This window comes from Silene latifolia, chromosome X (assembly GCF_048544455.1).
Source record: "Silene latifolia isolate original U9 population chromosome X, ASM4854445v1, whole genome shotgun sequence".
Classification (NCBI taxonomy): domain Eukaryota; kingdom Viridiplantae; phylum Streptophyta; class Magnoliopsida; order Caryophyllales; family Caryophyllaceae; genus Silene; species Silene latifolia.
The window spans coordinates 17,292,837-17,364,925 of NC_133537.1; the positions used below are offsets into that span (position 1 = coordinate 17,292,837).

General features: G+C 37.5%; 4 protein-coding genes across 12 annotated transcripts in view; 2 read left to right on the plus strand and 2 right to left on the minus strand.

Annotated features, from left to right (window-relative positions):
• The first annotated feature begins 19,893 nt into the window (after nucleotides 1-19,893).
• On the plus strand, nucleotides 19,894-24,850 carry LOC141623042 (pentatricopeptide repeat-containing protein At5g44230-like). 9 transcript variants are annotated; one of them, XM_074439077.1, is made up of 4 exons: nucleotides 19,901-22,006; nucleotides 22,150-22,185; nucleotides 23,020-23,109; nucleotides 24,383-24,850. In XM_074439077.1, exon 1 carries the CDS (start codon nucleotides 19,990-19,992, stop codon nucleotides 21,934-21,936), a length of 1,947 nt encoding a protein of 648 aa, XP_074295178.1. In that variant the 5' UTR covers nucleotides 19,901-19,989; the 3' UTR covers nucleotides 21,937-22,006; nucleotides 22,150-22,185; nucleotides 23,020-23,109; nucleotides 24,383-24,850. The 9 variants fall into 9 exon arrangements, with proteins under 9 accessions (XP_074295182.1, XP_074295178.1, XP_074295179.1 ...); XM_074439078.1 differs by having other exon boundaries at nucleotides 24,391-24,850; XM_074439079.1 differs by having other exon boundaries at nucleotides 24,394-24,493.
• A 1,800-nt stretch (nucleotides 24,851-26,650) lies between these two features.
• Nucleotides 26,651-31,588, plus strand: LOC141623045 (bifunctional nuclease 2-like). Its single transcript, XM_074439087.1, has 9 exons — nucleotides 26,651-27,135; nucleotides 27,604-27,774; nucleotides 27,861-27,910; nucleotides 28,067-28,123; nucleotides 28,241-28,306; nucleotides 28,395-28,469; nucleotides 28,764-28,882; nucleotides 30,251-30,342; nucleotides 31,128-31,588. The coding sequence occupies exons 1-9, from the start codon at nucleotides 26,832-26,834 to the stop codon at nucleotides 31,181-31,183; spliced, it is 990 nt and encodes a 329-aa protein (XP_074295188.1). The 5' UTR covers nucleotides 26,651-26,831; the 3' UTR covers nucleotides 31,184-31,588.
• Nucleotides 31,589-32,672: 1,084 nt separating this feature from the next.
• LOC141623044 (AAA-ATPase At3g50940-like) lies at nucleotides 32,673-39,148 on the minus strand. Its single transcript, XM_074439086.1, has 3 exons — nucleotides 39,050-39,148; nucleotides 34,411-35,537; nucleotides 32,673-33,298 (listed from the first exon to the last, which is right to left on the minus strand). The coding sequence occupies exons 2-3, from the start codon at nucleotides 35,461-35,463 to the stop codon at nucleotides 32,837-32,839; spliced, it is 1,515 nt and encodes a 504-aa protein (XP_074295187.1). The 5' UTR covers nucleotides 35,464-35,537; nucleotides 39,050-39,148; the 3' UTR covers nucleotides 32,673-32,836.
• Nucleotides 39,149-64,196: 25,048 nt separating this feature from the next.
• LOC141621256 (AAA-ATPase At3g50940-like) overlaps nucleotides 64,197-72,089 on the minus strand; it is a 14,655-nt gene continuing 6,762 nt past the window's right edge. Inside the window, exon 2 of the mRNA XM_074437897.1 lies at nucleotides 64,197-64,746. Coding sequence (XP_074293998.1) covers nucleotides 64,291-64,746 — 456 coding nt within the window. The 3' untranslated portion in view covers nucleotides 64,197-64,290. The remainder of the gene's footprint in view (nucleotides 64,747-72,089) is intronic.

A 72,089-nucleotide genomic window follows, 5' to 3' on the forward strand; every position in this document is an offset into this window, starting at 1 on the left:
TTAGAGGAATGACTTGGTTTATGGATTGGTTTCGGGTAGTGTCGACTTGTGACCCTTGTCCACCAACGAGAGTTGGTTAGGTTGTATTTTGGATACCCGAAAGATGGTCTTATCGCTAACCTCGGTTGAGACCGAAAGGGAGAACCGGGGTAGGGTACCTCTAAGTTAGCGTTTGAAATCGGCCTCCGAGAAGAGGAGTGGGATGACCCGGAATACGATGAGTACTTAATGACCTTGACCAAGTTCTTGACCTCCTTGGAAATATGCATGTTTTTGGGGTTGTTGGGTGTTGAGTTAAGGATTCCGACCTTCGAACCCGAGAGGGGGGTTGGATAGTAGTGCTAGTGTCCTACTTCGAACCCGAGAGGGGGGTCTTAGGCGAATTAGAGCCATCTCCTCCTCACCTTTCTAGCCTTATGATTAGCCTAGGGAATTAATTGTATGAAGTTACGTATTGTCATGGGAGAACCGAGTTCTAGGCCTTTTTAATCATTTGAATTACACCTTAGTCTTATCTTGCTCATTTTCACCTCTCTGGTTAAATTGCATTTTATTTTGTTTAGATTAGTTGTTAGAATATTACCCTCACCTTTTTATTATCGACTTAGCTAAGCTTAAGGATTAGAACGACTAATACTCTTCCTAGCTCCTCGTGGGATCGACCCTCAATAGTGTACAACGACAATCGTGCACTTGCGAGGTATTATTTGATAACCATCATGTATGAAAGGGAGTTTGGGCATGATGTCATGAGGTGGAGGGTGCTTGTGAGTCTTACATGGTTTTTTTTTATGTGGGTAGTTGTATGTGGGTTGAGTCGGGTTTTAAAGTGAGTCTGACTCGGGTATTAATAAGTAATCGGGTTTTGACTTTAATAAACGGGTTTTACGTAATAATAATTTGAACGGGAAATAATTAATATAATTCAAATATAATTGAGTAATTAAAATAATAAATTATGATAATAAATAAATAATTGAATTATAATATTTTGTTAGGTGACGATTTGTGAAGAATTGTTAATCGGGTTCGTGTGCTTTAATTATTTGGAGCGCTTTGAGCTGCTTAATTGGATTTGCTTGCCAGGTAGGAAACTACTCAATCTTGTCTTATTTCTGTTATTGCTAAAGATGGATTAAATGTATGAGGCGGTGGATAGGTGAAGGTTGTGTTTAACTGTTTACAGCGATCTTTTATTATCTTTCTGGATTTTCTGCCTTATGTCATTATTATTGATTGTTGTTAGAGTTGGGAGATGAGTTTTGTGTGTATCCGATTTGTGTGTCCGAGGCGGGATTTGTGTATCCAGTATATCCAGATCGTGTGTCCGAGGCGGGATTGTGTGTCCATTGGATCGTGTGTCTGGAGTATGACCGTGTGTCTAGAAGTGGGTGTGTCTTAGTGGTGGGAAGTGGACAAAATGTGATTGTGGAATCTATTTGCAGGTTGTTGTATCTTTATTCAATGTTTAGTTTCCTACTCAACCTCGTGGTTGACAGTGTATTCATGAACAGCTGCGGTGAACCGTTTTATGGGGAGCAGATTTGACAGGTACTAAAGATTAGCTGACTCGGGAGCATTGGGATGAGAGCTCGACTTGGACCGTAGTTGAAGTCTAGATCACATAGAATAATTATATCACTTTATTTATTTCCGTTGCGAGTTGTAATTATTTTATATTAAATTTTAGTTAGTTAAATTGTAATGAACATGTAATCACTAAAGTTTTAATTTAAAGCACTTTGGTTTGTTGTACTCTGTTATTCACTACCTCGGGAAACCGAGATGGTAACAGCCCTATTTATCTAGGAATGTCTAGCTAAAGGCTCTTAGATAAATGGGGGTGTTACAAAGTGGTATCAGAGCAAAACGATCCTCAGGCCTAACAAATGAACAATAAATGAATATAGGTTGTGTCTAATAAAATAAACCCCGGGTAGGAACTGTTAAGAACCCCTCTTAGTACGGTTAGGAAAGCGCGCCTAATTCGCACCATGGCCCTCTCAGTTTTGAACCGGTTTACCTTGAGCGATAATGATGAGTGGGGAAATAGTTTATTGTTTTCCTAATGTTTAGTGCTAATAATGTTGTGACGGTTATGAGGTCATAACTTTGTTTCAAAGGATGATAGAATGTGAATTGTGTTGCAAGAGTGGGTAATTGTGACCCAAGATGGGAATGTTTATGAGGAATGTGATGAAATGAATGAATTGATTTCATAAAAATGGGCAGTCATGAGAATAGCTTGTTATTGTTAAGTATTGATGCATGTATATGTAGATATTGCATGAAAATTATGAAATACATGAGTTATATATGACCTGTTATTCAATAAATATGAGAAAGTTGCATATTTTGGTGTATTAGTTGACCAAATGTAAAAGTTGAATGAAATTGTAGCATCATGTCTAGTGATAAGCGGTTGTATGATCCCTAAGCCATGTAAATCAATATGTGATGCAATAAGAATAGGTGGAGTATGAATTTGAGTTATGTTAGTTATGGTGGACAATTGGAGTAGTCGGAGGTATACTAGTGCTGTAAGTAAGAAATCTCATAAATTTAGCCTTGATTGTTTTAGTTGCCATTAGTTGCCTGTAATTTATTCGGAGACGAAAGTTTTAGGAGTGATAGCCTTCTAAGTTAGCTTTCATATGACACTAGTCTCATGTTCAAATAATATATGGTTTAGGAGAAATAAATATTTTAGTGCACAGTGGTCAGAATATTCCTGTACAGTGATGTTTTCGCGTCATGTTTTTGTAAAATTTGTCATTTAAAAACTACCTATCTATTTAGTATAATTCCAACTCCATTGTTTAAAAAATTCGTATATGTTTCTAAATTGATAAGCCATGTTGAAAGGTAAATTTTTAACAATTAATAGTGATTTTTGTAAGATGACCCAAGTTTCTGACAATCTGCTTTTAAATTTCTGTTTGGACCAACTAGGTTGTAAAATTCTTTATAAATCGACCTTATGAGCTTTGCACTTGATTGTTTTTTTTAAGATTGTTAACTCTATATATTTTCTAAAAAGTATAACAACTCAAGTAATAGTTAAGCGGTTAATTATGGGTAAAATTTTGAAATTACAGCCTGATTTTGGTTTCTGAAAGAAATGCAAGTTTTTCAACAAGTTTTAATACAATTGTTTTATCATTTCCTGAGCCTGTAATATGATCTCCTAGCATTCTTATATGATGATAGTCGCATGTTCATTTGATATGTGTCTTGACAAGTGGTAGAATGAAATTTTTTGTTGATAACATAAGTAAAGAGGGAATAGTTATGTCAATGGTTGGTTATAGTTGCTTGTGGTAGTAAGTTTTGTTCATTTTAGTTGGTTACGGGGACGTAACTTTTTTTTTTAGGGGATAGAATGTGACACTCTGTATTTGATGATTTTAATTATGTTTTAATTGATTTTATTTGCATTTAGCTGAAATATTGTTGAGTGGTTGAGAAGTTGAGTTGAGCATGGTTTATTGAGTTGATTAATTGTTGTTGAGTTGAGTTGTGATAGGATGTTGAGTTGATAGGATGTTGAGTTGATCAGTTGTCGAGTTGAGTTTATAATTGTTGAGTTGATTAATTGAGAACTCGAGTTGAGTTGTCTATGGATGAACTGACTGTGGTGATTTCGGTTGTTGGTGTTTCGCTAAACTTCGGGACGAAGTTTCTTTTAAGGGAGGTAGAATGTAATACCCGCTATCTTTTGCTGCATTTCGTTGGGAGAAAGACTTTGTTTTGACATTTGTGTTGAGTGGTGTGGTGAACTTCGGGGACGAAGTTCTTTTTCAAGGAGGGAAGACTGTAATATCCCGTATTTTGATAATAATTTATGAGAATAATTTATGTAAATTAATAATTGATAAGTATTTATAAGAATAATTTATGTAATTTAAAATTTAATTAATGGCATTTCTAATAAATAATTGTAAATAAGACATTAATTAAATAATAAAGTAAGTAAACAAGTCGGGAATTGGGCTTAGCTAGTAATAAGGCCTTGGGCCGTGTGCTATAATTATGTGGACAGATTTTATTAGGCCTAGTATGAGTATTGGTCGGGGTTTAAAGCGGAATTTAAGAGTAATAATAATAATAATAATAATTGTAATCGTATTTCATAATAATAATAGTAATAAGGTAATTATATAGTTTCCTAATTGCTCTCTTATAGATCTAAAACTATCTTATAAATAGAGATAAATACCTTGACCTAGCTTATAGTATATGCAAACTGAAATTTTGAGAGAAGAGGAGGAGACGTAGAAGGAATTAAGACGGAATCTGCATAGCTAATTAACTCGAGGTAAGACCGTCTCATGTATACTCTTTGTTATGCTATAACTTGTAAACTAGACCACATAGGACAAGCCGTGACCATTGTTGTGATCGTGGACCACCAGAGACTTTATTTGACCCCCGTGGACTGCCGTTGACCGACAGGGAAGGGGTGTTTGACTAACGTTTGGTGGTGGTGTTTGTTAGTGATGTGACCATTATTTGAGCATATTTAGTCCCCGAATTAGCCTCGTTCCTTTGCTTTTTAGTGCATATTTGGGTCATTTACTATCTTTTGTCCTCTATTTTGCATATTCTTTGAGGATTTGTTTACTTGGTAGGAGAGGAGTGCAAACCTTGCATTTTCATGGCAAAATAGAGCTAAATTGATCGAATCTAATGACCAAGCATCAAAGAGAAGACATGACTAGAAGGCCTTTGTACATATTATAGTAGATGGGCAATGATGAACAAGATCCTTGCATCTCCGACAAGATTCCGGAGGATTGTTGGGAGAAGAGAAGAAGAAAAGAAGAAAAGGAAAGCTGGGACAAGATCCGCTCGTCCAACCAGGCAGGACGCCCGTCCAAGACTGGAAGAATCCGAGCGTCTTTACCATAGGGACGCCCGTCCAACCACCGCCAGAATCCGAGCGTCCAAGCCAGCAATCCGCTCGTCCAACCACCTAAGAATCCGCTCTTCCCGACCCTTGGACGCTCGGATTGTGTTACAGACCCACACGTCCTCTTCTTGCTCCATGAAAGATGCGCATATTTTTGAAAGACCGGCTAAAAGGAGACCCGCATCTTTTCTGAGAGGAGCGATTCCTCAAGGACTTAATCGTCATTTAAGCCCTTAGTAAACCCTAATTTATGTACCTAATCCCCACTATAAATACCCCATTAGTCTAATTAGATTAAGCATGTTCTTCTTATCAATCTTTAGTGTAGTTTATATCATTCTAATCTCTCTTTAATCTTGTAATCAACTTCTAATCAAGTCTTAATACAAATCTCATTTCCTTAATTTCTCTTTTATTCATCTTTTATTTTGGGTAATTGAAGATTATTTGGGTTATTATTGGGAGATTGACAACCTTCCAATCATTCATCAAGTACTTCTATTATTCTTCGCTTTATTTTGGAATCATTATTAGGTATAATTCTCTTAATCCCTTTTTAATTATTGTTAATCATCTTCATTTATTCATCATGTTTTGCTTTGTTAATATGATTGACAACCTTGTTAGCATGTTAAACTTGATAATGAGTGAGTAGTTTCCTTAACTAGGGTTAATGGGTAATTAAGGGGAACCAACATGGGGGATGATTCATGCTTAATTTAATATGTTTTCATAATTTATTTGCCTGCTTGTTGTGATCTCAACTTATGCACATGTTATGTTTGATGAAATGCGAGCCTATGAATCCTTGCATTTTTTACCCATCACTTACCTTTTCAATGAGACTTGTAAGACATAAACCAACTCGAGTCTCATTAGACCATGCATATAGTTGAGTAGGGAGGACTAAGTCGACTTGTAGGTGTTGTACAATCTAATCGATTCGGCTCTGGGACCCAAACCTTCCTAGGATTGTAAGATATAAACCAACTCGATCCTATCACAACAATAATTGCTTGCTTATAATTTGAGAATATGTTTGTATGATCAATTCCCATGCATCCCCTATGAACCCATGACACCCTAGTGCTTTTAAATCAATTGTCTACATCTCATTTTAATCATCTTGCTTGTTTACTTTTATTGCTATTTAGTTTAGTGATCTTCTTATCTCAACCCAAATCGTGACACCTCTAGACACCGCTACTTGCAATCGAAAATCCTACATCAATACCCGTCCCTTGGGATCCGACCTTTACTTGCCTCTTTACTAATAGTAGAGTTGTTTGCGGAGATATAAATATTGTTTTGGTCTAGGTGCTCCTAACGACAAGTAACCGAAAATTAAGCTCCAAGTGAGTCCGACTAGTTAGAGTAAATTATACGTAGGAATCAGTTTTAACCCTTGTTTCATGTGACCCAGACCTGGGCGGGGATTGGGTTGAGATCAGGGGTGAGGTTCGACCATGGGGGAGCTGTCTTGGGTGGTTGTTGCGGGTGTTTTCGGTGGTGCTTGCCGGAAAATTCGAGTAGGGCATAATTACGGTTTAAACACGTTTATACTTGTTGCCTTGACCTGGGTATGGTGGGGATGGAACCGGATGGTTGGGTCGACCATAGTGGGGGTGTTTTGGCGGCTGAAGGTGGTGGTTGGTGTTGGTGGTAGCCGGAAAACGCGAAACAGGAGAATGTTTGGTTATTGTTGTGCTGTCGGTGATGGGTGGTGGTTGTGGTGTTACAGATGGGCCGAGAGGAGGTGGGACCACCCCTGGAGCCACTTTTGGTCAGGGGTGATGGCGGTGGTGGCCAGAGGTGGAGTGATATTGGGTCGAGTTTTATGTCGGGTTTTCTGTATTTGGTGTTCGTGGTTGTGGCTGCTAGGGCGTGAGCTTGTGGTGGTTGGAGTCGGTTGTAGCTGGTGTTTAGGGCGTGGTTTGGTGGTTGGGAGTGGAGGCACCTGGTGGGTAAGGGTGGCAGGCATGGTGGTCGTGGTTTGGCGTGTTTACATGGGTGTTTGGGGGAGGTGTATGAAGGAGAGTTTGGGCATGGTGTCGTGAGGTGGAGGGTGCTTGTGAGTCTTACACGGTTTTTTTTATGTGGGTAGTTGTATGTGGGTTGAGTTGGGTTTTTAAGTGAGTCTGACTCGGGTATTAATAAGTAATCGGGTTTTGACCGGGTTTTACGTAATAATAATTTGAACGGGAAATAGTTAATATAATTAAAATATAATTGAATAATTAAAATAATAAATTATAATAATAAATAAATAATTGAATTATAATATTTTGTTAGGTGACGATTTGTGAAGAATTTTTAATCGGGTTCGTGTGCTTTAATTATTTGGAGCGCTTTGAGCTGCTTAATTGGATTTGCTTGCCAGGTAGGAAACTACTCAATCTTGTCTTATTTCTGTTATTGCTAAAGATGGATTAAATGTATGAGGCGGTGGATAGGTGAAGGTTGTGTTTAACTGTTTACAGCGATCTTTTATTATCTTTCTGGATTTTATGTCTTATGTCATTATTATTGATTGTTGTTGGAGTTGGGAGATGAGTTTTGTGTGTATCCAGACTTTGTGTCTGAGGCGGGACTGTGTGTCCATTGGACTGTGTGTCCTGGAGTATGACTGTGTGTCTAGAAGTGGAGTATGACTGTGTGTCTAGAAGTGGGTGTGTGCCGTGGTGGGAAGTGGACAAAATGTGATTGTGGAATCTATTTGCAGGTTGTTGTATCTTTATTCAATGTTTAGTTTCCTACTCAACCTCGTGGTTGACAGTGTATTCATGAACAGCTGCGGTGAACCGTTTTATGGGGAGCAGATTTGACAGGTACTAAAGATTAGCTGACTCGGGAGCATTGGGATGAGAGCTCGACTTGGACCGTAGTTGAAGTCTAGATCACATAGAATAATTATATCACTTTATTTATTTCCGCTGCGAGTTGTAATTATTTTATATTAAATTTTAGTTAGTTAAATTGTAATGAACATGTAATCACTAAAGTTTTAATTTAAAGCACTTTGGTTTGTTGTACTCTGTTATTCACTACCTCGGGAAACCGATATGGTAACAGCCCTATTTATCTAGGAATGTCTAGTTAAAGGCTCTTAGATAAATGGGGGTGTTACATGATAAGTTTGCTTATCTTTGTGTACATATTTTAAGTCATTTTCGTACTGCTGGCTTTTTACAATACCTGCTGTCTTTGGGGTTTTATGAGAATTAAGATGCAAGGTGGATGTCTACATTGTGTATGAATTAGCTTCTTAACTGTAATTTGCAAAGTAATGTCTTACTACATTGTTATACTCATCTAATCACCTGAACATTAGGGGGGATTTTGTCTCATCTTTCAATGGAAAAGCGGAAGATGGCTTAAATGAAACTTTGACAAAAGAATATGTACATATATTTTTAATTTTGTCCTTATTAAAGTTAGTCGTATATCATAGTTTTAAAGTTTTCATAAACAAAGAGGAATTGATCACATCGATTGAATTTTCGTTTTCTGAAGTTTTTAGGCATTACAGTTTGTTACCTCTTAAAATTAGTTTCTGTTTTGTAGGAACTTGCTGATAAGAGTCTTGACCATTCCAAACCTAAACCGTGCATTAAAATTGAGTATTGAATCCTATTTGAAGAATTTGAGAATTTCAAAATGTTTTTTCTGTAATAGAAGTGTAGAACGGAAGTATAAGGAGTATATGGTCTACTATGCCATTCTTATTAAGGTAATTATCTCACTCCCTTATTCATATTCTTGGTGAATTATACCATTCTGCAAAGTGAAAGAAATTATGAACACTGTTAAATGTGCAATAGTGCCTTTTGCTGCTAATTATGAATGATACAGGTCGTTTGTTGTGTCACTGTGTTGATTTTGGCATATAATTGAGTTTTTTAGACAAATGTCTGGTGGTTTAACTTGCATCAATAGAATGACAATATAGATGGGTTGCTAGATGGGTTAAACTTGAGCAATTTAGATGGGTTGTTCGATTTTTAAGGTTCGTTGCTTTTATGAAATTAATTGATTATAATTTTGTTAATGATTAGTTGTTGTCAATAATATCTTTACTGAGATCGTGGCCGCAGCCAGATTCATTCGATATATAAAATGTGGGTTCAAGGCTAAATATTTGTTTGGAGAGTTTTCATAACTGCAAAGTCAGACATTAGAGGTAACACCCCATTTCCTCTATATTTCTTTACGTCATTATTTTGTACATTTGATTTTACATTTAATCATTTGTTTGATTTCGTGTGACATTCGTACAACTTTCGTATGAAAACAAGAATACAAAACAGTTGTTCTTTTTCGCTTATAAACTATGTTTTGAGGTATTCATCTAATTTTTTCCCTTCTTAGACTTGATATCTCTGGGAAATTGACAAGTATTAGATTAGTATTGCATAATCATTTGTTTAAATTGGGTTTTGAATGTCTTACGGAGACCAGTAAATCACTAATATGCATTGGTGGACATTTAAGACAATCACCAATTAAGGCCTTTAGACATCCAACACTAACTGCTACAGAGAACAACCGTCTAGAGTGTTAACAATATTCGGGTCGACGGAAATGCAGCTTCCATTTCATACTATCATACCCCAACTCCATCCAATACGCCAGAGCCGTGACCCTCACAACTCTGCATTGCCATAATACTCCCAATTTGCCAACCACCACTACATCGCTGACTATATAAGCTTGACCGAGTTTTCCATTTTCATTTCAGTAGTTGTTTGCTATCCTGATGTTTTTCCTTTTTCACAAATCCTTCCCAAAAAATTCCGAATTAAGATTACTTAAATGTTTTCGGAGTCTGTCTCATGGGAAACAAGATTGGGGTACATTGTAGAATGTAAATCCCTGAATATAGGGTTGAAGGGGGTAATTGGACATCCCTTGAATATAGGGTTGCTAAAACATTCAGATTGGTCTTTGTATATGAGTTGTTCACTGAGGAATTGAAGCACTGTCTTATGTCGATATGTGCTTGATTTCTAAATTTAAATGCTCAAAGCAATGAACTAACGGTTAGCTATAACTATCTAAGGACTTTGTTGTGCTTGATTTCAGGCTTAAAGGCTGTGATTTTGAGGTGAATAAGCAGTTACATATCTACCAGTCTTCAAAAAATTTAGCGGGAAGATGACTTTACAAGAGGTAGTGTTTGAGACCTACCTTTTCTTTATAAATGTCAAACGTGGTTGAAAGATTGTTGGTAAGTAATGAAATTTGTTCCATCCAACTTAACCAAAGAACATAACTCTTGTAATTGGTTTAGATTTATTGTTTTGTACATGAGCTTGTAAATGTCATACTCCGTACCATAATGCTCCTTATTTATGCAATTTTGGGTGTAATCATTTTTTTGTTTTGTTAATAACCAATAGAGTGAAATTAAAGTAGTAGTTGTGTTTTACATCCGCTCCTTTTTGTATGTTTCAACTTTCATATGAATTAAGAGTACTTTTATTTGAAACATTTCATGGATTCCCTTCCATTACCAAACTACTTTATACTAGGAGTTCATTTATTTATGTGGTTTCTGCCGTGCCGGATGTTTTATATCATTAATTATAACAACCCTTTTGTTCATGTTATACCGCAAGAGTGCGGATGTTACACCATCAAGAGTGCAGATGTTACAGCTTCAGAGTTCAAACTCTCATACATGAAGAACCTAAGGGATTGTTTCTTACTCAGACTCTCTCATACATGAAGAACTTAAAGGGATTGTTTCTTACACGCATACCACTTAATAACTTAATAATGTTTAATCGCTTTAGTTTGTTATTGCACAATAAATTTGCTATTTAAAATATGCTTTTATTTTGTTTTAGTTGAAACATCCATTTGATCTATAAACATGGAAACACGTGTCAAATCAACAAAAAATAGACTCTAGGCAACATGATTAGTTTTTTTTTTTTTGACAGGGGAGGAAAACCCACAACTATCTAGCATTTTTAGCTATGTTGTGAGCAATCCTATTCAAAGATCTAGGACGAAAGCTTATAGTGAAACAATGGCAATCTAAGAATAAGCTAGAAATAGAGCACAAAATAGTCTTGATCTCTTCATGCAAATCATAAATCCCAGCAACTTGATAAACAAGATTCAAGCAATCATCTGTTGCATCAATATGCCTGAAATCCCATTTCAATCCATCCGAAATGGCATTAAAAAGAGCTAAAGCTTCAGTTTGAAACTAACATAAAATCACACATTCATACGCATTAATCATATGAATAAAATGAAACATTTAATACGCCAAAAAGAGCCAACCTTTGGAATTGAACTTCCCACTTGAAAAAAAATGCTCATAATTACAATTATAAACGTTATCCAAAAGAAATTTGCGAAACAAAGTCACGAAGTATGGGAATAAATGGCATTCGAGAAACATTCTAATCATCGTACCAAAAAAAAAAACATTTTAATCAATCCGTTAATGCCTTCATATCCTATTAAATTCGAAAGACAATAATTTGAAGTGAATTTGTGACCGTATCTTTAACAATCCTTATTTCATAATTAGTCCATATTCCACCATCACATGTTTTCAATTATGGCCAATTTTATGTGGCTATTTCTTGGGTCAATAGAAGGATATGTTTGAAAATTATAATTTAGAACAACGAAACGGGTAAGATGTAATATTATTACAATGCAAATTTTCAATATTTATATTAAATCATTATAATGATTAATGACGTAGGTTACTTTTCAAGCACCTTTGTATTAACTATACTAACTAAGACCGGTTTGCATGAACTGCGCTCCAAAAAATTTCTCTAACACTGCTAAATGTTATCATGAATCACAAAATTGGATTGAAGATAGGTGTTTGAGACTTTTTAGTAATAGTTTTAAGGATATTGATTAGTCAGACGGGTTGTATATTGTCACAATGCCAGTATAACAAACCTAGGTTATTGCACTGTTAAGTCTACTATTTTAGCACTGGGGCATGCCATATTATATTCTTTTCGGGTGAAAAGAGCTGATTCATTACTTAATGGAGCTGAACGGAACTAAACTGAAATGAAATGAATAGATCCAAACTGAACTAAATGGGCTCAAATTAAGTCTTTTAGATACTCTCTTTGCCCCATTGTTTGTCCCCAATTATTTGTTTGTTTTTCTAAATTTTTTTTAAGAATAAGTTGAGGAAAGCCAAACAAATGACTGGAATGGGGAAAGTAATTTATATGGCTCGAATCACACTCTCCCCTTTCTATTTAAGAAACTTTATAGTTAGGTTTGAGCGGAGATGTTTTCAGTGACAACATGTTTACGATGAAAACCCACAATAGTTATACATCTAATTATTTGAAGATTGATATAACTACCTGTTTGTATAAAATAGTGCTCATACATCTAATTTATTGAATAGTCATATAGCTACCTATTTGTATAAAATAACACCTATACAATTTCTATTATTTTGCTAAATATAAATATAATGTTATACATAAAATATTATACCCGTGCATTTTTGCACGGGTTACACACTAGTTAACATTAGCTAATCACTAAATCACAAGTAAATAACACGAAAATGGTTTTTAAAATACGAAAATATAAGAAGCCTAACCCCCACAAGTCACCAACTCATCACCAGTTCACCACCACCACTACCATCAAAGACCCTCAAAAGTCAAATCCCAAACTGCCACCTTTTACTCCCAACGGACAACAAGCTAAGCCCACCACCCTACAAACTTAGACAAATAATTTATCCTACTCCAAAACTGTAGGTACATGCCCTTAACCACGACCACAAATTTTTCTCTCTCTCTGAGACCACCATGGCACCATCTCCGCCCGTTTTGCCATTTCAAGATTTGCAAAATGAGGATCCGACAATTATTAAGTTTAATATCAATCCAAATAATAGTGATTTTACCATTTTAGTGTATAGGTTGATAAACTGACTTTAATAACAAAGTACCTAAGCTAAATAATGACCGAAATTTAAACTTATTAGTTAAAGGTTAAAGTAATACGATAAAGTAAATTAATCCAAAAAGAAGCCGATCCGACACGACACCTCATGCCCGAAATGACCGACCTGATAATGACTCAACCCGAAAGGGTAGCTCACTTGGTAAAACTCGCTCCCTTATATGACTCTATTCAGCTTGATCTAATTCAAACCCCAACCCGACTGGTCCGATTACTACCTCTACGTAGACCTTGCAAAATTGACCTAACCTGAATAACCCGACCCCTCACCCGAACTCAAGACCCAAACCCGTATTGCCTCAACCTAATATAACCAGACCTACATGTTTATTGTTGCACATCCCCTATATAATAAAAGATTAACACATTTTAAAAAATCCCGCTTAAAATTCCCGCCCATGTATGTTAAAGAGTACTGAAAAATTGCGCTCAATGTTATATTTTGACTAATTCTTATTTTCTAAATATATTCTACCCAAATCTTTTCTAAGTATACCCACCATTAATTAGCGCCACTAACTAGCTACACTAATTGGCAAATATATACCGTAAATACATATATACTGAAATTATTTACATAATATTCATCGATCTTTACTTAGATTATCTTGCAAATTCCTTACCTTCTGAATAATATAGTAATTCCAAACTTCTTACCTTCTCAATCTTTACCATAAATACATATATACGAATATTATTTTTACCGGTTTTCTTTACAAGGGTAATACGTGTTTTAGTTATATTTTACATCTAACTTAAATGTATTATTAATGCCATAAATTATTCTTAATAGTAGAGTATAATAATGTAAGGGACCTGCTTTTTCACATACAGATTTACTCTTTCACATACACCTTTTACAATTATACCCTTGCCTTTTTTTTCCTTTCTCATTCAATTGAAATCTATCTTCTCTCTATATATACTTTATACAATTATACTAGTTTAAAACCCGTGCAAAGTTGCACGGGTATATAAATAGACACTGCACAATTTTAGTTATAGAGCACTATGTATTTTAAATGTATAGCTAAAATTTTGATTATCTAAGAAGTAATCTACTAAAAAATCAATTTAAAACACACCGTACGCTCTATTCGCACCCTCTTCCTGTACATTTGTAACTCAATATCGTACGGAGCATTTGTCTTGCAAAGCACAACTTACCACTCTCACGAGTCACGCTGCATAGATTTAACACGAAGCACGTACTTGGAGAGTTAAGGGACAATATTTGTTAAAAAAAATCACTCGATCTCAAGTATGCTAAAATAGAGAATCATTCGAAACTCTATTATAAATTTATCAATTCAACTATTACATGGAATCCATATTAGGAATACAATTTAAAGAGTAATTTAGTATCCTTCAAATTCTTCATCCTTTAAATGTCTTGCTTTCTACTACCCGAAACCTAAAAAAGAAAAGAAACAAAACTCTTTAGTAATCCACAAAGGTAAAAATCAACCTTCAACACCACCACCACGCCCGCAAGGGTGGAGTCTGGTGGTTAAAATTTGGGTGAAATTCCCAGGAAATCCAGGTTCAAGCCTCCCAAAGAGCAAAATCTTGTAAAGCATTCTTGGCCTGATTCCATGGCTAATAGATTTCGAGCCCGTCATCCTCGGATGGCTTACCTGTTATACCTGGTTTACAGGTTATCACCACGTACAATCGAGGGTTTACCCAGTGCGTACCAAAGATAGCGGCTGCGGGTTCCCTCGCTTAAATCCGCAATATTAAGTAAAAAGTTTAAATTAAGAGTAATATGATACTTGGTATGAAGTGCTCCAATAGAGAACGTAGCTAATTCAGCTTAATAAGGTGAGCTAAATAAATTACTCGTACGTACTAAGCTCCACAACTATTTATAGTGGCCTAAATCAACTGAGCAAGTAATCTATCTTATTTTGTATCCCATTTTCTATTTAGTCTATCCGTGTTCCCAAAACACTCGTATTGTCATATAGATACAAACAGCTTGAGAGTTGTTTTCTCTTTGATTAAAAAAGCGCAAGAGTCGATTAGGCAATAGTATAAGTTAATATTTCTCGTTAGTAGAAATAGATAAGGAGAAATACCAATTTGAAGTCAACAATTAGGATCCTGTCAATCAATAAAATGGTTCATCCTCATCAATTATACAGTTGATACAAAAATGAAAACAATTGTGGAACCTAAGTCCCTAGCAAATAGAAAATCAGCAAAAGCAACAATAAATTAACTATGAACAAATTGATACGGAGTAATAGACATCTCTTAAAGCTTTATAAACATGTAAAACCTTTGTAGATCTCGTATTTTATATACGAACCTCGTCAAAAATACTACTCCGTACTACATAGTAAGTTTAACGATACTTTCGAAATATGCTTGACGTTCATCAGATCATATAAAAAAGCGATCAATATAGGGCAAGGTCCATACACTATTGAATAAAATAACAAACCATCTACTCCATTAATTGGTTATTTGATCCACTGCTATCAAGTTTATCTCAAAGTTATAAATTCTCTAATCTGCACTTTGATAATTCCAATTGGTATTCCAATAACGCGACGGGCAAGACATTATATAACCCATTAATTTTAGACCATTATTATCATAGAGCGTAACCCAACTTGATTTCAAGCCACTTAAATTAAACTAGTTTTAAACCCGTGCAAAATTGCACGGCTTGTTATTTAGAACATTATTGATTTGAATTATAAATTACATTCGCAATCAAGATATTGTATATATTGGTGATAATAAAATGTGATGACTTAACAAAATATTTCGCATTTAGAAACATATCCTAAGAAAAAAAAAGTAGCAAATATAAATACGAAAAAAAATTGTACTCCGTATTATGTAAAAAATAATGTGCAATTTGTGGATAATTTATTCGTGAATTATAATAATGTGCAATTTGTGGATAACAAAATGTATTATGGCTTAACAAAACATGTGTATTATTTTCCAATAAAGCTGACACACTAATTTACTATTAGATCATCCTTCAATAAAAGGTGAGTATTTTTAGTTATAGGAGTATTTGATTTTCTTACTAATTTGCGTAAAAATGAGGAAAAAAAATATAAGAAGCCAGATTTTAATGTATACTTGGTACAAATTCAATAAATCCTAAAAAAAAGTGTATGCTAAAATTTTCATATAAATTATTTGTAAAATTGAAAAAAAAAATTAATTCATAAAGCATTTTATTAATATTACTCATATTTTAAAAGGGGTAATTTAATTAAATAAGGTTAGAAAGTTAGTGGGCCCTTATGTACTTGTTGATGTGGCTTCACCAAAATGCTCGAAATGATCTTGCTTTAATAAAATAAAGATAGGTTATTGGGGTTCATATTGTAAGACGTCAATCATAACCCGACCCATCAATTTAACTCGTGTGGTGTTCGTATTCGTGTTAGCCAATTACTTAAATGGGTCAATATGTCTCAACCCAGACCCGTTAACTAGGGTCGGGTCACTATTTTCAGCTCTACCTAATCCAAAGGGGTAATGACATATACCAGGAAAAAAGGAAAAGAAATTGAACATAAATATATAAAGCTACCTATAGAAAAAACACAACAATCCCACTACAAAATTTAAAGGGACTCACCTCCCTCGTGCCTTTATGTGATGCATCAATCTGGTGAAGAAGAAAAGATGATGGAGAAAATCTGTAGTAAGCATAGAAACTTGATGCTAATAATCCTCATTTTTTTATTCTATAAAAGAGAATAAATCTTATAAGCATAAATTAATTGGCAAGACATTTTAAAAACGTATTTTTACCACGCGTTCAATTAAAAAGCATTGATAACTCTTGCATGCATTAAAACAGTCGTTGTAATGATAAGTCACTAATAAACAATTAGAAATGAAATTATATGTTGAACGAATTTATTAGAGTTCATCAATCAGTGCATTGTAAATTGTAGATCATACGTATCATCTGGAAGGCAGAATCATGGAATGCAATTAGATTAGTTGATTATTCAAATTGAACCAATTTATAAAACATTTGAAAGATTGTTCAAAAAAGTGGAGAACTCAAAAACAAAACCAAGGTCAAATAATCAAAATTTCAAATTACAGGAGAATTAAAACTACACCATCACAAAATACCTATAACAGCCAAACACGCGGTACCTAGGAAGGTAACAAATACGGCCGAAATACTGTATAATCAAACTTTAAATATGCCAAAAGTATTAAAAAGATTAATTGAATACAATTAAATTCACAACAAAACATACCTCTAATAATCTTTATAAAAATGGTAAACCTCTTATTAATTTGCTTCGTCGACAATTAAATTAAGGCGGGTTGGAGGATAAGGAAGGCGTCGTATGAAGAGCGAAGGAACTATGTGAGAAAGGATAGGAAACATCGTTTTATTTTAATTGAGTAGGGTTTAAGCGAAGTGCTTGGTGGTGGGAATTTTTTGACTGAGAAGCTGACAAATCCAATGTATAGTGGTTTCTCTATTACACTTTTATATAGATTTTATATAGATAGATAGTAAGAGAATAAAAACTATGAAAAATTTTACCTCCAAAGTGCATTTACTTAAATAAGAAAATAAATAATTTTTTCTTTCGTTAAACCATTATCCTTACATTAAATTATAATCTTTTCATTAAACTATAAAATATAATCTTTTTAATTGAAATAAAATATGGTTTGAGAATTAGAAAATAAAATCATTGAAATACACATTTCATGACATTACCCAATTATTTCGATTTGTTTTGGCGATTTTTTTTTTCTCAAATCAAAATGCAATGAGGTGAAATGAAATTAATGAGATGTCAATTTATTTTGAATAAAAACTCAATTAACGGCTATTATGATTATATCCACTTATCTTATCTGATTTTAGTAATAACGTTATCAGTTAATGTCGATGTTTTACGTGGATGTAGTAATAAAATATTATTTTTAAAATAAAATATTTTGAGTAAACATAATCTTATTTGGGTTAAAACTACGGAAATTTTCCATGGTACCCTCGAACTTTGGCAGATTACACATGGTACCCCTCATTTTATGTTTTTACATATGGTACCCCTGTATTTACCTTTTTCTTTCCCAAAATACCCTTAACTAACTTACCGTCATAACACCGTTAGTTTACATCTAAACACTTCGCCTCTTTTGCTTTTACCCAAAACACATCTTTTAACCCCCTAATCTTCATCTTCTTCCTTGACATTTTCAAGCTTAATCTCACTCATCCCCTCTTCAAGTCAATTGTTCCTTTCAAAAAATAGTCCCTCTTATCCAAACAAAAGGTAAATAAGCACGAGATTTCTCAATCCGTGCATTAATAGCCAAAGACACAATCGTTCTCATTGGACCTTCCTGCTAACAAAAGCCTGGATTTGGCATCTATGTAGTGGTGGGACCAAAAGGGGTCATTGATGGCTTATAGCTACACCTTTCCTTAATAAGAAAATGAAATATTCGACCCCAATCCTAGGAATCTAGAGTTCCTGGGTTTCGTGAAACCTGTGGACAACGGACAGCGATTTCAGCAAATAGAAAGCTTCTTCATCCGAACAAAAGCCTGGATTTGACAGTTCGTAAGTTTTTGAATGCTAGTGTCGGATTTGGTGGGTATTGCTTCCAAAAGACCGGTTTTTGTGGGTTGTTTGCCTCTGTGTTCAACACCGTTTCTAACAAGAAGATTGCAACCCTCAGGTTAATTGATTTGAGTGGAGATTAAATTAGTGAAATGTTGATAATTGAAATTGGGATTTAAGTGGAGAATAAATTGGTGAAATGGGTTTGATTGTTTCACAATTATGAGGAAAACCCAGAATTATAAGGAAACATTGATGGTGGTAGTATGGTACTGGACCGGGTGACGTGCGGGTCCCGCTGATGGTGGCGGTGGCGGTGACGGGTCCTGCTGATGGTGATTGCTTGATTGGATATTGCCGGTAATGGTGGTGGTGTAGTGTGGTAGTAGTGGTGGTGGTAGAAGGGATGAGTTAATTTAAGCTTGAAGATGTAAAGGAAGAAGATGAAGATTAGGGGTTAAGAGATGTTTTGGGTAAAACCAAAAGAGGTGAAGTGTTTAGAAGATGTAAACTAACGGTGTTATGACGGAAATTTAGTTAAGGGTATTTTGGGAAAGAAAAAGGTAAATATAGGGGTACCATACGTAGAAACTTAAAATGAGGGGTACTATGTATAATCTGTCAAAGTTCAAGAGTACCATGTGAAAAAACTGTTAAAACTATTGAAGTTTATCTTTTCCAATTCCTAATAGAGTATTAAATATTAGCAATAGTTATTTTATTATTAAATTTCTAATATAGTTAAATAAATAATAATTTAATTATTATAATCTCTAATACTCTCATTTAAAAAACCGTACATTTGTATGAGAACTACACTAGTTAGTTATTTAGTTACTAGTGTAGATCCCGCGCAAATGCGCGGTAAATATAGACCTTTTAATTTTTAGTGTATTTGTTATAGATTTTAGATTATATCTCGCGAATTTTTATAAAAAAACAACTAATATTAAAATTAATTAAAAGAATTGAATAATTCCATAAATTGTGTTTTTTATGAAAATATTTTTACATCAATTTTTTTTAAAAAAAATCTTTTTTTGAAAAATCAGTGGGTCCAACATATGATCGTATAATTAGAAAAGTCAAAGATTGCAAGAAGTATAACAGTAGAATATTTGCAAAATCAATTAGTTTAAGTAGTGGGCCCAACTTAGAACGTTTTTTTTTGGTACATTGGCCCAACTTAGAACGTGATATGTGGTTTTTTCAGTCCAGAAGGCAGGCCCAATCATAGTAGAAAGCACTTGAGCGGGAAACTACTAAGAGAATTTTATTCTCTTAGTAGTAGGGGGGATTATTGCTGAAAAAAATGGTAATAGTTGATCCGAATTCGAATGTCCCACGCCGCCCGAAATTTTGCCAACCCGAAATTGACTTGACCAAACTCAAATCCGACCAGGTTTCTAGTGAGAAAAAACAATACACGACGGAGTGTGTCAATTTTAAGAGCTACAACAACAGCCAGGGAACGTATATCGGCGCTAAGCCGCTAACTTCGACGACATGTAATCGGCGATGCGACCAACAAGGGTGGCATTGGCGGTGGTACCACCCCATCTATTCCGCAAACTCACCTCCCAAACTCCAACCTACGACCAACAACAACACCGCATAATCACTCTACTCACCCAATGCACCAACATCACCAACATCAAACAAATCCATGCTCACATTTACATCCATGGCTTCCACCAAAATTCCTACATTCTCACCAAACTCATCCGCACTCTCACCCGTCTCAACTCCCCCTTCCACATTCACTCCTACCCTTTCGCCATTTTCCGCAACACCCACAACCCTAACTCCTTCCTCTGGACCGCCATGATTCGTGCTCATGTACTCCAACACCGCATTCCCGACTCCGTATATTGCTACAACTCTATGAGACGGAATTGCATCGCCCCCAATTCATTTACATTTTGCGCGTTGTTAAAAGGGTGTACAATGACACGGGACACGGAGTTTGGGCGGCAGGTGCATGGGCAATTGGTTAAGTTTGGTGGGTTACGGTCGACTTTGTTTTTAAATGCTGGGAATAGTTTGGTTGATATGTTTGTGAAATGTGGGGAGTTGGAGTGTGCACGGAAGGTGTTTGATGAAATGTCTGTGAGAGATGTTGTTACGTGGACGTCGTTGATTGTTGGGTATGCCGGGGTTGGGGAGATGGAGTTTGCTAGGGAGTTGTTTGATGGGTTGGGTGGTGGTAAGGATGGGTTTGTTTGGGGGTGTATGATTACCGGTTATGCGCAGAATGCGCGGCCTAAGGAGTGTTTGGAGTTGTTTGAGATGATGCTGACTCCTGATTGGGTTGGGGTTGGGGTTGAGGTTGATGAGTACACTTTGGCTAGTGTTATTTCTGCGTGTGCGCAGCTGGGGACTACAAAGTATGCGACGTGTATTCGGGGGATTGCTGAGAGGTTGGGAAGTGGGCCTGAGACAAATGTTGTTATTGGGTCGGGTTTGGTGGATATGTATTCCAAGTGTGGGAAGGTGGATGATGCTTTTGAGGTGTTTAGGTTGATGAAGGAAAGGAATGTGTATACTTACAGTTCAATGATATTAGGGTTTGCGGTACATGGTCGCGCTAATGCAGCAATGCAATTGTTCTATGACATGGAGAGGACTGATATAAGGCCGAATCATGTTACCTTTGTTGGGGTGCTTACGGCATGTAGCCATGCCGGGATGGTTGAAGAAGGTCGTAGATTGTTTGGTACTATGGAAGAAACTTATGGAGTTTCACCAACTGCAGATCACTATACATGTATGGTTGATCTTCTTGGACGGTCTGGTCACTTGGAAGAGGCTTTAAGCCTTGCCAATTCACTAGAATCACATCCTCATGGTGGTGTGTGGGGCGCGTTGCTTGGAGCTTGTAACATCCATAATAATCCTGACATTGCTGTGATTGCAGCCGGACATTTATTTGAACTAGAGCCTAATGGTATGGGAAATTATATCTTGCTCTTTAATATACTTGCATCCGCTGGGGAATGGGATAAGGCCGTAAAGGTACAGAACCTAATGAAGGACAAGGGTGGGAAGAAGTTTCCTGCATGTAGTTGGGTAGAGGGAAAGAAAGGACATGTTAATGAATTCTTTGCTGGAGACTTGACTCATCCTCGATCGAATGAGATAAGACATGTTTTGGAGGATCTTCTATATAAGTTGGAACGTCATGGATACCAGCCAAACTTCGCGTCAGTGAGCTATGATATTTGCGATGAGGATAAGAGGGAAATACTAATGGCTCACAGCGAGAAGTTAGCTTTGGCTTTCGAATTGCTGACGACTGAATCTGATCATACCATTAGAATTATGAAGAACCTTAGAATTTGTGAGGATTGCCATGTTTTTATGTCTGGCGCTTCCAAAATTACTAAGAGGGAAATTGTTGTAAGGGATACTACAAGATTTCACTATTTCCATGACGGGTTGTGCTCTTGCGGAAATTTTTGGTGATTAAGCTTCAGGATTTTGTATCATTCATGTTGGCCAAACCCAAATCATTTATGACCAACAGTTTGTTGTGGTACGTTGCTGTCTGTTTACCTAGATCACTGTATCACTTCTTCTACAGAATATTTTATAGTCTCAGTTTTGTTAAAAGCTTTCTAGTGATTCCTTTGGAGCAATAGATATGAATAAATGAATGGCAGTGTAAATGGTCTGCAGCAGCCAGCGGGATGAATACTATACTACGTATCACAGGTATGTATCCCACCATATTCATTTCCTTAGCATACCATTTTTTTCAGGATTATGGAAAACTAGGCCTTAATGATGTGGTATCAAACAGACAAATACCATGAACATGGATTATGTGTGTGCCACAGCGTCACTTGTTTCTTCGTTCATTTCTGACCCTAATTCCGGCTATGCTTCTGCTCATTTTAATGTCATGGATGAATTTCTTATGGTGCTTAGTGCTTACTATGGCTCCCAGTAATAATGCGATTCACAGCTAGCTTTTATTTGTTTTTGACTTATGAACTGGTTATTTGAAGATTCATTGGTGTTTAATCGAGTATATTTCACGGATTTGTCTTCTAAAGGAGACGTCAATGTTCACTGCATAAGGATTTAAGTTGACCAAGCACTTCGTTAGGTTAGTTGATTTTCAAATTCACTTAAACCTTAAAGTTGAGTACATTTATGTATCCGAACAAGGTACCATGACATTGATTTTTTAGTTTTATGAAAATTAGTGTAGATAGTGTTGATGGTTTTGAAAATTACCAACATGATATGAAGTACCACCTTATCTCATGCTATGGCGTGTGGATGTGTATTTTAAGTTGACTTGCAGCATTATAAGAGGTTTACATACTACCATCGTCGTATGCTGTTATACATTTTGATTCCGTATGCACTCCTTAAGATTCTTTGACCACCATGCTTCATATGAACATTATTGAATTGTTGTGTGATGGATTTGCCTTTTGTGAACTTGACTGATCTTGCTGGTGATTGATTTGGGTCATGCTGTTGCTCGTTTGGAAGCATTACTCAGAAGCTTGTGGCTAAATATGTCAAACTATATAGGTATACAGAGGTCGGGAGTACGACTCGTGGTCACATCTGATCATTTGCTGTTGCACACATGAGAAGTGATACAAGATCACAGATTCACAGGTATATTTCATGCGTCCGAAATCATTTCCTTTGCATAACATTTGTTTCAGGATTATACGAAATGATAATAATATGGTTGCCAACACTATGGACATGGATTATGTAGTGTGCCACAGCCTCATTTTGCCTTCTAAGAATTTGTGTATTCTGCGGTATTCAAATATTTTCTTGCTTGTCATGGTAGTAGATGAAGCACGTAACCTTGTTTGAAGTTGACAATGACGGGATTTGAATTGGGCAAATCTTTTAGTTAAGTTTTTACTTGTTACATTTGATATAACTAACTAAATACCAATGAACTCCACCAGTGGCCTTCAAGTTGGGTAATAAAAACTTGGCAAAAGCATCTAACATGATAATCTGCAATTTCATTTATAGTTTACCCTTGCTCTCTTCTTTAGGATAGCTATCACATTATCACAAAGTCAGATTGAACAAATAATGAGGTGAATATCCTTGATTTCAGTTTCATTTTACGTTGTAGCGGGTAGGTTATAATTGGTTAATAGATAGGTATGGAGTATCTGGGTAAGATTTTTAGTTGATTTTTTTTTTTGACATTTATATCCGTTTCCAATGGGGCAAATACTTTTCTTTGGTTAGATTGTTAGAACAACTAGCTATGTTGCTCGGACTCGGTTAGAAGTATCCGACACGGGTGCGTGTACAAGTGTTGGATTCGTCTATTTTATGAAAAAGATTCATGTTTTTGGTCTGAAATGAAGTGTCTGAGTGTCCTACCCACGTCCGAGTGTCGATTGTCCGACACGGGTACGTGAGGTAATTGAAGAGTCCGAGCAACGAACAAAGATAGAAATAAAGGAAAGTGGCTCATTGAATTGATTGATAACACTTGTGCTTCTTTTTATCGTGAAATAGCAGTCATTCGAAACAATTCTCAACGCAATATTCATTTTGGGTCATTTACGGGACTCCTTGAGACACTGGATTGATCCGACATTTATTATCTCAGAAGACTTGTAAGGAGCCTGGGCTTTTAAAGAGTTGCATCATAGTTTGTAAAATGTTGGGGAGTATATCTGACATGAATCTTATAATATCAATTAATCAATCCCATACATAGACTTCTGCAGTAACCTACCTTATTGTGCTGGCAAGCATAGAAGATAACATGTGGAATTGCTAAGGATAAGAAGCCTTCTGCTTGTATTCTACTAATATCTCACACCACTCAGACTCATCTTCATCTCTTACAATTACTATTGCAAAACCAGACAACTTATTAAATTAAAGAGGGTTAACCTTAATTCAGTTTTTCAGCAGAAGATGACTGATCATAAGTCTGATCTTGGATCTGTTCAAGGACAAGACGGCGGAACTCTACAGGCAGTAAAACCCTCTAGTGCAGCCCAGGAAGGCCAGCCAGACACCAAAGAAACTGATGGGGCGGATCGTGAGGGTTTGGATTTGAGTTCTGTGAAATTTGGTTCCCCATTTTACGACCCGTTTGGTAATGCTGAGGAGGAAGAGATAGTGCTTCGTGCTCCGGGCGAAGGTCAGGGTACCACTACCATTGAAGCTTATCGCTCCAATGGCACGCATCGTTGATTTAAGTCTATCATGTACGTTGTTTGCCAAGTTTCCTGTTTGCAACCATAATAAGTAGGCAAACCTTGTCTTATGCTACCTTATGTGGAAGTAATCCAAACACAATGTGAGAAAAATAATTCTGGCTTTAATCCTCATATTCCTTAGCATGCTACTGAAAGATTCATCTCAATTTCTTCTTATCTCAGATAAATATATCAACGCCAACCTTGTTATGATAAGATCCTACGTTGGTCATTTAAGAGTCCTACAAAAGTCATTTAAGAGACTTGTTATGATTTATATAGAAATTGGCTTTATCACCCTTTGAGCTAGCTTTTGTGGTGCGGAGCGTGAGTAAATGTTACACATAGGTTGTGTCATGTGTGTACTTGTATGAGATTCATATAGAAGTGAACTCCGTCACCTTTTGAGCTAGCTTTTGGTGGATTTTTTTTTAAACGATGGTGCATCTGCGATGAATGCTATCAATTCCAACTTATCTTTGACAGAGAATAATGTTGCCCAACCATAGTCATTCAAAAAATGACTTGGTAATTCTATGGACGAATACTCCGAATTTGGCTTGATTTCACAATCAACATATTGTCATTTGTTAGGCGATATTACATGCACATGTATATAAGACTATCACCTGTGAGGCTGTGACATGCATGACATCTACATAGTATAAAAGTCAAGTTTTTTCTTGGCTTCTGATTGACTGTTGAGTTTCTACATGTGAGTCCCTCCATGTTTCATATTCTATTTAATTACCCTCTCTTCTCAACTTCATTCTTATTCCTATCTTCTATTCATTTTTTAACTACATATGTTAAAACATAAGTTAAAATGTCACAATTTACATACATTCAACGGGTCTAACATTCTCTTCAGCTTCTCCTTTTTATTGCCGGGATTCAGAAGCCTCATCAACAGCTGGCGGATATTCTACGTGATATTAGTGCGATTGCTCCTTGTTTTCACTGTCTTGCTTTTAGTTACATACCTAGAAGTCTTAATAGCTTGGCTCACAGCCTTGCTTGCGAGGCTATGTTTTAGTTAGGTTTACCTTTTTTTACTGCTGCCAAAAAAAAAAAAAAAAAAAAAAGTATAACATTCAAATTGTTTTAATATAATTATAATAAAATACGGTTGTTTATTACCTGATATTCAAATCTAATATTTATCAAATATTCGAATCTCCATATATGGACTATTTATAGTCACGGTATTGAACACTTAATCACGCTCAATTATATATTCATGTATCTAATGATAATGTCTGCTATTATGACCCGTGCATTTTTTGCACGGGTATAAAACTAGTTTGTTGAAGTAATGGTGGCCAAATTATGGGTTAACCGGGCCGGGTTTGGGCCAGGTCAATTCAGTCTGTGTCAATTCAAGTTTGCGAAAATTCGAGTCAGATGGGTTGGTTTGGATCGGTTATTTAGGGGTAATAATCAGTTTGACAATAATAAATATTCGAGTTAAATTATATAGGACCGGGTCAACTTGGGTAGGATTAAACTCAAGACCTCAATTTAAGTGTCGAATGAGTACGGATAAGGTACAAATCAAGTTATTTAGGCTGAGTTAATTTTAACGAGTCTACTCCGAAGAGGATGGATGGTAGAAAAGAGGTGCTGGATAATGTGGTTGGACACGAAGAACATGAATGCGTACGCAAGTACAAAATCACATAAAGCAAGCAAGAAAAAGAGGAACCTACATACAATATTTATATGCACATATTCTCATTTGTGACGGACAATATTCATCACAAAGCTTATGATCGATAAAAAAATCCGACTTGGTAAATAAAGACAAATCATTTGTGCTTCTCTAGGCATTTTTATTTTTGTCTTATTTGCCATATAGATAATACTTAACCGTCACAAGCTTGTGATGGATATACCTGTCACTAAGACTTAACATTCATTCATTAGTGTGATTAATTAAACACTTCCCTTGCTTCCGAAGCAATTCCAAAACCGTTTCTCAAATTACTTGTCCAACAAGCTAAGACTCCTCTACTTTTCTTCTCTTGATCATTTCCCAACTCATCCCAATCCAATTCCACACGCCTCAACTTCACCGACAAACCCACCGATTCATACTAAATACTAAATACTAATCTCAATTAAATACCAGTAATTATCACTTAACTAATGGCTGTGCTTCAAGCTTCACCAACAATGGCGTCTACCATGTTCAATGTTGCTAATTTAATGACCAAACAACTATGCGTCAATGCTGTGTTCCTCAACAACGCGCGGATTTCCGCCGATTTTAAAACGAAATTAAGCAGCCATTGCAGTGGCGCTGCTGCTGGTTTAAGAGTTCGGGATATCGGTGGTTGCACTGCTGTACGTTGTCGTCTTAACTCGTTTAATGATGGCGATAGTGTTGCCGGAAATTCTAGCGGTAGCGGCGCTGAGCCTGATTTTGTCAACACTTCCGTTGTTGACGCTGGTATATTTTATTTTCTCTTTTTTTTTTTGTTCTTTATTTTGTTGACTTAATTTTTTTTTATTACTTTCTCCAATTCTTTGAATTGGCAACGGTTGCAAAATGCACTAATTTTAGGTGTATAGGTACGAAGTACTGAATTGAAAATGTAAGGGTTAAATACGTAAATTTGGCGCAGTGGCGGAACTAAGGAGGCTAGCTATGCTAGGGTGGTCGTCCCCTCTGAATATTGAAAAGTTCTACGAGTAATTTTTAGTTCAATATTTTTTAAGTCGGTGTGAGGTTTTTCGCCCCTAACTACAAATTACTCCCTCCGTCCCCGGTCAATTGTTGTCCTTGTCCTTTGGTTTTGGCACAAAGATCAAGGAAAGAGGAGGGGGCAATTATAAGATGACAAGTGGACCAAATTGAGTGTGAAAATCAAATTGCTCTTTATTTGATCAGGAGTTAATTTACTGTTTCTGTGTTCAGTTGAGGTTAAGAATGGATCTGATGGATTGTTGATAAAGATGAGGGATGGCAAATACTTAAGATGTGTATATAATCAACCCAAAGGGGGATATCCACCTGATTATATCTCACACCCTGCTATCGTTCTAAAATTGGAGGATGGAAGCGGTCTTCTACTCCCGATAATTGTCTGTAAGTAAAACATGTTTTTCTTGAGTCACTTAGTCCACCATTTTCAGATTGCTTCTTATCAACTTGATCCCTGTAACCGTTTTCAGTGGAGATGCCAAGTGCTCTGATGATGGCTGCTCTTCATAATGTTGAGATGGTACCATGTTAACTCTGTTTGTTGACCTCTGTTATCCTATTTGCTGTAACCTCCAAATCTATTTCTTATGGAATCAGTTTGGCTTATTTGTAGTACACTAGTTATTTTGTTATGATGATCTTTCTTGTGGCTAACATGTTTGCTTATATCTGCTAGGCTAGGCCAACTGTATATCAGGTACTGAAGGAAATGATTGAAAAAATGGGATACATGGTAATTTATTCCCCAAAATTGTCCTCCCCTTTCAGATAATTTTCAAGAGTTACAGTATATATCTGGTTAATTTGTTGCATGATTCTGATTTTTCAACTCTTTCTCAAAATCTGTAAGGTGAAACATGTTAGAGTTACCAAGAGGGTGCAAGAAGCTTACTTTGCAGAATTATGCCTCATGAAAGTAATTTACCTTTAACTTCAGGCTTCTTTAACCCAACTATAATTAGTTTGCCTCCCTTACACTTACCAACTGTTTTATGTATTCATAGGTTGATGATGAAAACGAGCAATTTAGATTTGATCTTCGACCCTCTGATGCGATCAATATTGCTGTAAGATGCAAGGTATATTTTCTTCATCAAGCTGGGAAAATATTACTCCAGATTAAGTTTGAACAAGATGAGAAATTTTATGATGCTTGTATAAGAATTCTAATATTCAATGCATCTTGCATACAGCTGCATTTTTAGTCAATATACAGAGTAATTTGTTTTGTAAGTAACATTTCTAAATTTTCAGTACCGACTTATAGGGACTTAAACTGATGGCTTAATATTTTACTACACATCATTATTGTAGCTGCTGTTTATGGTTGATCATTCTTCATTGATTGGTATCTTGAATCTCTTTGTATTTAGGCCCGTATACAAATCAACAAGTCATTAGGGCATGAGGATGGGTTGAAATTGGTTGATACGGTGAATTCGACAACTAAACCTCTCCTCTATGATGGATCTGTTCTATCAGAAATGGATAGGTAAATAAAACGAGTTATACTCTCTCCATCCCATTGTTGTTTCCCCATATTTGTTTTTTTTTTTGTCAAAAGAATGTTAAATTTGATCAATATGTTTTCACAATATGCGCCAGGGCCGCCAGCCGCAATGTATATTAATTGAAATATGAAAATTGTTGCTTAATATCTAACTCCACAAATTTAAATTGTTTTGCCACACATCTGGAGAAGTTGATGGTCAAACTTGAGAAAAATTGACTACAAAGTTAATTGGAGATAAGAAAATGGGGTTCTATTCGCTGTCCTTATTTGTTCTTGGGGTTTTGCCGGGTTTGCTAGGTATACTGGTGCCTATATGGCTGATCCGCACCAATTTCGTTCATCCACCCTCATCATTTCTCCTCATGTTGAGAGCCCTGCCACTATTTTCAGTATGAGCAATATTTGAGATTGTTGCACCATTTACTAAAGACCTCCGAAAAAAATATACCAACACGGTGGCATTTAACCTCATATCCATCAAGTACTACAGAAAATGGACCATATCGAAAGCATTCACAGAGATTGAAGTTTAACATCATCATTTAACATGGAGTTTGTTCGCCCCTAATTCCTAAAAAAACCAGACGTCTTGCCTAATATAAACTTCATTGTTTTGCAAAACCTTACCTTTTAACATCTTGAGCTTGATTCCAGCCACTCTAGCCAAATTTCGGCAAAGTTTCGTTTGAAGAAAGTTTCATTAAGTGTTGGGTATGGGGATGAAAATAGAGTTCAATTAAAAGATGTTATGGAGTAAAATCCATGAGGTATGGTTTCGTAAAAAGTTTATATTAGGCCTTGCTGTGAAAAGTTTTTTGAGTATTACTCCCTCTGTCCCGGTCATTTGTTGTCCTTTTCCATATTGGCGTGTCTCACTCATTTGTTGTTCTTTCTATTTTAAGAATGAATTTGATGAGCAATTTGATCATTCACACTAAATTTGTTTCACTTGTCATTTAGTAATTGGCCCCTTCCTTTTTTCTTGGTCTTTGTGCCAAAACCAAAGGACAACAATTGACCGGGACGGAGGGAGTATCTGACATGAACACTTCTGTAATTTTTTTTTCCTTCTACCAGTTGACTCTATAACTGTGCTGAATCTAGCTTCTTTCATGCTAGCTTAAACTTGGCCATTTTTTCTTATTATGGAATTTTTATATTAGTATTCTGTTGGATTTGGAACAGCTCTGTTAGGGTGAAGGAATTCAATTAAGTTGATTGGATTTTGTCCATGTATATATTGTTGGGGTTTTGATGATTAGTCTAGACACCCAACAGCATTCTCTTTGGCCTATTTATCCATGTATATATTGTTGGGGTTTTGATGGGACTGGATGTATGATGCAGATCGGATGGGCAGCCCTGTCCTGAAAGCGAAGAATTCATCCTTCTTCGCAACATGTTGATTGCTGCCGTTGAAGAACGCTATCACGATGCTGGTACATTCAATTTTTTTCTCTTGACATCTTATCCCAAGATTTCCTTTTTGATTGATTTTTGCTGACAAGTGACATCGAAGCTAGATTTTGTCAACCTCTTTACATGCTGGAATTTGTCCAAATATATCTAAGTAGTTCCTGGACATATTGAATCAAGGCATTAGGAATTAGGATACCCTGTAATTTTGTGTATGTACGAGCAAAGTTTTTATTTTAAAAAATAAGATATAGAGTCCAGGTAACATAGATTTTGAGAAATTATGGTACGAAAATCAGTGAGGAATGAGGATCAAGATTTTGAGTAACAGTTTTAAGCGAATTCCTCTGTTTGAAATGAAGAGTTTGGGTAATTTTACGTGTGTTCATCCCGATTATCATGTCTTTTTGGTCAAATGCACTTGTAAGAAAGGAAAACTTGCATAAGCAGTGAAGACAGTTCTATTTGGATATATTGCTCCAAGACCATTACCTCAAGGACTGACTTTGTCTCTGATGCTATGCCTTTCTGAATAGTGCTCTTCAAGTGGCTGTTGAGGCAGTCAATTTGTTACCCGGCTATTGCAATGACACTGTCGATCGTGTTTGGCAAAGAACTTTTTTTTTCCCCGGGTATAAATAGAGCCACAACTCCACAGTGGCAGTTTAACCATGGTTATGTAACATCCTCGTGTAATTTACCATCTAAGCTAGCTAACATTTGCGTCTCTTGTTGATACCAGTGCGAAATTAAGTTTTTCCGTTATTTTAAATATCAAAAATTACCCTTCATTTTCTTGTCCATGCAGCACAATGGAAGGATTTGCTCAAACAGTACAGATCCAGAAGACAAAAGTGGACATGACTTACTTATCAGTCTCATTCCTCCTTCTCTCGCCGTATTTTGCTTACACTTGTGGGTTAGCGTATGTTTTTATCAGTGCTATCCGCAGGCGTGTAGCCAGAGTGGCGTCCAAAGAGTTGTCTTGCTCATTCTGAAGATGTACATAAATGTGAGGTACTAGCCTATTGGAAACAAGCTGTTGGAATAAGTAGATACTGCTATCTGTCCAAATAAACCTATAGTTCTCCTCTGTCGGAAATGGTTATGTCTGTTCCTTAGTGTTTGTGTACTCTAGACTGTAAATCTGATTATCAAGCTGTACATGTAAAATATTTCAGTGCTAATGGTTGCGTGTAACATTGTCTGATTTTCAGTGTTATTTGCAACATATGGGACTTAATTGAAGTTGGCTAATGTTTGGACAAACTCCCATCACCAGCCACAATCTTCTTTTTTTCTCTTCCATGAAGGCATGTGTCTTAACCTTCATCTTTAATCAATCATTAATCTCGTTTTAAAAAATAAATAATCAACCTGCATCCTATGTTACTCAGACTCGTTTAGAAGTATCCGACACGGGTGCGTGTCCAAGTGTCGGACTCGGCTATTATTCTGAAAAATATGCATATTTTGGTCTAAAATGAAATGTCCAAGTGTCAAACCCATGTCCGAGTGTTGAGTGTCGGACACGGGTACGCGAGGAAATTAGAAGAGTCGGAGTAACATAGCCTGCATCTTTCTTATATTCACCATCGAGTCCATTGTCAATGGCAACACGATCAGAACAAGTCTTGTATGTGCCGATCACTCCTGATAATGACGAGCTTCGACAACAGAGTTGTGTCTTCTGGTGTGGTTTAGCCTAAGCAAGACTACATAACTCATTAAAACTCTGCCTCGCGGTTTCACATTACTATAAACATTGTTTTAACATTACTATAAACATGGTTTTAATATATAAGTTTAACTCGAGCTCTCGGTTAAGCGATTGAGTTCTATGCTACATTGGTGTTGAAAGGGCATGTCACATTGATTCAAGTAATTGAATTCCCAGATTAATACTAGGTAGTGTTTGGATATACGGAATTGATTTCATTTCCATGATTTCAATTGTAGAAATTGAAATGTTTGAATTCAATTCCAAATCCGATTCCAAAATTACGTTTGGGAAACCCGTGGAATTGGAATTGGAATTGGAATTGAATTTGGGCGAGACGGTTATGGGTCGAGACCGTTGGATGTTTTATATTTGAAAAAATTAAATATTGTCTCGAAAAATATTTGCGATCGGAAAAAATATCATAAATAAAAATATTGTGACGAAATTTGCGTCACAAAATAAAACGTAAGAAGTCATGGAATTGAAATGACTAGTATATGGTAGGTATTTGAGAACCCCAAATTTTAACTAGCTTGGAATTGATAAGGAATTGAGTCAATTCCAATTCCAAATTCTAGGGGTTCCCAAACACTTGAAATATTTCAATTCTGGAATTCAATTCCAATTCAAGGTTCCCAAACATAGCATTAATTTATTTGAGAATGATGAATTATTAAGGGTAGCATACTAACATCTAACAACTAGTGACTACCTAAAGCTGATACAAATTCAACCTTAATCAGCAGAAAATTCTGAAAAATGTAAGAGCATTGCAAACTATCTCAAGCATTACCCTAATCGCTCGAAAATTCATCAGTTATAACATCTTCGCCTGAATCAATTTGGGCACTTACATCCTCCTCATACCCCCACCTTGTTATTAGGCTCTTTCGAGTCGGCTTTGTTTTCATCTCCCTAAGCATATTGATAAGCCCGGAAAGAGCAATGTCAGCATTGTCACTTCTTATGAGCTCCTCGGCAACCTGAGCAGGAGTCACGTTAGTCGTTGCGAGTAGCTCTCCAATTTCCCCATAAAGGTGATGCTCATCTCCCTCCAGATTAAGGTAGTTTGAAGCAAGCACTCTGAAGCTTGATTTTGTCAGGTATGACATGTGAATGTGCATATCCATACGTCCTGGTCGAAGTAACGCAGGATCGAGCTTGTCCTTGTGATTTGTGGTGAATATGAAGATCCGTTCATCGCCACAGGAAGACCACAACCCATCAATGAAGTTCAGTAGCCCTGATAGGGATATCTGCAATTAGCAGGTAAGTGTCACAACTCATAACTCAGTAAGTGGATTACATCCGATGTACTACCACCAGTTCTGTAGTTTTTGAGCATTGTAATAAAGTTTTCGAGTTTTGTTTTAAAGTTTTGAGTTTTACTATAAAGTTTATGAGTTCATTCATTTAAACATTAAAATCAAAAAATTACAATATAACTCAAAAACATTACATATAAGCTCAGTTAAATTTGAGTTTTGACGGCAAATAATTAAAATGTAACTTATAAACTTTAAAAAGCTCATAAAAAATACACATAAAGCTCAATAACAAATGAGGTATGAGGTACTACATACGATGTATGTTCCTATTTCTCCTCATAACTGTCCATGACAGTGATAGAAAATGAAACTTCACAGATTTAGTAAAGGCAACAGACAAATCAAATGGTTTTTTTCATGAAAATTTAGCAATTTCTAATAAGGTCACTGTCTAATTAGGCTAACATTTGTGATATGTTTGATAGTCTTTAGTTCGGGGTAATTATTGGGTCAGGTAATTAGCGACATTTGAACAAGTGTTTTGCAGTGCAGAACCATAATATCATTATATGTACCTAACTTGTTATGTGGATAATTATTAATTATTAAGGAAATGTTGATTCGACAATATGTGGATAATTATTAATTATTAAGGAAATTCATTTTCAGGTTATTAATCAGGCAAGTAATTATGGATTACAGGCATCTTGGTTTCAACTCTCAATCAGGCAAGTCATTATAGATTACGGAATTCTTAAGTTTTGGGATTGGGTTATGACAAAATGGTTCTATTGGGTCGGACAATTTTGTCATAACCCAATCCAAAAACTTAAGAATTCCTTAATCGATAATGACTTGCCTGACTGAGACCAAGATGCCTGTATCGATAATGACTTGCCTGATTGATAATCTGAAAATAAAGTTTGTCTGGGGTACGTTCAGGTTCAACAAATTATAGGCTGTATTGGGTCAAATAATGGGTGGTCGGGTTTATCAGGTCGAGTCATCTTTTGCTGTATTAACATTGCAGAGTACCTTACAATGACTGGCATACCTGTCAAAGCAGAATGCAATTAGTAGACTACTGACTACATGCATACCTGGGAACCCATATCAGAGCCATTTGCATGTCCATCTTTCCCTTCCGACATCTGCAATTGGCGATCAGCAAGGCCTAAGCTGCAATCAATGTCTTCAATGACTAGAATCGACTTATTTGAAGTGGAAAGCAACAATCTCCGCAATGCAGAGTCATTAGGTACAGAGGAGAGCTGCAAATCAAAGATATCAAACTTGAGGTAATTAGCCATGGCAGCAATTAAGCTTGATTTCCCGGTTCCAGGCGGTCCATATAGCAAATACCCTCTTTTCCAGGCCCTACCAACCTTTTTATAAAACTCCCTCCTACTTATAAACCTATCTAAATCATCAGTTACCGCCTTTTTCGCCTCTGGCTCCATAGCCAATGCCTCGAATGTAAACGGGTGCTTGAACTTAACCGACCGCCAACAAACTGGTTTACCAAACCCGCTATCTAGACTGTTCAATAACAAGTCCTTCTTCCACTCCGAAATTTCATCATAAGCCTTGAGGATATGAGGTAAGTATGAGTCAAAGACCCGATCTTTATGATCCGGGTCAAAGCACAATTCAAAGTACTTGTTAGCAAATCGAGCTCCATGTGACCGACTGTTGTCAACATCTGGACCACCTTTGTAGTTGCGAGCATTGTCGTCAATGAAACTCCACTGAAGCTTCAGTCCCTTAAACTCTTCAGAATATTTTTCTCCTTGTGCTAACTTGAAAGATACATTGTCCTTTTTGGTAAGCCGGCTAACTTTAAGTCGAGACGAAGTCGATTTAAGTTTGCTAGCAAGGTAAGCCTCACAAGCCTTGTAAACCTGGTTCAATGAGTCATAATCGCCATCCTCGAATTGCTCGATGACAAGGGTGAATAATGTAGTGGAAGGGTTGGATTTAGTGAACCATTCTTCAATTCGAATGCTAATGTAGCTGCGGACTTGTTGCGGAACGAATTGGTAGTAGAATTGTTGTATTAGTGTGAATAATGCAGTTATTGAGGCATAGAATGAGAACAATGTTGATGCTGAAAACATTTGTAAAGATGATGATGCTCCCATAAACGGATTCATATTTGCCAATTTTTCGGTTTCGAAAGCAATGTAAATGGATGTATTGTTGTTTTCTGATGTTTTTGCTTAATAATCTGCAACGGAAAATTCAGAGAAACAGATACCATGTAACATTTGTCAAGTAAGAACTATTTTTATTCTACTAAGGGTTCAACTTCTAAGTCCAAGTTCATAGTCACAAAGTGGAAAATGCAAAGTCCAATTTGTTAGTTTCAATGTATTTGAGAAATACTCGCTCTGTGATGAATAGTAAATTATAGCATTTGGCACAAATTAATGGAAGAAAAATGAGTGTTTTGGGATCACATAAAACATAATAACTCCACTTATATATGAAAAATATGCATAACAACCTATCGAAAATGAAAATAGATAACTATTGAATAATACATCTGACGTAGTATGACTACAAGATACTCACTCACATGATACATTGAAATTCTTGAATTGACAACAATTAATGCTGGTTAAGAGTATGAATGTGATCATGTTTTGTTGGTGGAGTTCAAGTATGGATAGCCGTAAGCAATTAAGATCCTCTCCATTTATTTCTCTCCATTTCCTCTCACAAACCCATTTAATAATATTTTCCCTTCTACACCCTATTAAACCTTTATTTCCTTGTATAAATCGTGAACCGTTCGATATTAGCAAGATACAATCCGATCCGTTAATAAGAAATGGTCTCTCCATTTCTTTTTAGGAAATGGAGAGGATCTTGACTCAGCCGTAAGGGGTATGGCATTCAAGGAGCTCAAAATGAGTAGGAAAATTTGTGTTAGTATTTTATTATTTTGGTGAAAAAAAAAAATTGTTCTAAAGAAAAAAGGTGTAATCTTATATATATATATATATATAAAACTGGGTTGAAACGCTGTGGATGCGACACGTGTTAACCCAGCATTAAATACGAGCATTAATTACAGCTGAACATTAAATATAAACATAATAAATGCAGCATAAATCTTAGTAAGTATTAATTATAATTTAATAAATTTTATTATAAAATTATATTAAATAATTACGTTGATTTGATTCTAAATTTATTAAAAAAAATATTTTGATAAAAATTCTAAATTGTAAATAAAAACGTTCATTGCAAAAAATGCTTTCAATCGAGTATACTTTTCATTATATTTATTAACATAATTTGATATGTAGAGATGATTAAAGTGAGCATCTTACAATGTTTCACATTTACGTAGAAAAACATTTTGAGAAAGTTATAAAACTTAGACCATTAATTTTATTAAGAAAAATATATTTTAAAGAGTCATTGTATATATTAAAAACAAAACTTTTAAAAAAAACTACTAAGATATAAGTTTTTATAGTGTGGGAACGAAAAAATTATATTGCGACAAAATGAATACATATGAGATTTTGAGAGGTTTAAATACTGTGATAACGAGTATGTATGTACACAGTGATCACAAATGAGTTTGAATAATTAAAAGAAAAGTAATGATTATTAAGTAATATAATATTATATAAGGTTTTTCTACGTGATGCCCCGTGTTTCTTCGCATTCTACGTGATACCTCTATATTTTTGAAAATATAAGTGGTATCCCTAAATGTAGTAAAATGTTCTAAAACTACCCAATCTCCTAAAAATCACGTTTAAATATGTTATATTTTGTAAAGAAAATATGTTTACAATTGAGTAGAGGATGTTTATGTTAATGACATGATAAATTATTGCCAAAAAAAATCAATAAAAAATGTATAAATTAAACATTCTAAAGAGGCGGATGAGAGCATTTTGGGTATTTTAAGATGTTTTTATCATGTTTAGGGGTACCACGGGTATTTTTGAAAAGCGAGGGGTATCACATAGAATTCGAATAAGTACAAGGGTATCATGTAGAAAAACCCTATTATATAAATAACATGAAAAAGTAAAATACACATTAGATTTTTCTTTAATATCTTTAGTTAAATATGTATACGTCAAGAACAAAACATTAGTTATGACTAACTAGATATTACTTTTATTTAAATATTTTATACGTTATCTTATAAAAATGATATTTGAGAAAATTCAACCTATTTTATTTACGGTAAACTCTTAAACATCGTTATATATAGTTGTTAAAAAAATAAAAGGTGCAAATTTCTGATAGATATATTTGACACATAGCACATGTAAGACACAACCAAAATATTTGAATAAGTTTAGTTTGGGCCATATATGTTTGATACATAAATATCAAACGTTATACATACAAAATTAAAAATTGCATAAAATTATATTCACATCATTTTGAATAAATCTTTTAACTGATTTGGAACATAACATATCGTGAAATGATATAATTTGATACCTTAATGTTGATTGTTGCATTATTCGAATAAATTTTATTTTAATTAATGTGATAATTTGATCAGTTACAATTTTTTTTGTAAAACGTTAATCATGCGTAATTAACTATAACTTAGTATTCGTTTTAATTAAAATTATATGTATTTTATTTTAAAACACTAAACTTAAACCTAAAAAAATAAAATTTGAGAAAAAAATTAATTTATTTTTATTTATAGGTAAAAATATTAAAGGTTATATACGAATTATATTATTTTTCTTCAATTATAATAATAAAATTTTAAAACAGGCCGCGCGAAGCGCGGGATACTACCTAGTTAACATTTATTTTAGAGAACAAGAGAAAGTTATAGTTTGTGTGAGAAAGCGACAATATTTTTGATTGTTCATTCGAAAACTTTATAATCTATTACTCCGTATTAGTAGATCGATTTGCCAAATAGGCTTGCTTTTACGGTAGGTGAAAATGAGTTTTCATGTAAAGATTGCGGTGTCTTCTAACACTAGTTAAATGTTTTCTTCCTGATATTTTTGTTTCCTTCCTATTATTTTCTAAAGTCGTATGATATGATATTATGACTAAATATGATTAGAAAATATCGTGAAATATAAAATACGGAAATAATATTATGCTAGGAAAGTAACATATTGGGATTAGCCTATAAAATGTTCATTTATAAGGACTAGCATTTGCATTTTTCATTTAGGCAGAGGTGTTCACATAATCTTCACAATATAACCAATCAAAACATAAGTACTGCAATTAGGCTTCAAATAAAGAGTCCATTTTCTTAGTTTGGATTAATATCAATATATCTGAAAATTGAAACTAATATTTTGGTTGGTTAACATTATTTGGTAGAACTAGTGGAATACAACATAGTAAAATTTGTAAACTTTTACTCTATATAGGAAAACATCTTTTACGAAATGACTACAAAAACTCTTGGGTCTCGTCTCTCGAGACCCCACTGCTCTCGAACTATATATATTTTCCAATGTACCATACTGCCACATAATTACCACTTAACAACTAGGCTAAGATTTCCATAGTACAATATATACTACACATTTAAATGCAAGAATGTCATGCAAATATCAATGTTCATTGTTCAATTATTATCCTCTCTTCTCATTCAGCAGATTATTTACATTTTTATTGTTTGTGAATAGTATTTAATGAAATGTAAACAATTTGTTGAATGAGATGGAGTAATACTTAGAATGATTTAATAAAAACAAATAAAACATGAAAACTTACCTTATTGTTTTCAACTATCTTCCCTCTCTATATTTTGGTAGAGAAATAATGAGATTTGTTGACAAGTGTTAGATAAATGAGAGCCTAAGCATGAGTTTATATAATTATATAACTTATAAAAGCAAGAAGTGGACAAGAAAATAAAGCAAATTTGGATTAGTTGAATAAGGGAAATTTGGAATCTAATGTTTTGTCAGAAATTTACTCCGTATATAATAATAATTAAAAAAAGAAGAGTATGACAAAGACTTGGCTGAGGATACACAAGGAAAGAAGCTAGAAATTTCAGTATAATACTCCCTCCAATTCACAATAAACCTACCATTTTATTTTGGCACAAAAATTAAGAAAACACACTACCCCATCATATAATTAAATTTGGACCACACAAATACACTACCCCACCATACAATTAAATTTGGACCACACAAACACTTACCAAAAAGGAAATATAAAGGTTATTGTGAATAACCGAAAAAGAAAATAGGGAGGTTTATTATGAATTGGAGGGAGTACTACAACTGGGCTGCGGTGAAAGCTTTCTACTTGCTTTATTTATTCCTTTATTTCTTTGCATATGTAATAATGTAAACATCTTTGTCTTCATTCACTTGTAAAGCTCACTTTATATTCGACTAAAACGTTATTATCCGTTTTAAGCTTTAAGACCGGTTAAATATTATTTTACCTGGGCATAGAAGGCAAATATTTTACCTTTTTCTATGCATTTTGCTTTTAACTATTTATCCTACATGTATATATTTGACATATTGTAAATTTAAGAGACAGATAATTTCCGTCTTAAACAAGAATTTGTGTTTTATATATTTTTTTTTTTTTGGTAGAATGTGAGTATTTCTATTAAATATAAAAAAATATGGTACAAATAGACTAATAATTATGTAGTAAAGTTTTTTTTTTTTGTTTTATATTTTCAATAATGCTTACTTTATTGTTACCTTTACAAATAGACTAATAATTATGTAATAAAGTTTACGTGGACCAAATTATTAGGTATTTAGGTCACAAATCGTCTTGCTTGTGACGGATACAAGCTGAAGACCTCTCACAATAAAGCAAGTGGCTTGGCAAGTGGGAGGGAAAATGGAGCACTCATGTATATTGTCACTTGCATCTTCTGAGAGGGCCACTACCCGTCTTCAGCTTGTGACGGATATTATCCGTGAGATTTTGTGTTTAGGTCATTAGGTGCATGTGTCGCATGGAAATTAGGTAGGAGTACCTGTGTCTTGTCCCTTGTTAATTGGTTATGTAATGAAAGTATGGTCTGAGATTTGGGAATGTAGCAATGATGACGTAGTGCAAGTGCTTGTGTGTTCGGCCGACGATGCTATTGGCAATTCACAAAATCTCATTTGTGACGGTACGTATCCGTTAATTTGGAGTGACGGATACCATTTTCCCTCACAAATGACCCAAATAGAGGAGAGAGGGAAGCACATGGGGGTGCCCCACCTTATTCCTCCTATTCATTTTATAAGTGGCATTATCCGTCACTTGCTCTAACTCGTCTTCAACAAGACTAATTGTTGATAATTTGGTATGGAACTTAGAATATTGGAGCATTGGACCCCTTTGACGTGTACGGCGTACAATATTTTGTACTCAGATTGTCCACTAAGAAAAGTTGAAACACGTATTTATAAAAGTGATTATATATTACTCCCTCCGTCCCGGTCAATTGTTGTCCTTTCGTTTTGGCACAAAGACCAAGGAATGAGGAAAAGGCCAATAACTAAATGACAAGTGGAACAAATTGAATGAGAATGATCAAATTACTCATCAAGTTCATTCTTAAAATAGAAAGGACAACAAATGACTGAGACACCCCAAAATGGAAATGGACAACAAATGACCGGGACAGAGGGAGTACTATATTAGTGATATTATAATGTTTATTTTAAAACAATCGATAGTATAATAACTTTATTTAAGACAAAATTATAATTAAAAAAATAAAATGGGTGCTAAATATACATAAATTGGTTATTAATGTGTCATATATAATGATAATCTCTGCACTAAAATAGAAAATTTATGAATTATAATACAATCAAGTGTTGCATAAAAAGATCTTGAATCCACAAACAAATCAATAATGAGCTTTTTTACTTTGATAAATAGTAGAATTAAATCTTTTTAACTTTCAAATATAGGTAATTATTATACCTCATTACATTTGAGTAACTAAAACACATCATAATTTTTAACCATTAATCAAAATCGCACCAGAATTTTTTTTTTTTTTTTTTTACATTTGTTTATACATTTTATTACTCCCTCAATTACATCTTAAAAGTCGTGTTAGGAAAAAAATGTAATTTAAAGCATATCATTTGTACATATTTTAATTATGACAAAATGGAAAAAACGTACGAATATAAATAGATAGTATAGTATTTTCTCATTATTAAATCGGGTTGGATATCGAAATAGGTGCAAAAAAGATGGTGTACTTTTTCGTGTGTTATTTGTCCCACATTGAAAAATAATGTAGGTATGGTAAATATAATACATATAAATAGTTGAATTGTTCCACATCAGAAAATTATCATAAAGTGGGGTGATTCTAAAAATTAATTTATGAAAGTATCATAAATAATATTTTGTGATGTAAAAAATAAAGTGGATAATCTTTTAATTATTATAATATTTATTTCGTATATTATATTCAAGTGATGTTTCTAATTTTTATATAAAACTTTTACATTTCATTTGGCAAAAAAATATCGTTAAGAAAATAACATAATTTGATTTGTGGTAAAAATGCTATCATAAGCGTATAGATTTCATATAATTTGTACATATATAAAATTGTGTGCTTCTTAGTATGTTATATGTCCCACATTGAAAAATAATGTAGAATTATATACAAATAATAGAATTGTTCCACATAGAAAGATTAACATAAAATGTGGTGGTCTTATGATTATAAATATGAGACATCCTTGAAACTTGGCTATCAACCCAATATCTTTTGCATCTCTTAAATAAGATGTTTTGACTTTTGATCATATCTAAATAAATGATTAGACATAAGATGTAAATCTTAAGACCTTATAACCATTTTTTTTGTTACTAAGTTAATTACCCCGTTGTAACGCACGGACATTCAAACTGATTTGGTATGGAACTTAGAATATTGGAGCATTGGACACCTTGACGTGTACGGCGTACAATATTTTGTACTCAGATTGTCCACCAAGAAAAGTTGAAACAAGTATGTAAATAGTACCCTCTGTTTCCGTTATATGTTGACACTTTTTTTTTTACGGTGTTACTCTTTCACATACGACTTTTACTCTTTCACATACATTTTTTTCATAATATTTTCAAACACTACCCTTCCTCAACTTAAAAACCTTAATTTTATCTTTTCCCTCTCTCCTAAAAAATCCTAATTAAATTTCACTCAAGTTCTTCAATTATGATTCTTATTGAAAAAATTATTACTTCGATTTATAAAATAAAAAAAAAAAAAAAAAAAAACCTACATTAATTTGCTTTGAATTGCATTGCGCAAGAATTAACTTGGCTGAGTGGAAAGACATGCAATTTGCGTTTTACTAGCGATTTTGGACTGACTTGGCAAGTTGGCAAGAAGTTCTCGTTTTTATTAGTGGAGTTCATATGATTGCTTTGTTTGACGCAATATTGTAGTGCCGCATTTCGCAATTCTTCAACTATATGAATACCAATACAATGTCCATATTCCTTGTTAATTTGATATTTCAATCAAATTGTCTTGTTATTTTGTTCAATTAATGAATTTTAACATGAATGAGAAAATAGGGAAGATAGTGGTGTGCGGCCGTGCGGGAATTATTACATTATCGAGATCGATTGGGGTTGCGTGAAGGCCAGGGTGGTTTGTTGGTGGAGTCGCGGTTGTAATTATCAGCTGTTGGGGTAAGCAGGTGGTATCTCTTGTGGGTGAGATCGCTAGTGATAGGGGGTTGGTGGTGGTCCGGTAGGGAAATGGAGGTGGTGGCAATGGTGGGGAATATGAAATATGAGAGAGGAGGGATGAAAGAAAATTGAAAAATGAAAAGGGTAAAAGTGTAATATGCGTATGTAAAAGAGTAAAATGCATATGTGAAAGAGCAATACCTTTTTTTATTTTGTGGGAAAAATAAAGAAAGTGTAAACATATCACTGAAATTAGGGGTGTAAACGAGCCGAGTCGAGCTCGAGCTCAGGTGGGCTCGGGCTCGGCTCGAATTTTTTAGCTCGGGCTCGGTTCGAAGCTCGGCGAGCCTAAAAAATTGAAGCTCGAACTCGGCTCGGGGCTCGAATCGAGCTCGTTTTGTCATTATATATTTTCACTTTCTCACCTTTTAAATCTAACTAAATATAAATATTTTTAAAAAATAAATAAATTATAAAATACTAAAAATTATTATATTATAACATACTTATATAAATGTCTAAATAAAATATAATTTGAAATAATAATAATATTACAATATAAAAATTATACAAAAAAATTATAAACGAGCCCAAAGGACCTTTCGAGTCGAGCCTTGCTGAGCTCGGGCTCGGCTCGTATTTAACCGAATTTGGCTCGAGCTAGGTTTGACCGAGCACGAGCCGAACTTTGACCGAGCCGAATTTGAGGGCTCGACGAGCCGGCTCATATCATTGACAGCCTAACTGAAACGGAGAGAGTACGAGTTTAGATTGGTACAAATCTAGTAGAGAGGGTCACACTCACACATCACGTCGAATGAATTTTATTTTGATGAATGAAAATGAATTGGAGGAATGTGATTTTTGTTGTTTGTTTGATAAATAGATAAACGGAAAGTCCTATTTTTCAGTCTCCAAAACAAATTAAACTTCTTTTAACTTACAAATAAGTGTTTGTCATCCCGATTTTGAGTGTTACAAACTCCCCTACTTAACGAACTTGAACACATCCAAGCCCAGAATCCTCCCCCGCTATGTGGGTGACCCGAGTACTCCCAACCACAGGCTCAACATACGGTCGCAGGGTTGCTTTGATACCATTTATAACAACCCGACCCGCCACCTTCGTAACATAACCTTAGTAAGATGGGATGTGCACCTTCGGGCCCATTATTTGTCCTCACTTAAGCCCAAAAGCACAAGATCTTGTTATTAAGTGGTGGGTGGAATCCTTTATAAACATATCACAAGCTCCATATTTTCCCGATGTGGAACAAATTTTCTCTCAATCTCTTCGGGTATTACAATTAGATTGTATCAAACTGAACTAAATTTAGGGTAGTCATTGTAACACCCCAACCCAAACCCTGAGTCAAGAGCGGTTACTCATGGTACGGTAACTTCGCAGGCTGTGTACATGGCCCACAGATCAACACGGATTCTTTTCAGCGCATTCCAGGAATCTTTCGAGGTCACCAATCTCAAGACTACTCCCATTCAAGCACGCTTATCTGTGGAGTTCTTTCGCATGGATAACCAGAAAAAAAGTGGACTTTGTTGATATGAGTAATACTTTTAATTCTTTTTAAGTACTAGTCAGACTTTAAGCCAATCAATGAACCTCTACAAGGGAGTACCGCACCTAAATAACGTCTATGGTTCAGTGGAGTATTACATGCATAATTCCACCAAAAAAATGAATACGCTATATTTCAACATTAAATAATACTCGTATTAAAAGCATGTCATTACTACTCTTATCGTGGCATTAGGCATATTATTACTTTAGAGAATTCCAATTCGATGGATTTCCCAAACGCAATTTTGGAATTGAATTTAAAATTAAATTCAAACATTTGAATTTCTACAATTGAAATCACGAAAATGAAATCAATTCAGTGTTTCCAAACACTTCGTTAGATAAATTCAACTTGAGTAAAAAAAAGCATGAACAATGTGTTATTACTAACACTATTAACATAAAAAACTTCTCTCTAAAAAGCCCCCTCTTACTTCTGTCTAAAAAAACACAAAAAACCCTAATCTACTTTGTGCCGCCGCCGCCGCCTCCACTTACCACTCACCCTCCCTTCTTCCTCTACCTGATCGCCGGTGTTGGGTCCTTCCCAAGGCCCTTCACTGGCGATCTTTCACATCTCCCCCCGATTGACTCATCATTATAATCTCACTTGTCTTGTTTCATTGGCTCTTGGCGGCGATCGTTGTCTGATCCGACAGCTTTTGGGCTCACCGGTGCTTGTCGCTTCCTCCTTGGGGCTCCTGTCCCTTCGAATCCTCGTCATGTCACCGTTCTTTTAGCTTGTCGCCCAGGGGTGATCCCCCCATTTTCCCCACCCTTGGTCGGTCTAGTGTCTTTCCGGCCTATTGCCGGTTGTGTTTAAGGCTTGTTGTTTCTGGTTTTGATTAACTGAGAGTATTGCGAACCCAGATTTTGGCTAGATTTTGGCTAATATGTAGAAAATGAATATCGAACTACGCCTTTAACCTGATCAGAGCTTGCTTTTTGTAAGCCTGCATTCGGCATCAATTACTTGTGTCTATGTAGACTGTGTCTTGTTGTGTTCCGGGTCGGTTTGGGACCGATTAGTGATCCCCCCATTTCCCCCACCTATCGGTCCTTAATCTTTGTTGTCTTTGTCTTGAGCATAGCTCTTCGAGTCTGATTGGGACTGTTAGGTGATCCCCCCATTCCCCCCACCTTTTGGTCTTTTGTCATGTGTCTCGTTTGTGGCTGTGGTTTTTTGTTTGTGCGTGCTTGTCGGTGGTTCTGGGAGGATTCGTTTGGTAAAACGGGTGGCCTTTGCTTGGATTTTGGTGCGACTGTCTGAGTTCTTGTCTGTGGAGTTCGTCCCTTTTTTGGTTGGTGTGAGGTCATGATGATGGGTTTTCCTTTTTGAGATGTGTCTGGTAGGGGTTGAATCGGGTTGTTGGTTGTGTTGTTGGTCATGTTGGATGCGGTGGTTGTTGCTACTAGTTGATGTTGGTCTTTGTTTCTTTTTCAATGATGTTGTGGTTTTTTCCTTTCTTGATGTTAATAAAAACCTCCATTGGGTTATGGGTGTCCTGTACCTTAATTTTTGGGGTGGCTTGTAGTGTTGTGTCTCGGAACCATTTTAGGGTTATGGCTATTCTGCATCTGATTATGGGCATGGATGCTCCGTCCCCGTGGCTTAGTGTTCGTGGTGGTCATCGCATGTCAGATTACCTGGCCTGTTGGTCCTATGATCAACGGGTACGATGTCGAAGGTGTAGGAGGTTTTTCTCCATCGGTGGCGGACTTCGCCGTCTTGCTTACCACTTTGTCTTTCTACGCTCTTTTCGCAAGAGTGTAAGTATATCTTGGCATTGTCACCCTGCAGCTCGTATGTATCAACGGAATTCGGAGGTCTCCTGTGTGTATGAAGCTCGTTTCATGGCCAGCGGTTTGTTATCCTGCATCCACAATCACGCCCTAATGGCTCTTGACCGTCTTGTGGCTGTTTTAATTTTTGCTAATGTGTATCTTATCGTTAGGATGGGCTTGGTAGCACTAGAGTTGGTAGTCAGTTCTCTGGTGCTATTTAGTCGAATAGCTTACTTTGTAACATTCGAAATAATGTAAGTTATTCATCGCTTGTTGTCAAAAAAAAAACATAACAAAAGATTTACATTTAAAAGCTACTCCATATCAAAATGTCTTTTTTTACTGAAAAAAAAAAAAAAATTACGCCGTAAAAAGATAAACTAGTGTCTCATATCCCCAAAACCAAGAAATGGCAATCAAACACTTAATTTCGGCCATTGTTTATTCAATAGGTCTTGGTATAGATGGGTGGGGCGAACAGACGGGTAAAGACCTCTAATAAAATGGGTAGGGGGACAAGGTGGGACACCCCCCATGTGCTTCTCACTTTATGGTAAATGGGTATTTTGTGAGGGAAAATGATATCCGTCTATACGTATAGATGGATAGTATTCGTCTATAATGAAAATTTGTGTTGATTATTTGATTTTAAATTGGACCATCCAAGGGAATCTCCCTCAAAACTAAGGGGCAGAGGTTGGAACTTGGACCATCCAAGAGAATAACAAGTTTTGTGTCCGATCATTCACTCTAGTTTTTGTCTATACAATGCCAATGGAATAAGGCTGTTATTGCGTATTTGCATGACATTCTTTGTATTTTTTCGGAGGTGGAGAGCATCTGTAAAGGTGAGGCTCCCCATATTTTCTCTTTTTTTTTCTTTTATTCGTTCACCTCATTTTTCACTAACTTTTTCATTTACCCTCCCCATTTCATAACTACTTTTATGCAACAATGGGGTCCCCAATTAACACACAAACATTTGAGAACCTCCCCCAAAAGTAACACAAATTGTCTTACTTTTTTTTTGGGACCCCCTCTAAAAACAGTGGAACCCCAAATAATGGGAAGGTTGGTGCAACAATGAGTATGCTCATTTGAGGAAAGAGAAGGCAAAAGGGGAGACTATTTCTCTCTTTGCGGATGGTCTTAAAGGGAGGGTTAATGGGAGAGCTCATCCGTGCTGCATGAAAATTTAAAATTCTTAATTAAAATTTTTGGATTTGTATTATTCATTTTGTCTCAACTATAAAAGTACAATCGATATTTACCTATAGAACTCGTAATGATTCATGTCCTATAGATCTCGACTTTTCTAACTTATTCACTAAGATAATAATGATATCTTATAGTTATACTTCTTCCTTATTTACATATTCCACTTTAAGCTGTTCCATTTAATTTTTTACGTTTCTATTTTTAGTCACTTACTGATAAGATTACGGACTCGTAATCTTGTACATATTCTCGTTTATTATATCTTTCCTATATTCTAGCTTGTATATCTTAGTAATTAGGAATGTGTATTATTCTCTCCTTGTGCTCCAAGCTAATGTATCCTATATATACTCATGTATATTTATCAATAAAAATCATCTTTCACACAATACTAAAACCTACATGGTATCAGAAGGACGATCCGCCCTCTAAACCGAAAAACTCCTCTCTGCCGCTCAAAACTCTCCATATGGCCAACATTCCTAACCCTCACGAGCCCTCAAAACCACTCCTCCTCCTCAACGCTTCCACCGCTGAAAAACTCACCCCCTCCAACTACTCCCAATGGCGACTCCAACTCGAGTCACTCCTTGCTAGTTACTCGCTCACCTCCTTCTTTAATGATACTCCTACTTCATCCGAGACCATTAAAGAAACCGACAAAACTTTGAAACCCAACCCCGCTTATGGCACTTGGTTTCAGCAGGATAAACTACTATTCAGAACCCTCGCAGGCACTCTTGACAAATCCATTGCTCCCCTCATCAACAACACAAAAACTACCCGTGAAGCGTGGATGACTCTCAAATCCACGTTTGCCCTTCCCTCCCGAAGCCACATCAAACTGTGGGAAATAAATCTGTATACTTCCCTTAAACTAGAAGGATTATAACGATTTAATAAAGATGATCAATGGTCATAAAATAAAATACATAAACAAGAGTAAAGGATTCAGAAATAACCTTTGGTCCTAGCAAATATGGCCTAAGAACAATATCAAAATTGATATTCGCCTATTAGTTGCACCCAAGACGATTTGAGATATGCCCTTTGATTATGCTAGAAATCAATCTAAAATTTTCTGTAAAATTTAATTGTCTTTGTGTTCTTGTGATGAGAAAGAGGAGGCTAGGTCAAGAAAAAGCATTAGGTTAGAAATAATTCTCTACCTTTCTCTTATATAGACCGAATAACCAAATTAATTAGGAAAGATATTACTCTCCTAATTTTCGGCCAATGTTGACCGAAATAAGGAATAAAATTTCCTTATTTTTGGTCTTTCCAAAAATATATAAAGTGTGTTAAATTGTCATCTAGTGAGGATCGAACCCATGACCTCTTGGCTTGTGTACCCTCATTATTACCACTATGACACATTCAACTTGTTGATATTAAATACAACTGATTATATTTAATTACGAATTAACAGATTAATTCGTCCAAACTAACCTTATATATATTTAATTAAATATAACTTATTATATTTAATTTACGAATTGTGATTAATTGTCTCAACTTAATATTATTTAATTTTCATTAAATAATTATCTCATCAACACATTGACTAACTTTTTAGTAATTTTGGGCATCAATGTAATTATATTTCTATAACTACATTTCTCAAATACGTCCTATAGGTGTGACCTTTAGGGACCAGTTGATCACCGCCATCTGTATGATAATAACGTCAAACTTTCTAGCAAGCCAACCGTTATTAGGTAAACGTTAATCAACTGATTAAATATACGAAGTATACCCTTGTGAACCTGTAAGAGATTTACAAATGTTATCACACTAATTTGTGGAGGACACCAGCTCCAACAAACTCCTACTTGTCCTCACAAGTGTATGTGCGATAACCGATTCTCATATTCTATAAAATCTCTCCCACTCAATGTAAAACAATTTGCAAATCCGAATTCACAAAGGTCGTATTTTACAAGCGATCAGTATCAAGAGTGGTTTTCCCGACTAGAGAGTAACTTAACTGATAAACGAATCAACATTCGAGCATGGCCATGCATTTCAGTTACAACTCCTCGAGTGGCCCTGAGAAATAAATATACCTGATAAGGGATGGATATTTTCCTCAACTCGAATCCTGCAGACGTAAGCACAGTATGAAATGACCCAGAAAAAATCTACTTAGCCCCAGTTACGGTAGACCGTGAGAAAGAAACCAAAGTCACCCAAAAATTGCCATAATCTCAAGAGACAGTTGTTAGTCAAAAGAATCGACTCTAGGAACACAATGGATGTCCTATCCACGACCTGGCACCGAATGTTATAAAACATTTAGGACTCCATTACGTTGTCACAAAAAGTTGTCCTACGAGGTATCGTCATAATCTCGTATCTGTGATCGATTAGTCAACCGTTTAACTTATGGCTCGTTGAACCCACCATCAATCGACTACACAATATAATAGCCGGAGTTATCAGCTCACATTGGCGATTACAGACCAAAACAAATATAATGTAATTCAGCTCACTTTGTGGCGTTCAATGTTGTCAGTACAATCCACATGAAAAAAACAAAATATTATATATAAAACGATGAAATTATAGTATATGAAAAAGATAACGTATCGAATTCATAATCAACTACCATAACTCAGGTACACGTTTAATTCTCATGGAGAAAACGTGCCCTCCTTGCATATCATATTTCTATGGCTCAGTAGTAGAATCTGCTACAACTTCCTGTTTGGAACTATTCCAGCTGACCGCAACACTATTAAGAGTAAGAACGAATCTAGAATGAGATTTCTAATCATCTCGGTCCGTTTGGAAGCTAGCCTCACAGAATCGATTGCGCATAGCTTAGTATCTCCTCCATAAGTCAATATCCAATCCTTAGTCCTCCGTAGGTACTTGAGGATGTTTTTAACATGACTATCCAAAGTGTGTTTCACCTGGAGTCTTTTGGTACCGACTCGTCATACTCAATGCATATGCCACGTCTGGACGTGTGCATATCATGGCATACATGATCGATCCTATTGCAGATGCATAAGGAACACGACTCATGCGCTCAATCCCTTCGGGCGTCGTGGGTGATCGAGACTTGCTCAACCGCATCCCGTCGTCATAGGAAGGTTCCCCTTCTTGGAGTTGGTCATGCTGAACCTCTCAAGAACCTTATCCAAATAAGACTCCTGACTAAGTGATAACGTCCGTCGTGATCTATCTCGGTAAATACATATTCCCAAAATGCGTTGTGCCTCACCCAGATCTTTCATCTGGAAATGGTTCTTCAACCATTCTTTAACCGAAGAAAGGAGAGGAATGTCATTCCCAATAAAGAGTATGTCATCGACATACAATATCAAGAATACAACCTTGCTCCCACTCGACTTGATATATAAGCATGGTTCCTCGACCGATTGAGTGAAACCATACTCTTTTATCACTTGGTCGAAACGATGATTCCAACTCCGAGAAACTTGCTTAAGTCCATAAATGGAACGCTTAAGCTTGCATACCTTCTTAGGATGTTTAGGATCTATGAAACCTTCGGGTTGCACCATGTACAACTCTTCCTCCAAATAACCATTTAAGAAGGCGGTTTTCATATCCATTTGCCAAATCTCATAATCATGAAATGCGGCAATCGCTAAGATTATCCGAATGGAACGTAGCATGACTACAGGTGCAAAAATCTCATCATAATGCAATCCTTACACTTGAGTGAAACCTTTTGCCACAAGTTGTGCCTTATAGATATCTGGTTGCGCGTCTACAGAACGCTTTATTTTGTAAAGCCATTTGCACTGTAGAGGTTTTACCTTATTCGGTAAATCAACTAGATCCCATACGTTATTCTCATACATGGAGTCCATCTCGGATTGCATGGCTTCGAGCCATAGCTTTGAGTCGGAACAGGCCATAGCACCTTTATAGGTTGCGGGTTCATTACTTTCTAGAAGTAAAACATCATTCTCCTCGACCATACCAATGTATCTGTCCGGAGGATGAGAGTCTCTACCCGACCTCCTAGGTTCGTCAGGAATATTAACCGTATCATCAGTTGGAGGTACGGCTTCCTCCATCTGTTCCTCGGTTGTTGGTTCTGGAATCTCCGACAGCTCGAAGGTTCTATTACTCGACTTGTTCTCGAGAAATTCTTTCTCTAAGAACGTCGCACTAGCCGCAACAAAAACTCGATGTTCGGTTGGCGAATAGAAGTAATGACCAAATGTTCCTTTTGGATAACCTAAAAAGTATGTCTTGACCGATCGTGGGCCGAGCTTATCCTCGTGTCTCCACTTGACATAAGCCTCGCAGCCCCAAACCCGAATAAAGGACAAGTTAGGTACCGTTCCCTTCCACATTTCATATGGAGTCTTGTCGACAGCTTTAGACGGACTTCGGTTAAGTATAAGAGCGGCTGACAAAAGAGCATAACCCCATAATGATTCAGGCACTACTGTGTGACTCATCATGGATCGAACCATATCAAGTAAGGTTCGATTTCTCCGTTCGGACACACCATTTAATTGAGATGTTCCAGGTTGAGTTAACTGTAGAGCGATTCCACAGTCTTTCAGGTGTTGATCAAACTCATTTGAAAGATATTCGCCACCACGATCTGAACGAAGTGCTTTAATTTTTCTACCCAGTTGGTTCTGTACCCTATTCTGGTATTCCTTGAATTTCTCAAAGGACTCACTTTTATGCTTCATTAAGTAGACATATCCGTATCTACTCAAATCGTCCGTGAAAGTGATAAAATATCTATAGCCATCTCTAGCGGTAATTGACATAGGTCCACATACGTCCGTATGTATGAGTCCTAATAGGTCACTAGCGCGCATTCCAACACCTTTGAAGAAAATTCGAGTCATATTGCCAATGAGACATGATTCACACGTGCCATATGCAGAAAATCCGAATGAGGGAATAGTCCCATTATCGACGAGTTTCTTTACGCGTTTCTCATTTATGTGTCCCATTCGACAATGCCATAGATATGTTTGATCTTTGTCACCAACCTTTAACTTCTTATTATTCATGTGTAATACTTCCGTGGTTTGATCTAAGATATAAATTCCATTCATGGAAACTGCTTTGCCATAAATCATTTCATTAAAAGAGAAAATACAACTATTATCCTTTATTGAAAATGTAAAACCGTCTTTAGCAAGTACGAAAACAGAAATAATATTCTTAGATAAACTGGGTACATAGTAACAGTTATTTAAAGATAACTCAAAACCACTATGGAGTTGGATTACATATGTTCCCTTCGAGGCAGCAGCAACTCGTGCTCCATTCCCGACTCGCAGGTCCACATCACCTTTATCGAGAGGTATGATGTTCTTTAGGCCCTGCAAATGATTACACAGATGAGAACCACAACCAGTATCTAGTACCCAAGTTCCGAAACTTGCATGGTTAATCTCAATCATATGAATATAAGATGACATACCAACAGGAACGACGCGGCCTGCCTTGATGTCCTCACGGTAGACGGGACAGTTCCTCCTCCAATGTCCAGTCTTATGACAATGGTGGCACTCTATGTCACCGCCCTTGCTCTTTGTCTTGCCCTGTGAGCCACTAGTCTCATCAGGCGCACTCTTACCGTTTCCTGGCTTCTTAAACTTTGGCTTACCTACAGCTAGGTCGCCATGAGCCTTGCCCTTACCTTTACCTTTGTTGTAAATTGTGAGAACATCCTGCTTTATACTCCCACTCAATTTCATATCCTTCTCGGTCTGTACGAGAAGGGAGTGTAGCTCATGAGGACTCTTTTTCATGTCATTCATGTAGTAGTTCGCCCTGAAAAGGGCAAAACCATCGTGAAGAGAATGAAGCATTCGGTCAATGACAATGCTCTCACTGATTTTACAATTCAGTGCCTCCAGCTTCTCGACATTCTCAATCATGTGAAGAATGTGTGGGCTAACCGGTTGGCCCTTCTGGAGTTTCGCATCAAAGAAGTGACAGGTATGCTCATATGTAACGATTCTCGGTGCCTTTGAGAACTCGTTAGTGAGCGTGGTGAAAATCTTGTTTGCACCTTGGGAAATGAAGCGTCTCTGCAAATTGGTTTCCATTGCAAAGATGAGTACGTTCTTTATCGCACCCGCTTCCATAACGAAATCACTATAAGCGAGTGACTCGTTGGCTCCTGCATTAGGGCCTGGGTTGACCGGCAATGGCTCAGTTAAATACCTGAGCTTACCGTCGGATGATGGCAAAGCATTCCGTAGTGCCGCCTCCCAGTCCGTAAAATTGGACCCATCATTTTTCAGTCGAGTGGACTGATTCATTTGGTCCATAAACATTTTTAGCCAGGACGAACGATCTAGTGTGGCACTAGGCATTGGGATTGCGTTATTTCCAGCCATTTGTTGTAACAGTATTATCGATAATAAACGTGTTCTACACTGCGAAAGAAGAATAAAATAATAAGCATATGCATCGTTTTGATTTTAAGTCTAATGAACTAATGTCATAACGCGAAGACTCAAAACATTTATACAATTGACCTCCCTCAAGAATTATATAAATGACCCCAAGACTCAATTCTCTGCAAATTGATAAGCTAACCTTTTAGCTAATTCTACCGTTAGAATTCTTGGTCGATAAATTTCTGTAAATTCTATCTTTAGTCCATCATAATCACGAGAAACTCTTCGGACTATGATGTTGAGGTAAACTAAGTCAACACAACTACTTACCCAACGTAGAAAGGGTCATATTAGGCCTACCGACGAAGAAGGGACTCATAGATGTTTGCCCTTATAAAGACTAATCTCAATTTCCGTTTTAGAGGAAGATCCCATCAACTATTTTTAATTCATTTTAAGTGAACTATAATCTAGCATGCGAGAATGATTTAAACTAAGGTGATGGCTTAAAGACCGTGACATCTGCATGTCCATGAAAACTAACATACAACCTATATGAGTCAATTTTCATGCATTTTAGTAGTAGGTGGTTTGGTTTTAGGCGGAATATGATGCAATTACTAGCAAGTGAATGAAAAGCAATAAAATGAAAAACGTAAAAAAAAAAAAACAGTAAAAGTCCTAGTGTGGCCTATCCTATCAAAATGAACAATAAATACAAGTTTGGAATCCATCCTTGGACCCGAGAAGCTTGTCTTGATGTTCCATCTTGATCCATGTAGCGGGAGTGAGCTTGAATCTTCATCTTTAGTCTTCTTTGAAATTACAATAAATAAAATTACATAACTGACCTATTAATTACATTCTAATTTCAAAAACCCAAAACTAAAATAAAGGAGATTCGAGATCTCATAATTACATAAGAAATCATGTTTCCTTCATTACGAAAACATAATTTGACTAAGGCCACACTAAGTATTACAAATTACAACCGATTGCAAAAATTCAATACGTAAATACAATTCATTCATTCGATTCATTCAACAATATTAAAAGCATCAACTAAAGTAAATTAAACATACATAATACAATACTTTAATTATGTTGATTAATTTATCCAAACCACCTATTTAAATTAAATTAAGTGACAATTCCGCAATTTAATCACATTAATTTCATACTTAATCCATATTAAAGTTGTAATATGAATTATATCCGTCAAAATTTTAAACTGCTTTAAAATAACTCGGTATCATTAAATTGTGAACCGATTCACAATAACTAATTGCCAAAATAAAAAAAAATAAAATCCAATTTTTTCAAATTGGGCTCGGCTGGAAGAAAAAAAAACAATTTTTTTTTTCATATTTTTCAGCTGTCACGGCTTAAATTAAAAAAAATCCTTTTCCTATTTTAATTCGGTAAATAGAAAAACAAGGAAAAACTTTCCATAAATTTTTTTTTCTCTTTCTTTTTCGGCAAAAAGGCAAATAAAAAAAAACTTTCCTATTTTTGTTTTCTCCTCGGTTTACCAAAAAACAAAATTAAAATAAAGTTTTTTTTTTCGGTAAACCCTAAAAAAAACGGCCTCCTATTTTTTTTCTTTTTGCGGCAATATGCCCTAAAACAAGATTTGATGACTAAATTGTTTAACTTTGCTATTAGAACATGATTAGCATATGAAATAATAAACATGATCAATTTATATGCCAAAAATTATATAGCAAAAACAATCTTTTTATCATAAACATGACGATTCCATTTAATTTTAACTTAATCTGCATTAGATCAAAAACTACCAATTCTTCATATGATAATTTTAACTGATTATAAACTATAATATGAAAAATAGAATGGAAAAATATCATCAAACAGAAAGAAAAAACGGCACAAAAAAATTTTCGAACCACAAAAAAAAATTCGAAACCCTAATTTTTTTTTTTTTTTTCGAAAATCCTATTGTTCACATACAAATTTTATGAAAATCATCAAAATTAAAATCGTAGCCTAAAGCTCTGATACCATTTGTGGGAAATAAATCTGTATACTTCCCTTAAACTAGAAGGATTATAACGATTTAATAAAGATGATCAATGGTCATAAAATAAAATACATAAACAAGAGTAAAGGATTCAGAAATAACCTTTGGTCCTAGCAAATATGGCCTAAGAACAATATCAAAATTGATATTCGCCTATTAGTTGCACCCAAGACGATCTGAGATATGCCCTTTGATTATGCTAGAAATCAATCTAAAATTTTCTGTAAAATTTAATTGTCTTTGTGTTCTTGTGATGAGAAAGAGGAGGCTAGGTCAAGAAAAAGCATTAGGTTAGAAATAATTCTCTACCTTTCTCTTATATAGACCGAATAACCAAATTAATTAGGAAAGATATTACTCTCCTAATTTTCGGCCAATGTTGACCGAAATAAGGAATAAAATTTCCTTATTTTTGGTCTTTCCAAAAATATATAAAGTGTGTTAAATTGTCATCTAGTGAGGATCGAACCCATGACCTCTTGGCTTGTGTACCCTCACTATTACCACTATGACACATTCAACTTGTTGATATTAAATACAACTGATTATATTTAATTACGAATTAACAGATTAATTCGTCCAAACTAACCTTATATATATTTAATTAAACATAACTTATTATATTTAATTTACGAATTGACAGTTAATTCGTCTCAACTTAATATTATTTAATTTTCATTAAATATTTATCTCATCAACACATTGGCTAACTTTTTAGTCATTTTGGGCATCAATGTAATTATATTTCTATAACTACATTTCTCAAATACGTCCTATAGGTGTGACCTTTAGGGACCAGTTGATCACCGCCATCTGTATGATAATAACGTCAAACTTTCTAGCAAGCCAACCGTTATTAGGTAAACGTTAATCAACTGATTAAATATACGAAGTATACCCTTGTGAACCTGTAAGAGATTTACAAATGTTATCACACTAATTTGTAAGAGATTTACAAATGTTATCGCCTCAAATCCCTTAAACTCGGCTCTTCCACTATCTCTACCTTTATGACTGAAGTCAAAACCATTACCGATGACCTGGCGAGTCTTGGCTCTCTGATGACAAATGAAGACATCACTGACGTTGTTATTGATGGTCTTGACTCTCGTTACTCTTCTGTCATTGAAGCAGTCCAGGCTCGTGACACCTCGATTTCGTTTCTTGAACTCCATGAGATCGAAGCTCATAAACCGTGAGCTAGCCATCCAAATTGAGATGGCCTCTGTTCCTGCCCTTGTCCCAGCCGTGGCCCTGGCTACCACATCCCGCTCCTCCGCGCCTAACTACACCTACAAACACCCAACCTCCCAAACCACCACTCAACCAGCTGACAAACCCTTTTCTAGGTCGATGTCAGTTGTGCAACATCCGCGGACATGTCCTTTACTACTGTGCTACCTTCAAAAAACTTTACCCGGATATTGTTGTTCCACGACCAACCAAAACCGCACCCAACCCTCCCCAAGCCAACCACACCGAGCTGCTCACAACCGCACCCACTTCTCCATGGCTTCTCGACAGTGGAGTGTCTCACCACATTACGACTGACCTAGCTAATCTTGCCCTTCGCTCTCCGTACGATGGCACTGATGAGATCGTCATTGGTGATGGGTCCGGAATCCCAATCTCTCACACGGGTTCCACTCTCCTTCCCTCCTCGTCTCGCTCTTTCACTTAGTCCCGTGTTCTTTGTGTCCCTAATATGCATAAAAATATTATCTTGGTTTCTCAATTTTGTCTTGACAACAATGTATCCATTATTTTCTCACACTCTTCCTTTGTTGTTCAGGACTCTAACACCCGCAACATCCTCCTCACTGGTCCAGTTGCAACGGAATCTATTACTAGCCGCCCATGTCTTCACCGCATGCCTTAGCCACTCCGCTCAAAGGGGGAGATCATCATCATAGATTAGACCATCCTTCTTTTACTATTTTACAAAAAATATTGTCATCTATGTCTTTGCATTCAAAATAATTAGACCACTGTCACTCGTGTGCTATTTATAAAAGTCATAAGGTTCCATTCTCAATTTCGTCTTTACAAAGTTCCGCTCCACTCGAAATTATTTTCAGCGATGTATGGACGTTACCACTCTACTCTTTTGACAATTATAAATACTACATTATTTTCGTAGACCACTACACAAAATATATTTGACTTTATCCCATTAAAAATAAGTCTGACTCATTACAAATTTTTATTCACTTTAAAGCATTAGTTGAAAACAAATTCTCCAAACAAATAATCACTTTGTATTCGGACAATGACGGAGAGTACCAAAAACTAACTCCCTTTCTCGCCTCCAATGGCATCTTCCATCTCACCTCCCCTCCACACACCCGTGAACATAATGGCCATGCGGAAAGAAGACATAGGCACGAGGTAGAAACCGGTCTCGCGCTGCTTGACCACGCCTCTCTCCCAATTAAATATTGGAGTCTAGCCTTCCAATTCAAACAGCCAGCTACCTTATCAACCGAATACCCACATCCACCCTCAATGACTCGACCCCATACATTCACTTCTTCCAACAAACTCCGAAATATGCCTCACTTCATAATTTTGGATGTCTCTGTTACCCATGGCTCAAACCATACACCTCCCATAAACTCGACCCCCGCTCCATATATAGCATGCGTGTTTGTCGGTTACTCACCAACTCAACATTCCTACCTCTGCCTAGACCGTCACAGTGATCGTGTCTACTCCTCTCGACACGTGAAATTCATCGATACGACCTATCCTTTTCGCTCCACTAATGCCGATAATCAGCCTCTCTCTATAATCTCTCAGTGGTGTCTCTCATTTCTTCCCGCCACCCCTACACCGTCCATTCCACCTCCACCCAATGACACCACCTCTCACCCCTCCACACCACCACCACAACCGTCCTCTACACGCACACCAGCCTCTCACCCCTCTCCTAACGCTTCCGCACCTTCCTCAGCTACCCCCTCAACCACTCCTACCACACCCATCTCCCATGCCACACCTACTACCGCAGCCACTACCGACTCACCGTCACCCTCACCACCCACACCTCTACCACCACCCCCTCCCTATGGCACTCGCTCTACCCATGGCATATTCAAGCCTCGAAATATGATGAACCTAGTTGCCCAATTAACTCCAACTGAACCCATACCATTCGCCAAGCTCTAGCTGACCCCATCTAGCGCAAGGCCATGAAGCAACAACACTCTGCCCTTCTCGCCAACAAAACCTGGAGCCTTGTTCCCTTTGACCCCTCCCAAAATATTATTGGTTGTAAGTGGATCTTTCGCACCAAGTATAAGCCTGATGGTACCTTCGACAAGCATAAAGCTCGACTTCTTGCGAAAGGCTTTCACCAACGTCCCTCAGTTGATTACAGTGAAACCTTCAGTCCCGTCATAAAGCATGCGACCATTCGTTTAGTGCTTACCCTTGCTGTCACCAAGTGCTGGCCACAAAGACAACTTGACATAAACGACGCGTTTCTACAAGGCAACCTCACTGATACAGTTTACATGTCCCAACCTCCCGGGTTCGCTGACCCCACTCACCCGGACTACGTGTGTCGCCTGCATAAGGCCAGCTACGATGCTAAACAGGCACCCCGTGCTTGGTACACGGAACTTCGGAACTATCTCCTCGGTGTTGGATTCACCAACTCCATCTCTGATACTTCTCTGTTTTATATCCACACACCCGCCACTTTATTTGTTCTTGTCTATGTGGATGATATTATTGTAACAGGTTCATGCTCTAATGCGGTCTCTGAGTTCATTGCTCCTCTCGCTAAACGCTTCTCTCTCAAGGACATGGGCACGCTATCTTACTTCCTAGACGTGGAAGTTACCCCTGTACTGGCTAGCCTCTTTCTCAACCAACATCGTTACATCTCAGACCTTCTCCAACGCGCCAATGTGTTAGATGCTAAGCCCGCCTCAACTCCCGTGGATGCTCTCGAGAAACTCACGTTCCTCGATGGTACTCCTCACTCTAATCCTACTGAATTTCGTGCCCTTGTTGACTCCCTCCAGTACCTCTCTCTAACTCGCCCCAACATAGCAGTTGCCGTGAGCAAGCTCTCCCAGTTCATGCATAAACCCATATGTATCCATTGGTCAGCTTTGAAGCAGCTGCTCAGGTATCTTCCAGGCACCCCTACCCACGGTCTTGTTATTCATCGTGACTCTCCAACAACGCTCCATGCCTTCTCTGACTCCGATTGGGCAGGAGATAATTCTTACTCTAAATCCACGGCTGCCTACATTGTGTACCTTGGTTGCAATCCCTTGTCTTGGAGTTCAAAAAGGCAAAAGATCGTGGCTCGCTCGTCAACTGAAGCTGAATATCGCTCCATCGCCAATGCAACTGCTGAAATAACGTGGCTCATTCATCTCCTAAGTGAGCTTCGTGTGACACTGCCCAGCTCCCCTTCGGTGTACTGTGACAATATTGGAGCAACTCAACTTAGCTCCAATCCTGTTTTCCACTCTCGGATGAAACATGTTGCACTTGATTATCATTTCATCCGTGAACGCTCCAAGCCGGCAAGCTTCGTGTAGTTCCTGTAGTGCAAGGTGATCAGCTTGCTGACTTTCTAACGAAACCGCTCCCTCGGCCTCGATTTCAAATGCTACTTCGCAAGATCGGACTTTTGCCTACGCCGTCTGTCTTGAGGGGGATGATAAGATTGCGGACTTGTAATCTTGTACATATTTTCATTTGTTATATCCTTCCTATATTCTAACTTGTATATCTTAGTAATTAGAAATGTGTATTATTCTCTCCTTGTGCTCCAAGCTAATGTATCCTATATATACTCATGTATATTTATCAATAAAAATCATCTTTTACACAATACTAAAACCTACCCTTACGACATTTCTAAATGACTATGATACCTACCTACCCAACTTGCTTTTAGGGTAATAAAGACTTTATTTTAATTAAAATCAGCTAAATATATGCGGATGCTGATTTTAGATTTTGACTGCGCTCTTACTTGTATGAAAATTCAACAAACTAATATATTGTCAATAAATAAGATGCCGATTATAAATGACGACCAATGTATAATATACCATGTACGATGTTCTTAATCTAAAATATTTGTCGATGGAGGGGTGAATTGGTGATGCATTATCATAAATTCTTATATGAGATAGACACTATTCGTCTTAAACTTAAGACGGACTAAATATATCAAATCACATGGTAAGTTGTCTAAAAAATGTTAAAAAGTTTGTTCTTATTACCACCATGTTATATTATTTGACCTATCTTAAGATTTAAGACGGATACTCCATTTTAAGTAAGACTTACTTTTGTTTATTCACATTCTAATTCACACATGAATAAGAGTAGATGTGGCAATTATTGACACGACCTGAAAACACGACATGAACTCGATGCAAAGTTAGCGGGTTCGGGTTAAGACGTCATGACTCATTTAAGTAATTGGGTTAACACGGACACGACACGAAATTTAAATGGGCCGGGTTAGGGTTGAGCTTTTTTGACTCGAACCTGTTACAAATTACCCATTTATTTTTATTTAAAAGTGTCATAATATATTTGGATTTAATCAATAATCCAAACAAACAACTTAAAAATAAGCATTTTTATTCATTTTTTTTGGGATAATAGGGCTATAACGCTTAGCTTATTTTATTTGTTTATTGGGTAAAATGGGTTAAAAATCACCTGCTAAAAGATAAATGGGTTAAGTAGGTCGGGTTGGGTTATAGAAAAATTGAATGGGTTGGATTAGGGTTGAGACTTGAGACAAATGCTCGGGTTAGGGTTGGGGTAGTAGTGATCCGTTTAAAGTTGACACATTCACAAACATAACACGACCTGATCTGTTTGCCAGGTCTAAATAAGAGTAAAGCATCCTAGAAATATAATGAATGCAAATTCTCATTTGTGATGGCCTTTTTCTTGTCACAAATATGACGAATATAAATGTGACCATTTTAATGAGAAATGTGACAATTATTTAATATGTAATATTTTATAAGTGATTACATTTTATCAATTGTCACAATTTATAACCGTCACAAGAGAGACCAACCGAAGTGTATAATGAATATGCAGTTTATATAAAGTTAGAAGTTAGACACGTATTAAGCTATGTTTGGTCGACACTATCATGAGTTGAAAAAAGAGATTAAAGAAGGATTATTCTCATTTTGGGTGCCCCAAGTTTGACAAAATTTCAATTTGGGTACCTCACATTTGCAAAAATCTACTTTGGGTGCCCAAGTTTATAAACAAATGTATTTTAGGTACCCAAGGTTAGTTCCCGTAATTTATTTTGGGTTCTTAGCTTTTATAAATATGTTAGATTCTCATCTTCCTATTTTTCATGTTTGTGTGATTTTGTTAAGCTAATATGTTCAATTAATAACACTAATAATACATAGCAAAATTTGTAACACGCCACGTTAATTGAAGAGGTCTAGTGATAGGCTTAAATGACCAATGCTTAAAGGGATTGCATGTACTACTCATATCAACAAAGTGCACTTTCTTTTATGGTCATCCATGCAAAAGAACTCCACAGTTAAGCGTGCTTAACTGGGAGTGGTCTTAGGATGAGTGACCTCCTGGGAAAGTTTCCGGGATGCGCATGAGTGAGGACAAAATGCGCTATAAAGGACCCATGTTGATTTGTGGGCCATGTACACAGTCTGGTAAGCTATCATAAGTAACCGCTCCCGACCCGGTTTGAGTCGAGGTGTTACAAAATTAGTAATCATGAACCCAAAATCCAAAATCAAAACAAAGACTTTCGTATGATATATGTGTTGCGAGATAGATCAAAATTGTACCTCCATTAATTGTTGGAGGAGTGACTTTGGAAATCTAATGTTTGATTCTTCTTTCATTTTGGATAAGAAACTAAATTTGTATAGATAATCAATATGAAACAAATGAACATCGATAATATTCTTCATACTTGTTTTATTTGGTTGTATTTTGGGATAAACTATCAAAAATGAAGGGATAAGTAAGGAAGGTAGAACTTTTACCTTTGGGAGCAAACCACATAAAAAGATTGGTGTGTTTTTTTTATTTATTAAATTTAACTTTATTTTGAGGCACCTAAAATAGAGTTACACAAATCTTGGGTACCTAAAATACATACACTTATAAACTTGGGCACCCAAAATGAAATTTTGCAAATATGAGGTACCCAAACTGAAATTTGGCCAAATCTCGGGTACCCAAAGTGAAAATAACTCATTAAAGAAAGCACAAAATCTCATTATAGACGACACATATCCGTCTATACTAAAGACGGACCAAATACAATACCACATTCCTAATAGGACAAGCAACAAGTGAGGTGATGGGATCAAAAATGTCATCACTTTTAAGTTATTTGACCCGTCTTTAGCTATGGACAAATATACCGTCTATAGCAATACTAGTTGTAAAGAAAAAGACAAGTCACACAATGACACAAGCACTGATATAACAGGCTAACAAGAGGGGCGATGAACTAGCAAATGGTTGGGTCTTCGATGTTGACATGCCCTACCTTTATTTATAGTCTCACTTTATCACTTTACCCAATAATTTACCAACATTGTTCTTCCTAAATCCCCATTACGACATACCTAGTCACATATTCCATTTTTCCTTAAACAAATTCTTGTTTAAATCCGTTGTAAGTTACAGCCTCAATTAATTCAGACCGTCTTACTTGTTATGGTCACAAGCTTCCCACTTCACACCTCCGCTCCCATTTGCTCTCTCACTTGCTCTTTATGAGAGGTTATAAGCTTGTAACGGAATAGAAAAAAGAGAATTTGTGAGAGTTTATGAGAGTTTCTTTACATTTGGTTGGTGTATTGCGTATCTATACGGAGTAATTTAATATAGAGTATGATTTAATATGACATAGCAATAAAGCATAATGAAGGTTGGTATGCTCTGTACTTTCTTTTGATTTACTTACGTAAAAGTTATATAAAAGTTATTTTACTTATTTAACGGACCTAACCTATCATTGACGGTAACATGATCGATCATAATAAAAGCCATAGCAAAGAACTTTTTAAAACTACTAAAAAATCCTTAAATAAACTAGTCTCTTTAGACTTGTTATTATGGTTTTGTAGTCAAAACATTCAAAAAAAAAAAAAATACAGTTTTACATAACACATATTGATATTTCCATCGAAAATTGAATCAAATAATTTTACTTCTAATATACTATTTGCTGTAAAAAAAAAATTTGATTTGATCATTGATTCTCTAATTCATTTTATTATTATACTATCCTTGTAACTCATTTAAAAAAAAAAAAAAAAAGATATCTTCCTTACTGTCGTCGAACCTTCTTAATTCCAACCTTTTTGCCTTTGCTCTTCTTGGATGACTCACTTCGTCTCTTCACACCGGCTTTCTTAATCGTGTTTTGACATTGTTTCGACTTCTTCTTAAGCAATTCAATAACCTCAGAAAGGGCTACGTCGGCATCTTCATTCCTAATGAGCTCCTCGGCGATTTGGGCTGGGGTGACGTCTGTAGTTTCGAGGAGTGGTTCAATCTCCTCGAATAAAGGATGGTCCCCTGAGACGCCAAGGTAATTGTTGACAAGCACCCTAAAACCCTTCATTGTCAAGTAGGACATGTGAATGTGCATATCCATTCGTCCTGGACGCAACAGGGCTGGGTCGAGCCTGTCTTTATGGTTCGTCGTGAATATAATGATCCTCTCTTGTCCGCAACTTGACCATAGCCCATCGATGAAGTTTAGTAGCCCGGACAGCGATAACTGCGTTAACAAATCAATCAATTGTCACACATATTAGTTCAACTTGTATACCATCCCCTATTTACTAAATGAATAGGTGATTCTACGTTTTTTCCCGCCTAACTATATTATCTTTTATTTTGGCCTTTAATCTTGCCTTCTTCTAAGCACATTATGGGCCAAATCTGCAAGCTTAAAAAGTAAAATAAAAAAATAATGTAAACTGGATGAATCATGAATCATTGCTATAATTAAATTATCCCATCCCCTATTTACTAAGAGAATAAAAATCTGCAAGATTCTCCCTCCAAAAGCAAAGTTAAATAAGGAAACGAAAAGACTATTCATTACATTATTAGCATTTCATTAAAATATAATCTTTTAATCAAATAATAATATTTTCATTAAAATCTAAATTATAATCTTTTAATTGAACTAAGATAAATTTGCTATAATTTTATAAACTATAAATTTCTAAGTTTTTATTGTTATTATTATATATTAGTGTTCCGGGTATGAATTCCGAAGCAGGTTTGTTTACCACGCTAGCTTTGTCGAATAATGCCTCTTCTAGCCTTGACTGCTCTCCTCGGCCTCTCCTGCAACAATGAGCAAACTGAGGGCTTGGCTTTGTGCCAAGCGTACTCACTCCGACGCTCAAGTCAGTGAATTTACTGTGATTAAGTAGTATGTAGCTTGATGACGTGTATTGTAGAGAGATGAGAGGGATAATACCAATTTAAGTGGTTCTTAGGTTAGATTCTGGATCTCCTCCTCAATGAGGATTGAGGAGTATTTATAGACTTTCACCTTTTGTCACGTAGTGGCCAAGTGGGCCAAGTGGCATAGCAGGTGGAAAGACTGATCTACCCTCGGCCGAGGGACCTATGGCAGGCCGGCGAGCCTGGTGGACTCCATGCCGAGGGTTCTTGGATGTGAGTACGCGGGTATGGGCCCCGGCTGGTAGGTTGCCATGCCGAGACCCAGGCTGGCAGGCCGAAAGGCCGCATCGGCTGGGATGTCTAAGTCATTGGCTTGCTGTGGATATCTTTGACCTCGTTCAATATGTTGACTTGGTGGTGGTGCGAATATGCCCCATCAATTTGCCCCCAGCGTAGTCTATGCCGTGGTATGGGCTCCGATGTATGCTGAGTGTATATTCTGTGCAAGTGAAAATTTTCTGCCCCGGCTTTTTCTCCTTCGGCTTACTTCTGTACAGGCCGTACCGTATCCCACCGTATCCCCCCTCCACATGGATGTGTAATGGACATCAAAATGTGGAAGAGAAGGTGCTGCTGGCCGGCGGACCCAAGGTTGAGAGTGCCGGTGTATTTTTGATTGCCCCCGGCCGGTGCTGCCTAGCTTGGCTAGTCGTGTTGCCGGCGGAGAATAGATATTTTAAGAGTTTTGCTGAGGAAGATGAATAGGCAAAGGGATATGAAGGGGCGTGTTGGAGACGCTTGGGTACTGTTGCTTTGATTGACATTCAACTGTTGCGTCGATTGACATTCCGTGTACGCATGCCTGACATGTGTCTCTTCGTTGATTGGCTGACGCTTCATGGGCTGCGTTTTGATTGGTCCTCCTTTATGGGCCTTTGCCTATAAATACCAGATCTTTGGAGTGAAATTGGTTAACAATTTCATTCATTCTAAAAATTTTCTTCTTTCCAAAATTCCAAGTCTTTCCCTCTCTTCCGATCTTCAGAATTTTTACGTCGGCGTAGCACTTTTCTTCAAGGTAAACTGAAAAAACCTTTTCAACTTTTTGTTTTGTTTAAGTAATTGTTGTGAACCATGTCTTCTACTGATGCCGGTCCCAGTACCCGTGCGCCGGGGGGTTCCCCGTCGCGTGTTGATGAGGAGGAGGTGGTAGCCGCAATTCCGTTAAGGTCGAGGGGCCCTAGGTCTCCTTCCCCTGAAGTTGACCACAGAGTTCTGGAGCAGTGGGAAGATGATGTTGATGATGAGGAAGGGAATCCTTCCGGTGCGGAGAGGGCGACAGTCTTGCATCATTACGATAACCGCACCATCGGCCCCAATCGTGCTTGGACCGATGGGCTCGCCCGCTGCTCGCTGAATTCTTCGAAGAGCACTTCTTTTTTGGCAAGGGGTACAACATTGTCATCCCTGGAGAGGGCCAGGCCGTCGTTGCCCTCCCCGGGTCACATCGGCGTATATATGAGGCACTTGGAGTATGGTCTCCGGTTTCCTCTCAATATGTACGTCTCTTCCATAATTCAGGCGATGAACGTTGCAGCGGCGCAGCTTCACCCTTTGGCCGTTAGGACTATAGTCGGCTTCGTGTGGCTGTGTCGCTTCAGGGGGGTGATCCCAACGGTAAACTTATTCCGCCGAATTCATTTTCTTCGAATGAATGTTCAAGGTGGCCGGGGGTGGTATAGCATCCAGACTGAGCCAGGCTATCTCACCGTGCCTAAGCTCACCTCCCGCAAGGGTGGAAGGAACGGTGGGTGTATGTCGAGGTCCCCGATGATTATCCGTTGCCTCGGTCTTTTGAGCACTACGTTAACTTGCGGTGCGAGAGCAAAGGGGAGCGTGAGAAGATGATCCCCAAGGGCAAGAATAAGATGGACGCCGGGAATGTCTATCTTAATGAGGGACGAAGCGAGCACTTTGAAGCTTTTCGAGGTCGATGATGATGGGGCGCCGAAGGTTTGGTTGCCCCCGACGCAAGTCATCTTGATGGACGAGCCGCTTTGCTATGTCGGCCTCATACCGGCCCTAGCACAGGGTGAGTGGGGTCGGTGTGAGGCCCATTTTCGCTTTAACGTTTTTCGTTGTTTGTTTCTTGACATGTCCCTTTGTCTAAGCTTTTACTTTGTTTCTTTTACAGAGCACTTTGGTCCCGAACTGTCTGAGCAACTCCTCGAGAAGATGGGGCTGGACAAAGACGGAAATGTTAAGGAGAAGAATCCGAAGGTCGATGTGCATGACCGCCGTCCGTCGCCTACTGACCTCTTGAAGGGCTTGGACGAGACGGCGGCCCAGGCCAAGGTAGTAGCGCGCTGCCTTGCCTCGTCGGGTCCGAAAATCCAAGTCACGGCGGCGACGGTGTCAACCTCGTTCCGCCTCTACCGAGGAGGTGGAGGTCGTTGACATTGTCGATGGAGAGGATTCCGATGCTGAGGGATCTCCGCTTAGGCGTAAAAGGAATAGATCTACCCATGCCACCGATGCTTCTGCTTCCGTTGCTCATGTTAATGCCAGCGCCGAGGAAATGGGTCAACCGGCCAAGAAGAGCAAGCCCTCCGGTACAGGTCTGACTTGCGGCTCAGATTTAGCCGGCTCATTAGATATACCTGATGACCGGCTCTCGGTATGTCCATGAACGTTGACGTGGACTCTTTGGTTGAATTTTTGTAGATCAACCAGCGCGATCCCCCATCGAGCGGCGAGTTGAGAAGAGGCCTATGCGGACGGCGGGAAAAAATGTCGACTCGTACTCGCGTCGATATCCAACGACCGGCTCATAGCGGAGGGTACAAAGCTGAGCAAGAAGGTTGGGATTTGGTCCGAATCGGTCGGCTCTCGTATTAGGGAGCAAGAAAAGGCCTTGGCCGAGACGGGACCGTTGATGGAGCGGTGAGGCTCGATGTTGTTGCCGCCGCAAAGGGGAGGCCGGTAAGGCTAAGCTTGACCTCCTTGCGCGCACAAGCGCGGGTCGAGGAAATTAAGAAGGCTGTCGGCCGAGAAGGCCAAGGTAGAGGTCTGCTGAATCTGCGCCGCCAAGTTGAAGGAGGAACGGGACAGTACAAGGGCGGCTACGACGTTGTTGTCGCCCAAAGGGAGGAGTCGAAAAGGGCGTATCGGCTCAGCGCAGTCGCATAGGGAGACTAGTGCTATCCTTGCCCAAAGGGAGAAGGATATTGAGACACTTCAAAGCACGATTCTCCCTCGCATGTGTGCTCAGTATAGGGACCTGACCGAAGAAGCTTTCAGGGAGGTGATAGATGAGGTCTATCCGGATGGCTCCTTTCTGTGGACAAAATTCGACGAGCTGTTCGATGATAGGCTCGAAGCTAAAGAGAAGGCTGCGGCGGATAAGGCTGCCGAGGATGCGAGGGCCAAGAAGGAGGAGGAGGCGACCGCTACAAAGGCGGCCCTTGCAGAGAAAACGAGGGCGGCCAGGGAGGAGTCCGCCAGACTGAAGGCAGCTGAGGATGCTAAGGCTGCTAAGAAAGATGCGGCGGATAAGGCAGCTGAGGATGCTAAGGCTGCCAAGGAAGCTGCGGCGGATAAGGCAGCTGAGGATGCTAAGGCTGCCAAGAAGGCTGAGGATGCTAAGGCTGCCCAGGTTGCATCTAAGTCGCTCACCGAGGGTAACGCTGCGATGGCGGTAAGGGCAAAAAGAACGAGGCATAGGGAGACGGGCGGTCGTCACCGAGCTCACCGGCGTCTCGGATAGCTTCAGCTATTCGGGGCCAACTATTAAGCCTTTTCTCCCGCCATCCTTTTGGCGCTTCAAAGAACCGTCCGAAACCTTTTGCTTTACTTTTCCTTGTATTTTTGTAAGACCTTGGTAGGTAGAGTCTTGGCTTATCCCAAAGGGGACGGCCGTCGTCTGTACTTCTCCTTCTTGTAACTTCGTTATCTTTTCCTTAATGAGATTTTGTTTGCTTTGCCTCTGGCTTGGCCGAGGCCTTTTGATTTATTCCTTCACTTGTCTTCTTGCGTTAATTAATTGAGCGCTTTTCGTTTTTACCTTTGGCTTTAGCCGAGGCAGTTTAGAATGCGTATCTCAACTGTGTTTAACGTCTTTAAACTCGGTCTTAATTTGCCGAGGGCAGTCGCGTTAATTAATTGAGCGCTTTTTCGTTTTTACCTTCGGCTTGGCCGAGGCAGTTAGAATGCGTATCTCAACTGTGTTTAACGTCTTTAAACTCGGTCTTAATTTGCCGAGGCGATTCGTTAATTAATTGAGCGCTTTTTCGTTTTTACCTTCGGCTTGGCCGAGGCAGTTAGAATGCGTATCTCAACTGTGTTTAACGTCTTTAAACTCGGTCTTAATTTGCCGAGGGCAGTCGCGTTTCACTCGTCTCTTCCCGGCCAATTACCGGGGCAACGGAGTTTACGTTTTGACCGCCGTTGAACATATGTTAGCATATCGGCTCGTCCCCCCGTCACTCCCGTTAAAGGCCGGGATGATCGGTGATCGAGGTTTTGGCGCTGTCTGCTGTGTACATATGTTTAGTATGCCTTCTGATTGGGGTGGATTAACACTTTGATGAAAAACTTGGATGATTCCTCATTAGATATGAATATGCATTGGGGTGCCAACAATTGTTTTGGGCAACTCATTGTTATACAAAGTATTTTTCGAGATTGTCGGTGTTCCAATGGCTCATCAAAGGTATATCTCCCATGTCCGTCAGCCGGTATGTACCCGGCCTCATTTCTTCAACTACCTTGTAGGGACCCTCCCAGTTGGCCGTCAACTTGCCATGGATGTTTCCTTTGTTGGTGGCAGCTGACTTCCTTAGGACTAGATCTCCTACTTTTAGGTCCCTTTTGTGGACTCTTCGATTTGTAGGCCCTTTTCATTCGGCTACGATATCTTGCTAAGTTGAGGCGTGCCGCATCTCGGCTTTCTTCGACCAGGTCCAGGGAGGTTCTTAGGCCTTCCTCGTTTTCATCTGGGTTAAAAGTGGCCGTTCTGAATGTTGGCACCGTTGCTTCAATCGGCAGGATCGCCGGACCCGTAGACTAGGTGAAAAGGACTGCCCGTTGCTTCTTTCTCCGTGGTCCGGAGGGACCATAGTACGCCGGGTAGCTCATCGGCCCATCTTCCCTTTAGGTCTTCAACTGTCTTCTTCAAGCCGTTGAGGATCGTTTTATTGGTCGCCTCCGTCCGTCGCGTTCTCGGGGGTGGCAGACGGAGGAGTATGCAAATTTGATGCCGAGTTCTTCCAACCAGCTCATTATTGTGTCACTCCAAAATTCTCGGCCATGGTCGAACACCATGACTTGGGGTAACCCAAAGCGAGTTATGACATTTTCCCAGATCACCTTTCTTACGGCCGCCGCGATTTAGCGCGAGCACGCCACGGCCTCGACCCATTTGGTGAAGTAGTCGACGGCGACGATTAGGAACTTTCTTCCTCCGGATGCCGTTGGAAATGGCCCTAGTAGATCCATTCCCCACTGTGCAAAGGGAAGGGGATTAAGCACGGTTGCGAGTCTCGGGAAGGTGCGTGTATCACCGGAGCGTGCATCCCGGCATTTGTTGCATTTTCTGGTTTTGTTTTTGGAATCTTCAAGCATGGTGGGCCAGAAGTAGCCGGCTCGGAGAGCTTTGTGGGCTAGTGTTCTTGCCCCCATGTGATGACCACAGATGCCTTCGTGTATTTCACAAGATTAGCTCGCATCGGCTGGACCGACACACTTCAGAGTGGCCTTGTCACGGACCTCGTATAACTCTCCTTCAAACACCAAGTACCTTGCTGCGATCCTCTTTATCTTTTGTGAGAGATTGCGGTCTTCCGGTAGCTCATGTGTCAGTTTATACCTCTTTATCGGAGTCATCCATGTCGTCTCGGCTTCCACGTCGCACACCATGCCGATGGTTTCGTCAATGCTTTTAGCGTTCCTGATGTCCACCAGCACGGTCCGGCTGATATTCTTTATGGTTGAACTGGCCAGCTTTGAGAGAGCGTCGGCCCGGTTGTTCTCAGACCTGGGGATGTGTCGCATTTTGAATGACTTCAATTTTGAGGTCTCGGCTTTTACCTTTTCCAGGTATCTTACCATCCCATCGTCCCGAGCTTCGTACTCTCCTTCGTATTGGTTAGTCACCAAGAGAGAGTCTGTTTTCAAAATGATGTGTTACCTTGCGGCTCGGCTAACTCAACTCCGGTTATCACTGCCTCATATTCGGATTCGTTGTTTGAGGTCGAGAAGGTAAACTTCAAAGCGTACTCGAACTCGTCCCCGTTTGGGCTGATGATAAGGATGCCGGCTCCTGAGCCGTTCGTTGTGGAGGATCCATCGGTATATACCTCCCACATGCCGGGACACGACTCTTCCTGATACGTGCACTCGGCCAAGAAGTCTGCCAGCGCCTGCCCCTTTATCGAAGGCCTCGGTTTGTATTGAATGCCGAAGCCAGATAGCTCCACTGCCCATTTGATAAGTCTGCTGATCTTCGAATTTTTCAGTGTTTTCTCCAACGGCTGGTCGGTTAAGACCGTCATGGGATGTGCGTCGAAGTAGGGTTTCAACTTCCTTGCGGCAACAACCACGGCAAAGGCGCTTTTTCAATCGGCGGGTAGTTTCTCTCGGCAACAACGATGTATGGTGATAAAGTAGATTGGAGTCTGCTTGCTTGTTTTTTCTCGACGATCA

Coding starts and splice junctions, on each gene's coding strand:
- LOC141623042 (XM_074439081.1), top strand. CDS start 19,990: ATGCGACCAACAAGGGTGGCATTGGCGGTGGTACCACCCCATCTATTC.
- LOC141623045 (XM_074439087.1), top strand. CDS start 26,832: ATGGCTGTGCTTCAAGCTTCACCAACAATGGCGTCTACCATGTTCAAT. Junction 27,136..27,603: donor CACTTCCGTTGTTGACGCTG/GTATATTTTATT, acceptor TTCTGTGTTCAG/TTGAGGTTAAGAATGGATCT. Junction 27,911..28,066: donor CTCTTCATAATGTTGAGATG/GTACCATGTTAA, acceptor TATATCTGCTAG/GCTAGGCCAACTGTATATCA.
- LOC141623044 (XM_074439086.1), bottom strand. CDS start 35,463: ATGAATCCGTTTATGGGAGCATCATCATCTTTACAAATGTTTTCAGCA. Junction 33,299..34,410: donor GCTCTGATATGGGTTCCCAG/GTATGCATGTAG, acceptor TGCTAATTGCAG/ATATCCCTATCAGGGCTACT.